Below are 72,089 nucleotides of genomic sequence, written 5' to 3' on the forward strand. Positions count from 1 at the left end.
GATATGATATCTTGACGAACAACGTCTTTAACACATTCATTTGCACTTAATTAAAAAACATTAATTTAGCAAGGATAAAGTGAGTGAGTTTAGATATGCCGCTTTTAGCAACATTCCAGCAATATCAAGGCGGAGGACACCAGAAATCGGCTTCACACATTGCAACCATGTTGGGAATCGAACCAAGGTATTCTGTGTGACGATCAAACGCTTTAACCACTGGGCTACCCACCGCTCCAATAGGGATAAAGACAAGCAGGTAAATTGTAAACTTTTGCTTTGCATCACTGATTCTATTTTTCAGGCAGATCACTGTCCCACAAGACCACAAGTAACATGTTTTTACGAAAGATACAGAGCAGTCTACAACGTCTTAAAAGTATCAGACCAGTTGTAACTGCCAGAAGAAACAACACACAAAGGAAAGGCTACGTACCCTATGGTCAAACAGGGTGTGGAAATTATGGGTTAACGTTCAGCCCTCAGACAGTCCAGTTAATGAACCCGGTGAAGGACAAGCTACTGAAACTGGTGCCAGGGATTCCCTTCAACGAGCATGTGTTCAACATCGGTGACTACGGCACAGGAGATGGAGCAACTTCAATGACGTTCCTGAAGGAGTTGTTGGATATTCTGAAGGAACGCCATGGTTCTGAACGGCAGTTCCAAGTTATCTACGAAGACCAGTCTTTAAACGACTTCAATTCTTTGTTCAGACGTCTTTCAGGGGTTATCCCTGATCCTCCACCTTACCTTTTGAACATGGACAATGTCTTCGCTTTTGCAACAGGTGTACACTTCTATAAACAGTGTGTACCGTCCGACTCAATGCATTACATCATGTGTATGATCGCTGCCCATTGGCTGTCCAAGACACCGGTCCTGTACAAGGAATCCCTGTGTATCTACCCTGACAGTTCTGCAGAAGAAAAGAAGGCCCTTCGTGATCAGAGTCTCTCAGACTGGGAGACGTTCTTGTTGATGAGAAGTAGAGAGCTAAAAAGAGGAGGAATACTGGCTGTCTCCCTCACCTGCGAATACGTTGATGAAACAATCGGTCGAATCTCGTTTACCTTGCAGAACCTTGTGTTTCTAATGACACACCTGTGGCGGGAATACAGAGATACGGGAAAGATTACTAACAAGGAATTCATCAACACCAATATAGCATACTGTCATTACAACATGGAGGATCTGAAGGCACCTTTTGAAAATAACACATCTGCAGTTTGGCAATCGGGTCTACGCCTTGTTTCATCTGACGTGGTCATCAACAACGACGTCTTCTACTCCGCCTGGAAGGAGAAGAAGGACCTGGAAGGTGTTGATGACAGAGATGGATTCGTCAGGGCGTATGTGGCCGCCCACAGGAACTGGAGCAACAGCATCTTCATGGACGGCCTCTCTGACGATCGCTCACGAGAGGACAAATTGAAAATTGTGGATGATTTCTATGTTGATATGCAGGAGCGAATTGCAAGTATGAATCCAGACGCCTTCAGAGATGACTTCTGTCTCAACTACCTCATCATTGTCAAGGAATAGGGTCCATGGCCTTGACTGCAGATGCATCTTCCTTCAACAACCCTTCATAATTGCAACTGTTAAAAACAAATAATTCCTCTGAAATTGAAAAGGAGGATCGGTTGGCAACAATGAACGATCAGACTGATGGTATAGCATAACACTGTATAGAAGATCGCGTATACCATGTGTAAACTTATCTCAGCTCTTTGTCTTTCAGTTTTAGAGAAGAGAGTTTCTCAAAGTTATTTCAATAGATGCCATACTGCCTTGTGCTCAGATTTAAGGGCACAACACGCGGACTGTTATCAGGGTATAACACGTGGACTGTATTGAGGGTATAACACATAGACTGTATTGTGGGTATAACATGTGGACTGTATTGTGTGTATAACACGTAGACTGTATTGTGGGTATAACACGTGGACTGTATTGTGGGCATAACATGTGGACTGTATTGTATGTATAACACGTAGACTGTATTGTGGGTATAACACGTGGACTGTATTGTGGGTATAACACGTGGACTGTATTGTGGGTATAACACGTGGACTGTATTGTGGGTATAACACGTGGACTGTATTGTGGGTATAACACGTAGACTGTATTCGGTATGACACGTGAACTGTATTGAGGATATAGCTCGTGGACTGTATTGTGGGTATAACATGTGGACTGTATTGTGTGTATAACACATAGACTGTATTTAGTATCACACCTGGAATGCATTAAAGGTTTAACAGTCTATGCTTTGTACTTTGTTTTCAATTTGGGCCTATTGTGGAAACCTGACTGTTTGATGCTTGGTAAATATTATCATCATTGATTTAATTGCTATAACCACACATTCCAGGTGAACAGTAGGCTTGGCATTAAATACATCTCTTACCAACACGTTGTGGTTGGTTGGTTGATTAACACTACACTCAGGCACATAGATATCCCATAACTGACCAGTTATTACAAATACAGGTCCACTAAAATCAGCGATCAATATTATCAATAACGATCACCCAAATCAATATACAGTCGAGCACTGTTGTCTCAATATTCATGGGACCAAGAAAAAATATCAAATTTATCCGAGGTTTGAGGCATCCGACCAGGGCATATCATCGCATATCACTATGAAAGAAAATAAAACAAAAAGTAGATTTTCATGTATTTATTTGCACATACATTTTTACTCGCAGGGATCGCAATCACACTGTCAGCTTTCTCTTTTTAGGTGTACCAACATCTGATCTAGCTATTCCCCCTAGTCGCTTTTTGCGGCGGTTAAAGGAATATGGGGATTTGTTTTACCTTTGACCCACCACAGTTAGGCAAGGAGTTGAATTATCTCCCTTTGTCGGGCACATACGCTCGTGACTCAGATCTTGGCCACTTGGCCCTGACGTCGAGTACTTAGTTTAGATGAGAAATCTACCTGTTCTCTGGACCATGAAACAGGTACATAGAAGAAAAAAAGATTCATGGGTGTTCGGGGTTTGTGACGTAAACCTCAAATTTCATGCATTCCGCGTTTAACTTTTGAAGGCTCGATGTTTAAAAGTACGCCTGAACTTCCAGGTTGACAAAAGAAGCAATTTGCTACGAGCCACTAGCGTACTTTTTTGACAGTTCCACCCCACCTACTCCAGTGACCTAGTATACTTATACAACCATGTATATAACAGTTCACGAAGGTATACGTCCATGCATTTCGTTTTGTATATAACAGTTCACGAAGGTATACGGCCACGCATTTCGTCTTTTGAACCCGGGGATATCACTTGGTAAGTTGTTTCATAGATATATCACTGACTTACCTATGGCAGATTCCACACTCTATATTGATGGTCATCGACAAATGCCATGTTTGAAGTTACACACTTGTGATATGTCTAGAACAATTGCACATACTTATATAAAAATGATTGTTGTAAAAGGAACAACATACAATATTGAGAGGAACCTGATATATCCAACAATGAATGTTGGTGTTATCATGAACGTAAATTATATATTTTCTGGTCTTTGAATGTCATTTAGAAGTGATACACATAAGGAAGAGAGCTTTATGGATGTCAACTTCTTTACTACTGTTCAGCACCTATTTACACTATTTAACTGTTAAGTGTTGGCTTCTATTCAGCGCTATTTAACTGTTAAGTGCTGGCTTCCATGTGTCCTTTGCCAGTTAACTGTTAAGTTCTGGCTTCCATTTGTCCTTTGCCAGTTAACTGTTAAGTGATGGCTTCCATTTGTCCTTTGCCAGTTAACTGTTAAGTGCTGGCTTCTATGTGTCCTTTGCCAGTTCTATGTGTCCTTTGCCAGTTAACTGTTAAGTGCTGGCTTCCATTTGTCTTTGCCAGTTAACTGTTAAGTGCTGGCTTCCATGTGTCCTTTGCCAGTTAACTGTTAAGTGCTGGCTTCCATTTGTTCTTTGCCAGTTAACTGTTGGTTCCATTGTTTTGCCCCCATCTTTGTTGTCTTATTACTTTTGTTGTTCTCACATGTACATATATATGCTTTCTGCCTCCTACCATTCATTCACCTGAAGGAGTGAGGATATACTCTGAAACGTGGTGCTACATAGTAAAGTAGTTGACATCCATAAAAAATATCTTCTTTACATATATTGTCTATTTGTTACCACAATGTCCTCCGTAAATAACTGAGGGACGCCGGGTTAGGAGTAATCGAGTGGTTAAAGCGTTACCTCGTCACGCCGATGATCGAGTTCGACTCCCCAAAACAAAGTGGGTATACAAAGCGTGAAGCTCACGTGTGTTGTGCTCGGCTGTGATTGTACTGGTATATTGCTAAAGCGGCTTACAACCATACCACTCACTTCATAAATCATAATATGTTCATTGTTTCATATATACTCTTCCAAAAAAGTTCGAGAACCTGAACTTTCAATTTCAGAAGTAATAAGAAGCATAAGCGCTAACAAACATTAACAAACATTTTCAAATCTTACGAACGCACCACCATTTCTCTTTATGATCTTTATCTCTAAACACAACGCATGGAATGCACTTGCATTATGCAGTAGTCCTATACACGTGCATGGTAGTCATTCGTGATCTTGACGGTTTTCAAGAAGGTCGATAAATCACGGTAGACCTTTAATTTTGACAATCATCTTGCATCACACAATAGTTAGTCTTTCTTTCCCGCCTTTTTTTCTGAACATAATAATCCTACACATGCAAATTTCACGTCGTACACCAATCATCTTTCAAGAGCGATTACTGTACAAACAACAATGGTCATAAGGACGTGCAAGTGGTGATACACTCTCAAACCATTCATTATCATATCAATATTGATTTACTCCGATATATCTCCCAATTTCTTCAATCGTATATCAAAGATAACGTTCCCCTACTTTTTTTAGAGTACATTTTGTGGTGACACTCATACGGTTTGTCTAGATATAACGAGTCATTTGTCAATGTGATTCAGTATATAGTTTGTGCCTGTATTCATTGTTAATATGGAAGAGGGCCACTCAAACATGTTTCAACTAAAGAATTTCAAATGCTAATATGGAAATTAATCTGATACAAAAACTTAACTACACCATCGTGCTTGTTGTAATATTATCACAACATCTTTGTTCAACATTAGAAGAATACCTGCGTATTAATAGCGCCTTTGGGTATCCGTACACAACAAAACCAGAACTTAGAAACTAGATGTTCCTGTCAATTGGCCACAATATGAGAAGAATAACAAAAAAGCAGAATGGAGAATTAATGACATTCACCATACATTATCACATCAATTCACACGCCTGACATCGGCACCGATCTCTCCAACAAAATACACAGGGGCGGTTACAGCTTTTTGTGAAGGGTGTGAGCGTGCGTGTGTGTATGTGCGCGCGCGCGTGTGTGTGCGTGTGTGTGTGCGGGGCGGGGCTCTTTTGAAAAAGGGGTTTGAGGGTGCACACTTCATTTTCACCCGTTTTCATTAGAGTTTTATTAGTCATTTAATAAACCCTCAGGACAAAAAAGGGGGGTGGGGGTGGGGGGCGATAATTACGCTGTTAAGTTATAAAAGTGTTGCATGTCACAAATATTTTCTCAGGTAATGAGAATCGATAGAGTCTTTCACGAGAATTTCACAGTGCACAGTTCGTCTCTCACAGATTGGCTTGAATTGTCACAGTGTCGGCGGGACGCAGGTTATGTTGACCTCAGTTCATCGCGTGTGTGGACATCCTGACGGTTTACCCGACTGGTCAGTCAAGGCGAGACCACACAGGTATTGCCTCTTCAGGGTCAGCACTGGTCCCGGACAGTCTTGAGATAAAGACCGCCACTTCTTCATCCCACCATACTGCATGTGTACTCTCAACATTCACCTTAAAAGCACAGCAACACTCAGACTTCCCATTCCACACTCAGCCAACCTTGCATCACCTTGCACGTCTTTCACTCATTCCTACACAATACAACCACCCAACCACGACATACAGTCCAACCACACGGTACCATAACACATACAGTCAAATCAAATTACTATCTTTACTATTACGACGTAATTCTGTCAAGATCACATAAAATTGCTTCGTATTTCTGTTGAGCCAGTAACTGTTGTATCCGAGCCATTGTCCCATTAAAGGGACACTGATCCAGAGCAAATTCCCCTGGACTGGTTGTTGCTTTAAAGTCTCTATTCTGAAAATTATACGAATTTGTTTCTCCTTAAATAATCATTACATTGGCAAAATTGCTTCATATGCCTGTTTAGCCAGTTGTATCTGGGCCATTGTCCCATTCATCTGGAGGGGCGGTGTGGTAGACTTGTGGTTCCATTCCCCACATGGGTACCAAACAGAAGTGTCTGTTTGATACTCAAACGTTTTATTTCCAGAGCACATGGCAACAGTGGGTTATGGATGCTGCCATCTTCCTTCAAAACCATGAACTTAAAATAAAAAATTAGGAATGGCAAGCGGAAAGGAATAACTAAAGCAGAACAAATTGACTATCCTTCATAACAGGTAATATGTGAAGAGCTGTGACATTGCTGGAATATGGACTGTTGGAAGAGGATTGTCTTTTTACTCTATTCAGCCACATTTCTGTTGGCTTGGATCTTCAAGGTGAGGTGAAATTGGGTTTAACATTGTGCTTGAGAATATTTCGCTCATATGACGACGTGCATGCGTGTGTATGTGTATGTGCGGCTGCTTGTACTAGCCCAGACTGAAGCTGGTTTTATAGTGCTAGCCCACTGAGATACCATGCCGCAGTGAAGCATGAATACCCCACTCAGACACATGATACTGACTCCGAACCGACCAGTCCTTGTTTTACCCATAAATGCCGAGCGTCAGACAGGGACCAACAAGTACCATATTTTAACGTCTTTTGGTATGACGCGGTCGGGGATCGAACCCGCGCCCTTCCGCTGTCTCTGGGCGGACGCTCTAACCACTACACCACGGAGGTGGTCGCTTGGATCTTCAAACCCCAGATTCCCCCAGACTATGGTCCTTGGTTTTACAACACCATACAACAGCTCACTAATTTCAAACTGAACAAACCACAACTTTACAATAATTTATTCACTCAAATATTTACAACTCATATGTACATAAATGTTCATATCCAAACAGCAGTCACACAAAGCTTATCTGCACTTGCATAAACATAACAAGGCTTATCTACATTTATATAAACACAACATAGATTACCTACTTGTATTACTTTTATTCTTCACACAAGATAGAATCACCCAGGTGCCCAATCAATGCATGATTTGTTCTTGTATAATATACTACTCAAATTGTGTTAAGGATTGGGCATTCTTTAACATCTTTTGAGGAGTATATATCTGCCATATTTCCCTTGTTCATGTAAAGGAGCTCAACAATTAGATGTTTAGAATACATGTATATGTTTAAGAATTGATGTAAAGATTTTAATATTTTTACTTAAACAATGCCATATATAGAAACAAAGTAACCTTAAATGGTCAAAATACGAAAATCAATGAAAACAGAATTTAATTCAAGTTTGATTAAACTGTGAAATAGTAATAGTAAAAACAAATATCAAAAGTTTCATTAAACAATGGAATGTCAACCATTCAGTCAATCAATGTGATTTCAAAAGTTCAGTTAAACATTGAGATATCAAATGTTGAAATTAACGTCATCAGCTTAAACAGTGGTACATGAACAAACAGTGGACGGAATGATGTGTTTTTGGAATGTGAAACATCAGACGTAAGATAAACGCTAAGATACTGATTGTCCCTAGATAATATTCTCCTCCTTAAAACCAATCGCATTGAACATTATCATCCCAAAATGACTTCCACAGGAGATATTGCCTGTGTGAGATCAAGCAATTTTCTCCAAAATGACACCGCTACAATGAAATTACATTCTAAGATGCCTAGCGGTTGGAACAATCGAAAAAACACAAAACATTATCAGGCAATAAAGGTATAGTTTTTTGATGACGTAACAATTGAATGACGTTATCCCGTCACTGCGCCATTCTAGTGTGCCCCCTCGTAATAGAACCATTTTTCATTATGTCACAATGTAAGCGACGTCACGATGCATGTCAGTTGTCATCACCTCGTACGGCCTCCTACAGTAAACTACTCCGTTGCATCATGTTTCTTGGTTTGCAGTTGCTTCACGCAGCTAACATCACTGGTGGAAACATTACGTTTATGTTTTACGACATCGTATGACATCACAATTAAATGACATCACACTCAAACGACATCACTAACGTCTATGCCTGTAACTGGTGAGCTGTGAAGTCAGAGGCAAACACTTTTAGGAACAGAAGCAGTTGGTCGAATGCATTGGATAATGAATAAGATCTTGCCTCATGTCTTCTGACATGAAGAATATAAACACTCATGCATGAAAGGCAAGAATTTATTGATGTCAACTTATTAATTTTGAGGAAAGACCTCATGCATGAAAGTTTTAACTGTAATGGTCTCATGTTGAAATATTCCATTTCAAAAGGTTTCTTTTTTGAGAGTCTGTTTTTCTCCATAAATTCTTGAGACAATCCCCAGTTGCAACAATATATATTCAAATAATACTGATCAGGTAGGTTTCTACCAATCCTCTTTCGTTACAGTACCAGTACTATTCACGGTCATAACAAACCAAAAACCTTGGTGCATGGACAACATCAAAGTTAACATCGATGGATATTGAGGTCGGTCATTTACATGTTAACAGAATGAGAGCAATGGTTTTAAATGAATATTTAACAACTCAGTGAAGAAAATCTGACATGAACTGTCCCAACATTGACAGTTTTGGTTATCAGAACAGAAATATCAAAAACAGTGTGTCCAAATATTATGACAAATTTTAAGTACATTTTTCACGTTTTTAAGTAGTCTAAGTCATTAGGACATTCATACTCATATGCCTCACATTGAACTCATAGGTGATAAGATTCATGTCTATTCTTGGGTGATATATACTACCCGTCAAACGTTCAGACTCACTTAAAACACTCACTATTTGTTCTGTATATATGTACATGGTTACATCGAAGATTGATTTCTCCACTAACTTTGGGCAACCAACTGCAAACCTTACGCAGATGAATTACACGAGGATCATGCATCAATTTGCTGAAAAACATGCGTAAATATCGTGCATGTGGACAGCTGTGTTGTGGTGTAAAGTCTTGTTAAGAATTTGCCAATTTTTACTGATTTTTATCATTTATTGAACTCAAGACAATCTTTTCAACGTAACAAATTTGTTTTACAATACATCAGTTCATGTGTAAACAGTACCTTTAAACAGTATGGAATATTTTGCCAAATTTAGTTTAGAACAGTTGCCTGAAGTAAGTGGCTATATTTACACTTATGAGTCTAAACGTTTGAGGGGAAGTATATTTATGTCTATTCTTAATCTACTGGTATATAGATAGACATTGGATGCAATGGTTTGTCCTGAAACTCTCCCGAAGTCCACCCCGGCCCCAACCCCTCATGGATTCCTGTCTTCAATGTAGTTCCTTTATGGCTGACCAATGGCTATTCAAAGTTTGCAAGAATATTGATTGATAGAAGAGTTAAGCTTCTGCTTTGACTAAAAATATTTTCTAATTACACCTATAACAAATACTGCAAACCATCCTTGGCCGATGGACAAAACCCAGCCCTCTCATGCTTTGTCATAAGACAAGTGTGGACAAATAATATGCTGGCTAGCTATTCTCGAAACGTTCATAGTCCTACGAACTTCTTAAACCCATTCTTAAGACATTGGCTACGATCAAAGTTATGAATTCTTAGGGCTACGAACGTTTCGAGAATAAGGGCCCTGTTCATTATTATTATTATATTGCACTTTCCTACAATTAAGAAGACCAAAATGATTGCTTTGCTAAAATGCATTCGCAAGGAGAACAGACTTCCAAAAACATATTTGGAACATGTCTGTTTTGTCCAGGGCCACATTCACAAAGCAACTGAAGCTCCACGACCAACTCATACACACAGAAACACATGGATTGTCATATGCACTACTCATTTGGTTTGGTTGTTGTTGAACGCCTCGCTCAGCAATATTCCAGCTATATGACAGCGGTCTGTAAATAATTAAGTCTGGACCAGACAATCTAGTGATCAACAGCATGAGCATCAATCTCTGCAGTTGAGATACGATGACATGTGTCAACCAAGTCAGCGAGCCTGACCACCAGATCCCGTCAGTTGCTTCTTATGACAAACATGGATTGCTGAAGATCAATTCTAACCCGGATCTTCAAGGCTCTGCCTACTCAGACATTTTTCCACAAATAAGTTTTGGGAGGTGGGTAGCCTGGAGGGTGAAGCATTTGCCCGTCATTCTGAAGAACTTGGTTTGATTCCCTATATGGGTAAAATGTTTGAAAACTGTTTGAATCGTAAAACCATCCTTACCCACTCACAAACAATGAGTCTCAGAACCATACAGGTCAAAGTTCCTCCTGATTTGAACTGTCAACAACATGGTCAAAACAAGCTAAACCAGTCCGGTTTAAGTAGTCATCACAATCTTCAATATACTCCCCATGTAAAATCTATAAAGAACCAAACATTTATAGCTCGTCCCTCCTTTGAACTGTTGACAACATGGTCGTAACCAGCTGAGCCAGCCCAGTAAAATAATCGTCTCCTTCTTCCTTCTCATCGAGAGCCAGAGCCTCATACTCGCTCTTCAGGGACTCCAGGCTGGTGACAGCAGAGGTGAAGGTCGGCCGACACTCGGACACAAGGGTGGTCATGGCGTTGAGCACCTTCTCCCTGGCATCATGGTCAGGGGCAGTCAGTAGTTGAGGTACCAGCTCACACCAGCCGCTCTCTCTCATGGAGGACTTGAGGTTGAATCTGAAAGGCGACAATAATCTATGTCAGGGAGTGGCCAGGAGTGAGTGAGTGAGTGAGTTTTAGTTTTACGCCGCACTCAGCAATATTCCAGCTATATGGCGCCGGTCTGTAAATAATCGAGTCTGGACGAGACAATCCAGTAATCAACAGCATGAGCATCGAGTGGCCAGGAAGTATTCAGGGCAGTTCACATCTGGATTGTTGCTGAATATAAATACACATCTTTTTCCATGACCTCCAAACATGTTCTAATGTATTATTAATTTAGTATGGCAGGAATAATACTGGGTGTGGAATTTGACAACAAATTCTCATTTTGGGGGGAAATTGTGTGCACATGACAACTGCTACCTGAGCAGGACATGCTGACCATCTTCGAGAACACCTGGTGTCATCACTGATTTTCAGCAATTCATTCACATATTTTTGATCACTAATGCCTAATATGTCCACAGGGATTTGTTTTGATAGATTATCAAGACTGATTATTCTCTGGCTTTGACCTCAGGCAAAGTCATGACTGTCCACACTTTTGAGCAAAAAAATCATTTAACCCAAAAATTTCAAGCAACTCCAGATCATTAATGTGTTTGCTGGTTTTACGCCACACTCAGCAGTGTTCCAGCTATACAAAGGCTGTTTGTAAATAATCGCGAGTCTGAACTGGACAATACATAGATTGATATCATGATATCAATACGGATATGACGACATGTATCAATAAAGTCACCACTTTCGGTAAGTATGGGTTGCTGAAGATTACGACGAGGATCTTTATGGGTCCCACCCCAGATCAAACGCCATGATGAGTATGTGCAGGATTACAGTATTTGCAGGCCTTCCCTAACCTGAAGTCCCTAACCTTCCCTGACAAAAAGCTGTTTCACCTGACCATATCAAAGGTGTAGATAACAGAAGCCTCATGAGTGAGTGAGTGAGTGAATTTGAGTGAGAAGTATGAATTTTATATGGTTTTACACCGCATTTAGCAATATCCCAAGATCTATGGTTCTGCACAAGAATTAGAGTTATCTGCCCTTGGGGTATGCACGAACATTCTATAGTCTGTTTGCAGTGAAAACGTACCGATGAATTTCACTTTAAACAAAAAGGTAAATCATATAAAATGAAATTAAGATTGCGAATCCTCAAAATTTTACCTTGCGAATTGAACATTTAAATCTCAGAATTTTATTCAACTTAGGATAAAAGTTGTTTAACAAATGATCATAGTTTCAAAATTGCTATGATTCAAAATTGCTAAAATTGCTATATGTTTGTATAACAAGGGGGTATGCACAGTAAATGAAACACCAACAAAAAGCAGGGCTGGTCTAAGTTAACGCTCCTCACATACCGAACGTGCATTTGTTTCACTGTTCCAACTACTGCGCTTAACCCCTCGTAATGAAAACCAATAATAGCAATTTGAAACTATGATCGTTTGTTAAACAACTTTTATCCTAAGTTGAATAAAATTCTGAGATTTAAATGTTCAATTGGCAAGGTAAAATTATGAGGATTCGCAATCTTAATTTCACTTTATTTGATTTACTTTTTGTTTAAAGTGAAATTCATTGGTATGTTTTCACTGCAAACAGTGTTTCATGAAGGTTATCAATGCTTCAAGTGAGTGAGTGAGTTAGGTTTTACACCGCTTTTAGCGATATCCCAGCAACATCACGGCGGGGGACACCAGAAATATGCTTCAAACATAGTACTCATGTGAGGACTCAAACCTGGACCTTCAACATGATGAGTGAACGCTTAAAACTTGTCTACCCCATCACCCGAGTGTATACTGTACTCCTAAAGATGTGATACTGAGAGGAACTCACTGTCTGTACTGCTTCAGTCTCTCCACATCAACACTGTTGTCCTCTTTTGTATGCTTCCTCACTCAATTCCTGAAATAAAACACAACATCGTTAATTCAGATCTATTTCTCCAATACCATAACCACTTCTGAAGATCCAGGGTAGAACTGTTCTTCAGCAACCCATGCTTGTTGTAAGAGGGGCTTGAGTGGTCCAGACTTGACCATTTACATATGTTGTCTGTATATAATCAAGTTTGGATAAGATAATCCAGTGATTAACAGCATGAGTATCAATCTAGACAATTGGAACATGTGAACAACGTCAGCAAGTCTGACCACAAGACAAGCATGTTTTGCAATTTTAACTCGAATCTTCACATGTTCATCATGTAAATATTGCACAGTAAAATCATACTCTCTGATAGGACCAATCCAAAATAAGAGGTGAGGTGAAATTGGGTTTAACATCGTGCTTGAGAATATTTCGCTTATATGACGATGTGCATGCGTGTGTATGTGTATGTGCGGCTGCTTGTACTAGCCCAGACTGAAGCTGGTTTTATAGTGCTAGCCCACTGAGATACCATGCCGCAGTGAAGCATGAATACCCCACTCAGACACATTATACTGACTCCGAGCCGACCAGTCCTTGTTGTACCCATTAATGCCGAGCGCCAGACAGGGACCAACAAGTAGCATATTTTAACGTCTTTTGGTATGATGCAGTCGGGGAATCCAAAATAAGAGGAGTCAGAACATGCAAGATATATCATGGCCATCTGTAAATTATCAAGTCTGTGACAGTATGACAACAGTATGTTGAAGAGCATAAGGGTTGGTTGGATGTTTTTCAACGCCATACTCAGCAATATTCAAGCTATATGGGGGCATGTAAATAAGTCTAGACCAGACAATCCAGTGATCCTATGCAATTGGGATACAATGATATGTGTCAACCAAGTCAGCAAGCCTGACCACCCGGTCCCGTCAGTTGCTTCTTATGACAAGCATGGGTTGCTGAAGACCAATTCTAACCCAATTCTTCATGGGTGCAGCATATGGGTGACAGCATCAGCAATGTCACTCAATGCTACTACCTTATTCACATTTGTCACCTCTTACTGCATGCACTGGGAATCTGTTCTGTTTTGGGATCACCATGAGATACAAGCATAGGGCACTTGGGTCCTATTCTGACTCAAATGTGAAAAAGGGAAAGACATGTGATGCTTTGGAAGTGAGTCCACTCAGAAATCTCACTGAGCAGAAGCATGAGGTACTGAGAACCTACTCTTACCAGCAATCCCCAAAGTGAGCGAACATAGGGAACTGGAGACCTATTCTCACCTTGACTCCCCACAAGGGATAAGCATGCATGCTGGGAATGTCATCTGCTATGACAAGAGGGGACAAATTAAGGGACAAATTAAGGGATGATTAGAGATATTGGGATAGGAGTGAGTGAGTGAGTTTAGTTTTACGCCACTTTTAGATACGAATGGAAATACCACAAGAGTTGACTGAATATAGAAAGGGCTTCTTACCTTTTTCTACCAGCAGGTCACTGAGAAATGTTAAAGCCTTTATCTGAAGCTTCTGAGCATCCATGCTGGAATCGTCAAAGAGTCTCTTTAGTGCAGCAAGTCCTCCAAGTTCCAGGAACTTCTTCTGGGCATATGGGAAGTGTCTGGCTAGGGATGACAACGCGAAAAGCGTCTTCTTCTGCAGTGTGGTTGATGACGTAGTGGACAACATCTTGATCAGTTGGTGCATTGCACCGTGCTCGATAGCAGATATTTGAACTTTGGGGTTACTGGGGAAAAATAATATTATCATAACAAGGTTTTGTAATACATCTGAATATGCACATAGTATTTTGTTTAGCTTCAGGTGTCGAGGAAGTGAGTTGTATTGAACAGTAGTTCAGTAATAACGTAGCTTAGTGATGCAGGTTATAGATGTTCAACATGTTGAACAACAGATCCTGACGCGTTAAGGTATGCAACTCTGCACAGATTGATGTGGCTTAGATGATTGGACCAGCCTGCCTGTTACTTCAAGAAACTGTTTATACCATTCAGATAAGTCCAGCTGTTTGCTGTTTTCTGCTGCACTCAGCATTATTCCCGCTATATGGCGGCAGTCTGTAAATAACTGAGTAGGGACCAGACAAACCAGTGATCAACAGCATAACTATCAATCTACGCAATTGGGATACAATGACTTGTGTCAACCAAATCAGCCCTGAGCACCTGATCCCATTGGTTGCCAAACATGGGTTCTGACCCTGATCTTCACGGAATGGGGAAACTGGACTCTTGTCACTTATCTTTAAAAGAAAACAACTGATAAGACAGGATGGCCTTGTGTTGACAGTTACCTCTGTAGTGCTGAGCCAAGCACAAGGGCTGCCTCTTCCTGTATCTTTGGACTGGTGTCGTTAAGACTTGCTACAAGCAGCGACATACCTCCCATGGAGCTGAACAACTGAGCGTTGTCAATCTGGGGAACAAACAATACATCGATCCTGAGGATGTGAGTGAAAGGCCACAGTCAGTAGGATTCACCAGGTACATGAATCTGTGAATACACAATGACATTTAGAAAGTTGTCAAATGGCATTGTGTATTCATAGCTTTCAGCTTTGGGAACCATGCTAAATTAAAGCTAATTTACATTTATGAGAGGGGTACACAAAGTCTGTGGTCTTGACTATCAGTTGTCCGACTTCCATTTTTGTGGAAGCCGCGGCGGCTGATCGGGTAAGGCGGGGCTGACTTTGTGTGCTGGCGATCAGGTGTCTGACTCTGTGGGTGTGTTTCAAATCCCAGAATACCTGCCCTTGATTTGCATTTGCAAACTTCCCTGGATTTAATCAATGTTCTCCTCACGTGATCCAATTTCATCCAAATAGTCAGTCAAATAGACCTATTATACTAACATTTGCCTTTTGAACTTGGGACATAATTTGCATGAGAACCAAACACTATTTCAGCTGTTTCAAGAGAAAAAGGTTATTAGTTGCAAACATTTATTACTTCAGCAAAATACTACTGAGGATGGGTAGGTTGCTGACAAACCCAGGATCATAGTCTGCAGATCATAACAGGGATCATGAGGAAATTGATCAAAGACATGCATATCAGAACTACACACTGAACATCATGTTCCGCAAATCAATCTTCAGCTCAAGCATGTAAAGACACTAGGGGTGGGTATTGCAGAGAATTTTCTGATGGGATATATTGCGATGCAAAAGCATGTATTGTGATGTGTATTGCAATATATTGCAAGATGATTTTATTAACAAAAAAACTACTTATAATTGAGTTAACGTTTGATTTATAAAGCAAAACCACAACAAAATCACTATGCTTGATTCACCTTAATAAAAACATTTTATGATGACAAAGTAAAAATGTAAATAATATTTGGCACAAATAAAACAAGGGAAAGAGCTTAACAATCCAGTTAAATGTAATTTTCACCACAATCATTCCCACCACCCTTACCACAATTTCCACAATCAAGATTACCGAGTGTTACGAAGTGTTCCGAATGCATGTCAAAATACCGGTTTTCGATCAGCGTATCGCAATACGTATCATTTCCATGTGTGAACCGGTAAATACCGGTAAACCGGTTATATTGCGCAGCCCTAAAAGACACTGTGTTGTATTTTACAGTATTAGTACTAAGTAAAAGCCCAACTGACAATTAAACCAAACTGTTGGCAATACGGTCTTACCTTATGAAGATGGTATTCAAGTTCTGTGAGGACATTGAGCTTGGCATCGGTATCGGGAACCGACCTTCTTGAAGCGTTCCAGCAGATCACTGATTATCTCACCGTCAGTCTTCATGGCGATATTCATCTCTTCAAAATCTTTCTTCAAATCATTGTATGACCTGAACTTCTTCTTAACCTCTGCTGCTGACTGAAAGTAAATTCAGCAATATTAAAGTATTGATGAGTGAAAGCACATGGGGGTCTGATTAATCAGGACAAGCAGTCACAAAGTAAGAGCAGCTCTTCATGGACTATTTGACTCGTGAGTGAGTGAGTTTTACCCGCTTTTAGCATTATAATGGCAGGGGGACACCAGAAATGGGCTCCAAACATTGTACCCATGTGTGGAATCGAAACTGGGTCTTTGGCGTGATGAGGGAATGCTTTAACCACAAGGCTACACGACCACCCCTGTGATCATATGGTTGAAAGGTAATTTTGTAGATTGTAATTAATACATGCAAATATAAGCATGCACAACAAAACAATTTCTTTAATGGAAAAAATGAAATATATAAATTGAAATTCTGTTTGTAAAACCTGCTTGTCAATTCCAATTGTACCCTAATGTTTGTGGAAGTAGAAACTGTTGTAAATATATTTGCATCAATTGTCAATAGCAGCAAATGAGTGCAATACTGGTAAAGAGATATCAAGAACTGTCATCGACTCATTGAAAAACTTGTCAACGACATTTCTAGAATGGTTATGTACAAGAATTAGAGTTATCTGCCCTTGGTTGACATGTGTTTTTTCCAAGAAGTTTCAGATGGGGACAGTTTCATTCGGCTGGCTGTAATTGTGTAACTGTGGCAGGAGAGGCATGACAGACCTTTCTCAACTTTGATCTACTTGCCAAGTGCATGAGGTTTCAAACCTTGTTGTAAACATCAAATTGCTTCCAGTAATCAGTGCTCAGGTTTACTGTAGAGTTCATATATTAGCACAAGTGTGATATTTATTTTAGCAGTACGCTTTGTGTAAGGAGGCATAAGAGTTATGCCCCTTGGGTCATTGAGCGATACATAAAGAACCAACCATGGTCCACGATACAATGTCTTTCATGGTTTATTGTCATGTGTGGCACTGCCCATCAGCTACTTTCATTTTCAAAAATGGATAGAGGCCTCTTTCAAGATATTCAACAGAGATTACATTCTTCATATTCGTGAGGACATAAACAGTTTGGGGCATATTACTTATGGCTGCTGTAGACTATGTGACCGACTGTTTTGCCTTGTATTGAGTGAGTGAGTTAAAATGTATGGTCACGTTGGCAATATTTCAGCCACATTGTGACTGGAACAACAGTATTCATTAAGAAGATATAAATCATAGTATATACAACCTGTCGTCAAAGGACACCAAAATAACCAGAGAATCACAGATATATCATTTAAAACGTTTTTGCCTTGAAGCTTGTAAACACAAAACTGTGCTTTTAAATAGAACTTATTAAATTATTCATTGATTAAACATGTGAGGGAGTGAAGTTTTACGCCACACTCAGTAATACTCCAGCTATGTGGCGGCGGTCTGTAAGTGTAAATTTCGAGTCTGGACCAGACAATCCAGTGATCAACAGCATGAACATCGATCTACGCAATTGGGATACGATGACATGTGTCAACCAAGTCAGCGAATCTGACCACCCGATCCCGTCAGTCACCTCTTACGACAAGCATGGGTTACTGAAGATCAATTCTAACCCGGAGATATAACATGTTTAGTCCTATAGAGAGTACCTTGGGATCCTGGCCACTGGTGTCTGTGTGAGACTTGAAGTCCTTCAGTGCCTTCTTCAACTCATCTCGGGAAAATGACTTCTTGTCAGTGTTGACCATGCCTGAATATATAAATACACATGACTGGATATATTACCAACCATTAGACCACTTCTACTGCTGTGAGAAAAACAGTATGTCATTTCGGACTGGATTTTTATATCTTTTCTTAAAGTATTTTTCAGAGAGAGTTGCTGTGCTGGAAGGTCTGAAAATCAAAAAGGATAGATAGGTACATTATGGCTCTAGGCTTCTCAGGCTCCTCATAGTGAAAGCCCTTCACTGCTCTTTCTATATTATAACTGCCACAAGTCATAGTTCACCCCTGCTATGCAGTGTACAACTATGATTCTATGAATGAAGTTGAACTGGCCATTTTAAGCAGGATTAAGACCATGGTGACTCACCATCATGTTGACCAACAACGGATGTCTGTATGTCCATGGTGACACTAAATACTATTGCCAGAACTGAATGAAGTTGAACTGGCCTTGTTTTTTTCTTTGTCAGTTTAAATTTCTCTTTCCTTCCACTATCTTGTAATATGTTTTAGTCATACGTCAACCATATACATCTCCTAATTCTCAAGGACATACAATTCACAACACTTGGGATTAGAGGTTGCAGCAGAGACCATATACGGTTGCAGTAATAATTCCTGGTGGTTAAAAAGGTGTTTCACTCTTGTTGACACCAAAGTGAAGGGAGACAATCTGACAACATAAGAGTTGCCTCCCTTTGCTCAACAATCCAACTGTAGAAAAGATACGAATTACAAAGATAGTAATTTCATAGCGATCAATGCTTGATCATCCTCGATAATCTCCAGGGTATACGTTACGATAAATCCACTTGTACATTAGATGCATCTATGGCCTCGCCCGATAATATTATTTCCTCTCTTTGCTGGCTCCTCATTCTCACAGTAGCCAATCAGCTAAGCCACCGTTACAACCGAGCTTGCCAGTGTCAACAAAGATAGTGGCCGCAGCCACAAAGATTTGTTCGCAGAGCGACTCAGATTTAGGGTGAAATCGTACAGACAAACTGACAGGTCTGAAACCTTAAAAAATATATGCAAGAACTCTTTCTACCTCTTTCAGAGTACCTCTGCAACAATTATGTTGCCAAGTTCAAGTTTAATCGGTTAGATAAAAGAAGCAGAAAGTGAGTTGTGATTGGTATGCTCAACTTCCTAGCGTAGACACCTGATTGGATAAAAAGCCAGCCAATGGAGGTAATAAAATCATGGGGCCGTAGATGCATCCAGGGTATAGTGGAGATTTTATCGTATACCCTGGAGATTATCGAGGATGGTATTGATAAGGTCCATATAAATGCTAAATCCCTCACCTTGATGAGATCCGGCTTGCCAGAACTTATTTCCACCTTCATCTTCATTGAGTTTGGCTTCTGTCACACCTTTTTCTAAGTTCATCCTCACATGCAGCCCTTTTGGTATGGCCTGGCCTGCAGGATGATGAAGAGAAAGTTATTCCACTTGGTACCATTGTATAGATACAATACATCCTTGTTTAACATACATTCTACAGTGTTTCACCATGGTTATCAATGCTTAGGACTTGATACCACTGTGACTGACTGACTGACTGAGTTTGGTTTGTTAAACAACACAGGCTGTTAAGAAATGGGGCTTGACACATTGTACCCATGTAGGGGATTGATCGAACCCGGCCTTCAAGCGGACTATAGATACAGCCAAATCCTTGTTTAACCACTACAGGGTTTCACCATGGTTATCAATGCTTAAGACTTGATACCAAGCTACAGTTCCACCATGGATACCCCAGACACAGTGTAATGACTCCCAAATGATTTGTCCTTTTTCTATCCTATTAATGCTGTGTGCCAAGCACACAAGTATCATCTCTTTAACGTCTTTGAGTATGACACGCCATGAGATCAAATACTCTTGCCACTAGCTCATTTAGGCCGTCTTTAACATTATGAACAAAAGTGATGGAACTGAGTGTAGTTAAATGCTACCTTTTTTGACTGTCTGCCATTCTCTAGTTGGATAGAAGACATCATACTCCTCTACTTTCTTGTTTCCCTCGTCCTCTCCATTCTCTTCTATGGATATTATTCCATCTGAAAACATGCTACAGCATTAACAACTTCCAATCTCACATCCATTAATCTAAATGGTAAGCAAAGCCCATACACTGACTGACTGAGTTTGGTTTTTACGCCGCTTTTAGCAATATTCCAGCAACATCATGGCGGGGGACACCAGAAATGGGCTTCACACATTTTGCCCATGTGGGGATTCGAACCCGGGTCTTCGGCGTGACGAGACAACGCTTTAACCATTAGGCTACCCCACCGCCCCAAAAGCCCATACAAAGTCCATCAATAGTCAAGCTGCTTTGATGTCACTGAATCTTGCAAGTCTTCAAAGGTAAATGTATGTTTATCAAGCTTTCAACCTGAAATATATAGACAAACATGTTGTAACAGCAACACATTATTTTGCTAAGTTAAAGAAGTGAGATCAGTATTTGAAATTGTCAAACATTCAGGTTTGTGTAACCATATAGCTGGAATATTGCTGAGTGCGGCGTAAAACCAAACTCACTCACTCACTCAGGTCTGTGTAAAAGGGTGTTATGAATTAAATATTGGAGGGTGTTATGAATTAAAACCAAACTCACCCACTCACTCAGGTTTGTGTAAAAGGGTGTTATGAATTAAATATTGTCATTTATTGTAATTTTGTCCTCAGCAAGATTATGGTCTAAGAAAGACTTAATAGCATGATTATATAACATCTGTTTGTTGTTTAACGCTGCACTCAGCAATATTCCAACTATATGACGGCGGTCTGAAAATGATCGAGTCTGGCCCAGACAATCCACTGATCAACAGCATTAGCGTCGATCTATGTAACTGGATGATTTTAAAAGGCTTCTCCACAATCAATTACAGAAACTTGCAGTCAGCCTAACTGATCAATCATTGACTATAATCACTGACAGAAGCAATAATACCATTGTCATCCTCATCTGTCTCAACTACTGTCAGTGCCCCCTCTCTGCCTGGGGGTGTCTCGCTGTGCACACACAGGCTGTAGAAGGCACATCCCAGGAACAGCATCAGCACCATCAGGTTGACCACCTTGATGCTCTGCAGCAACATCGGCATTGGAGAGGTTGTGTGGAGTAATATCACTTATGGGGTGAGACTGATGTTGCTGAAAAGACAAAACAAAATGATGGTTAATGACTCATGCTTTCTAGCACAAAAAATATGATGAAAAAATAAGTTGTAATCATGATAATTAGTTTTGTTTCCGTTCCCCCAACCCTAAACCTAACTGTAAACCTAACCCTAACTTAAATTTTTGACTTTTAGTCATTTTGTGAGTTCTCTAGTAGATCTAATTGTTGTGTTAAGTTTTGTTAATAATTTTAGTATATTTATAAATATTATTTGGGATGGGGGAACGGGAGGAACTCTTACCCGAAACAGAACTAGCATGTCAAGACAGCCCTAATCCGATAAACGACCATGTAAAAAGGTACTCACATCAAGAAGCCAATACAATGGCGAGGTAACGGTTGTTGTGTTTTAAACTCACACGCGTTGGAGCAATATTTGATATGTTCACAGAAAATCACTTTGCTCGAAAGAAGCGTCGTCTATAATGTATATATCACTGCATGTCCGGGTCAAAATAGTTTGTCTGTTACGTGGAGTTATTATATCTGGTTTTGTTATTGAACGTCAAGCGTTTGCATCAGCTTTTCCACGAGTTCGACTTGGCGGATCCACGTCTCGCCACGTCAGCCATTAATATTTTGGAAACATCGAAAACTGTTATCGCTTCTGAAAACGGATCACGAAACAGTTGTTGGCTACGACGATAATGTAACTTGTATGGTGCACATAATCATCTTAATCTACATTTAAACAAATATATTGTCATTTGCAGTAAATCGTAGGCATTTAAAGTGAGATTTCCGAACGAAGCAACATTTGGGATGCTCCATTTCGTTAAATATATGTTTAACGCCTTTTACATTTTCCCACCGTGAGCTATCTTTAGCAATGGGAAAGCACCAGATCTATTTTTAGAAACAACGCCCGTTCATGTTACTGTTGCATATGTTCGCTGGTCTCCCAAATATGTTTCTTATGGTATATATGCATTTGGCTGTCAACTGGACGTAAAGCATTACATTCAATCTACTTTAAATGTACCAGTTAATACACGCATTGATATTGTTCAATTCTAATACAACATGCCAGATTCATAATAAAATAGGACCATTTTTAGTAACTTTTCCCCCTGTGTATAATGGTTGTCTTCAGCAATTGTTCAATGACCTTTAGGGACAAAACTAAAATTGCATTTCTAAGTCACAATATATCGTGAAACGATGAACAGAAGGTCGTAGTATCCACTGCAGTGAATAAATATTTGAAGTTTTATATCGTTTTTTTTATTGCAAGTTTGTGTAATCCAGTATCTTATATTAGGCCATTTACATATTTTTGTTACTTTTCATTTCTTTCAGAAGAAGTAGGGGATATATCGACCTTCGATACGATTTCACAATCACAGTGTTAAACATACCGATCTTCGCGGGTTTTGGAACACATGCCGATGCATCGCTTCGGGCTTTCACCCCGACACAAGGCTGCTGCTATGAACAAGGGGGATAGTTGTATGAATAAACAACTTTATATTATAAGTGAGTAAGTGAGTTTAATTTTACGCCGCCTTTAGCAATATTCAAGCAATATCACGGCGGGGGACACTAGTAATGGGCTTCACACATTGTAGCCATGTGGAGACCCGGGAACCCGGGTCTTCAGCGTGACGAGCGAACGCTTTAACCACTAGGCTATCCCACTGCCTCTTTTATTGCAACATTGTAATAATGGTCCAAAACACAGCGGCTAGGATCATTACGAAAACCAGGAAGTATGAGCATATATCACCCATCCTTAGAGAACTTCACTGGCTGCCCATCAGAGCCAGAATACAGTTCAAGGTGCTCTGCATTACATACAGATGCCTCAACAACACCAGCCCTGACTACCTTAGTGACCTACTTACTCCATATGTACCAGCTCGACAACTTCGCTCCAGTGACCGCAACTCACTCACAGTTCCTTCCTACAGACTAAAATCCTGTGGTTACAGGACGTTCTCTCACATCGCCCCAGTGCTGTGGAATACTCTTCCATCTGACGTTAAACTTTGTCCCACGTTCGAGCTGTTCCAATCAAGACTCAAAAAACACCTGTTCTCTCAATGCATCTGACTTTCTACTTACCTTCCTATCAAATTCAAACCTCTACTCCAGACTCTTAACGTTATTTTGTAGCTCCTTGAGCAGGCTTTATGTCTGGATTGTTTATTATTACAAATTATTATTATTATTATTATTATTATAGAAGTTGTTCATCCATAGAACTATCCCCCATCTTCATTACACCAACTTCTTAATGCCACTCGGGGCGGGGGTAGCCTTATGGCCCGTCATGCCGAAGACCCAGGTTCGATTCTCCACATGGGTGCAATGTATGAAACCCATTTGTGGTGTCCCCCGTCGTGTTATTTCTGGAATATTGCTAAAAGCGGCGTAAAACTAAACTCACTCACTCAAAATTATACTCAAAGAAAGTATGTCGTGATATGACTGAAATGCTGTCCAAATCGGCGCTAAAGACATCTCACTCGCTGTTATCATTGGTTATACGGATGAGTCAAATAAACAGATGGGAATGGAAAATATTTTAAAAAATCAAACTTTGCATGCAAAACAATAAACGCAGCAGTCAGTGCTACCACAACCACTTCATGTCGGACTGAAATTATGGAAACTGGACTAACTGACTGACTGACTTTAGTTTTACGCCGCTTTTAGCAATATTCCAGCAACATCACGGCGGGGGACACCAGAAATGGGCTTCACACATTGTACCCATGTGGGGATTCGAACCCGGGTCTTCGGCGTGACGAGCCAACGCTTTAACCACTAGGCTACCCTACCGCCCCGAAACTGGACTAACAATCTGGAGCACCGCAGGGTCAGCAATTCAGTTTATATTTGATTGTCAAGATAATGCTATCATATATCCTGCATATCTTACCATGAATGTCGAATTCTGAATGGCTGAATCCTATTCTATATTTTTTACTGTTTACGTGTCAGGTATATTTTTGGTCCCGCCTCCAAACAGCGGATCGAGACATTGTATTTGCTACTTTCCAGCTCGATATAATTATGTGAGACTACATCTCCTGATATTTACATTTTCAGTATGAATTAGACCAGGGGAGATAACTCTGTTTTCTGTCGTCTGCTGTAAATGGCGCTGAGAAGAATAGTTTTCGCCAACACTATGTACATTTCACGAAATACATGGGGAGAAAGCAGCCAGACTGGTATTTTATAAACACCCTACAACAAACTGTGGACTTTACATGTAATGGTTTAGGTAACCGTGTGCAGGGATTGCATCTTTCAAGGATAACCATTTGTTTGGTTGGTGTTGTTTAACGCCAAACTCAGCAATATTCCATCTATATGGCGGCGGTCTGTCAGGCGCTTAAAAAGCCATTTTTATCGTGCAAGCCCGATAGGTTGCAAAGCTTTATATTTAGATAGTATTGAGGGCTTGCCCAACCTTTTTAGTCACAATCATGTGTACTGACTGACTGAGTTTAGTTTTACGCCGCTTTTAGCAATATTCCAGCTATATCACGGCGGGTGAAACCAGAAATGGGCTTAACACATTGTGCCCATGTGGGGAATCGAACCCGGGTCTTCGGCGTGACGAGCCAACGCTTTAACCACTAGGCTACCCCACCGCCCCTCACAATCATGTGTAAGCCCGGGCTGTTTTTAATAATGGTTGGCTACGCCCTGTCTGTAAATAATCATATTTTGATCAGACAATCCAGTGATTAACAACATGAACATCGATAGATAGCCATTGGGGCAAGTGGAAACACTTTTTAAACGACTGACACTTGCATGGTGTAAGCCACGATCATCCAAGGAAGAGATTTAAATCTAAATTTAAAAATGATAAACTAATTCCTGTGGAACAGTTATTATTTGAGATAACAGTCCCAGGGTACCAGTTATCTGGAGGTTTGAACATTCTATAACAACACCACAGACTTTCGCAGGAGGAGACCGGGGCATTGCTTAACAAGAAAACAATTTTCCCAACAAGCGTTTAATGTGTTCCTCTTGTTAGAATTGGTCTTCAGCTACCCATGCTTGTCGTAAAATGCGACTAACGGGATCGGGTGGTCAGGCTCGACGAATTTGTTTGACGAATGTCATCGAATCCTAATTCACAGGGTGGAAGCGCTGTCCACGCGAAATGTGGAGTGCCCCAAAAGCAACTCCATTTCCTCGCTGGACAGTGAAAGAAGAACACGTGGCGCAAGAGTAATGGTAAGTTTTCCCTCGCATTTGCATTATTTTGCATTATATCAGGTTTTGCCATTTGGCAGAAGGATTTAGAAAGTTACAGACCTTTCTGTAATTGCTTGACACCCTCTATATTTATTACAATTGCGCGTTAAGCGAGGGCACCCTCCTGAGTATCGAGACAAGATCGCGGAAAATGATCGTTTCAACACGAAATATGACATCCTCATCAGCAGACACACCTTTTTTGCTGTCAATTCTTAGATATTGTTATTTTAGGTCTTCATTCGCAGTTTAGGCTTTAATGCGTCAGTATTTTTTCAATTATCGTTGAAAAATCAATCTGTACATTTTATATGGAGTTGTTCACGTTTAGCAAACAAACTGTCCATTGTGTTGTAATTTTACTGTCCAGGAGTTGACAGTTTCTAGTTTTAACCGTCAGGTCATCAAACGTTATTCTAGAGATATTTGTTGTGAAGAAGAATGTTTGTTACTGCCTACCTGGCGTATTTATTACGATTTTTTATCTCCAAGTACGATTGTACACCCTCATTGCAGTTTGTACCCTGACTGGGATTTATTGGATGCAAACCTATAAAAACACATATTTATTTGTTTAAAGAAAACATGCATTCGTTTCACTTCAGCTTTACTTGCCAGCGTAAACACGACATCAAAACGAAACTAAACAAGAGTGATCTCCCTTTCAAGTCACTTTCGCGCGTACAACCGAAAGTTAATTTATTCAAAATCGTGACCGTAATGTATGTTTATTGGATGATAGATATAGATCAAGTACTTCGGTAGATGCCGTGAAAATACAAAGTAATCTGATTAGCATATATTCCCGGTCCCTATCGACGGGTTCCCGCGTATTTGCCCGGTTTCTACCCATCTTATCCGATTGCTTCCCAACCAGTGGCATCATGGCGGAGCGTTCATCGGGCTCATATGGGCCATAGGATTCAAACATTTTACAAAATCATGTACGATCAGAAGTGTATTAACAAATATACAAATATACATCTACCCCAGGAATAACCAAGACCAGGTTATTCCAAAGTATGTACATTGTTCATACTACCATTCAGATATTAGTATTGCACATTCGGGTAAAGCACATCACTAAGCATCTGAAAACCAAGGGACATCTAACCAATGTTGAATGTGCGAAATCAAATACAATAATGACTTCCTTTGTTCCCACCGGTGGCACCAACATCGATATGGACAAGTCAAAGACGGTTGTAAAAAAAATAAAGCAGAAATCCAAATGACACAATTTAATGTGAAAATGAACTTGCCGATTTTATCTGCAGACCTCCTTACGAAGACAGTCAAAACTGTGTTGAAGTTGATTGATAAATACCATTCTGGTATTCAGGAATGTGTCAAATTTTCTTTCTTATAAAATAAAATTGTACACTTTTGACACAAATTTTGATTTCACAACAGTCTCGTTTCCTGGTGACTGGGGCCGTCCTATTGCGCACTCAGTACAATAACCAGTTCAGAATTTTAAGACCAACTCATTCAACTGGATATATAAATATTAATCAGTATTATTTGATACATCTAATCACTTGTATATTGGACACTACTCTCCTTCTAATCCGTACTCTGTCGTACAACGTGCTCTGACAAACGGAAATCGTGGAAATCTCAAAATGAGGCTCGGCCGCGAGAAAAGTTTGGCGGTCTTGTACGCACTTGATATTATATCAATCACATTGTATGGTACAAAAATACACTTGATAAGCGCAAAGAACACATAACAGGTGTAACCAGTGAACCAGATGAATTATGAAACATTTTTACGACCTCATCAAACAGGGGCAGTCTGTGACGTCTTAGCAGAGACCATATAATAATCTATTATATGGTACCTGGTCTTAGTTAACGTCATGCTGCCTGAACCTAGCCACAAAATATAGAAATACGATTTTATTAAAGTTTAGAATTAAAATTCATTTGTAAATACCAATGTCTTATGGAACAAGGAATTGGAATTTAGTGTAACCATAGTTGTCTGTAGTGTCTCTTTTCACTTTCACACGAGAAAATTCAGATCGGCTGAAAAATAGGTCATTGTCTGGTTCATGAGACTCATATGTTTCGGTTTGACCGCTGCCACATATGCAGCAAGTTCTACAAGTCTTCATTTGGCCTCAGACTGCATGTAAGGGGATCCATCACAACAACTACCGTTTCCATTGCCAAGTCTGTGGAAAAGGGTATCAACAACTGTGGGATTTCAACAGTTAATGCTCTAAAATCCATGCAACTATATGGACAGTTACTTCAACGTAAACATTCAAAGCAATGGACAGTTTCAAAACAACTCCATGTAAAATGTACAGTTTGATTTTTCGACGAAAACTGAAAAATTACCGATGCATTAAAGCCTAAACTGTGAATGAAGACCTAAAGTATCTATATCTAAGAACTGGCAGCAAAAATGGGTGTGTCTGCTGATGAGGATGTCATATTTCGTGTTGAAACGATCATTTTCTTTCGACACTCAGGAGGGTGTCCTCGCCTAAAGCGCATTTGCAATAAATATAGAGGGTGTCAAGCAATTACAGAAAGATCTCTAACTTTCTAGGTCCTTTTGCCAAATGGCAGAACCTGAAATACTTGCAAAATTATTCAAATGCGAGGGAAAACGTAACATTACTCTTGCGCCACGTGTTCTTCTTTCACTGTCCAGCGAGGAAATGGAGTTGCTTTTGGGGCAACTCCACTATTCGCGTGGACAGCGCTTCCACCCTGTGTAATTACGCAGATCGATGCTCATACTGGTGATCACTGGATTGTTTGATTCAGACTCGATTATAATATTTACTGACCGCCGCCATATAGCTGGAATATTTATGAGGGCTACTATAAACAACAGACACAAATAAACAAACACACAATTTTTTCCTCAAGTAACAATATGGAATATCATAATCTTTAATATACATTTCCCCCCTCAAAATTCACTGCTTTTCATTACTTGTGTAATCATCATAATTTATGCAGGCGTTGACTGTATTCGAGTCACGTGGACATTTCTCGTGGAGTTCGTGCGCGATTCTCGTGAAACGTTCTTTTTACCCGCAACAAGATTGCGCTTGGTCGGTCACCTGTTGCACGCCAGTAGACATGGAAAGGGACGCAAAGGAATATTTCTGGGGTGAGATAGTTTTGTTTAAGGCATACAATGTGATACATTACCTCAGGAGTTCAAAACTGTTTCCAACTGAACTTTCTAAACGATCTCTGCTGGGTGGTATAACTGTGCGTGTGAGTGGCATGTGAAATGCCCTGTTCCAATACCCAGTGGCCCAAATTAAACATGTCGGACGAGTTAAAATGGTCGTTTGGAGAGTTTTAAAATGACTAAAAGGTCTGCCATATGTATTAATTACTTGTTTCATATTCATGAAATAAAAACTGGACACGTGCTATTTGGGATTGTTGATGAATTAACTTCTACACACTACAATCTTAAAAACGAATATTGTAAACAAAGCACTATTTGTCATTCATTTTTTAAAAGATTTCTGAAAAGTTATAATACGTTTTGTGACACATAATACACAAAACTGTCGTTCCCCGATCCCAAATAATATTTATAAATATACTAAAATTATTAACAAAACTTAACACAACAATTACTAGAGAACTCACAAAATGACTAAAAGTCCAAAGTTTATGTTAGGGTTAGGGTTAGGGTTAGGGTTAAGGTTAAGGTTGGGGAACGGAAGGAAATCCAACTCAAGCTTGACCAAAGCCTGAACACATTTCTTTCAGAAACACGTTTTGCAGATTATAACTGGATAATGAATTACTTTAAATTCTGTCTTGATTTTGGTTCCCACTTTTCACTTTCAACCATCTGCAAGCAAGAACCAAAAATACACGTACCACATACAATCATCATACTTTGTTCTGACAAGTCATCCGTTTATCCGGTCATCCCTGTTAGAAATCTTCCCCATCAGCCCATGCCCCCGTTATGTGTGATTCTTGGAGGTCCGGGTGAGAATTGGTCTTCAGCAACCTATGCTTGTACAAAGCAGCAGTAGGGTTGGCTGGACTTTGTTGACCCACTATTGTATCCCAATTGAGCAGATCGATGTTTATCCTGTTGATCACTGGGTTGTCTGGTCCACTCTCGATTATTTACAGACCGCCGCCATATAGCTGGAATATAGCTGAGTTCGGCGTTAAACAGACGTAACGGAAAGAGTGGTCAGAGTCGCTCACATTGCTAATGCATGTCTTAGATCGATAATCATGATGTCCAGACTCGATTATTTATAGACCGCCGTCACACAGCTGAAATATTAATCTATAAATGGGTGGGTTTGATTCAAGTTGCCTTTAGAGACAGGTTGTGAACTGTATTGAGAAGACTCCCAAACATGTTTTTCTCTCAACTTCAAATGGTGGTTACCATCAAATATTCCAGCAGTATGACAACGGTCAGTGAATAATCGAGTCTGGACCAGACAATCTAATGATTGCCATTTTGGGTATTGGTCTGTTAAGACACGATGACAGGCATCAACCAAGTTACCGAGCCAGACTACCTAATCCTTATGTATTGTCTTTACGGGGATACAGCCTAAACCTAACGCTAAATGAAAATTAATCAATTAAATTGTTGTCTTGTGATTATTTGGGATGAACTGTTCTCACAGAAAATTTGCCAGCTGACAAAGGTTGCCAGCTGACAAAGGAGTCCCCCTGCCAAACATGGTCCTTTCAGGAGGAGGAGGAAGACTCGGACTACCTCGTCCACACCCTCTTCCTCAGAAATGTCAGTAATTTTTCCTTATCCTGACTCATGATCTTTCGCTTATCTCCTATGCGAATGTCAGTATTTTATTGCATTTAGTTTACTCGTTACTGCTGTACTATATGTACATATCTGTCAGGCAGTGGGTTAGGCCAGTAGTTAAAGCGTTGTCACACCCAAACCCGGGTTCGATGGGTAAAATGTGTGAACCCTATTTCTTGTGTCTCCCGCCGTGGTATTGCAATGATTATTGCTGAAAACGGCGTTAGAAGGTACTGTCAAATGTGATATTTGAGATTAAGATTTATTCCTATTATGGAGTCGCGTGTTTCAGTCTGTCCTGGGAGCGGAGGCGGTGAAAGGAGAACTGAACATTGTACAGGTGGAGACGAAGAGTTTTGAAGATAAAGACATCAAACAACCACTGTTCTCGTTACGGAATGGAGGACAGGAAACGGTAAGTTTCCTTCAAAATGAAGGCCTCAAAACATTTTTGTAAGGTTGTAGCTAGTCCTGCTTGACTGACTTAAAAATGACACTTTTGATAACGGGTAAACGTCATGTGCTCAGTCGTTTAAAAGCGCCATCATTGAATTCATTCCTGAGGCGGCCATAAACAAAAGACAAAAATGTATTCAACACGCATTCACAAAACGTAGAGATTTTAGGGCCGCTTTCGTTAACTTAAAGGCCGAAAACCTGCCGCCCCATTGTGGAATCCTGGCTTGAATTATTATATGCCCAAACAATATTGGATAGAATTAATAACGGATTGACTCCGTTGGGCAGGCTCGGTGGTTCATGACGTGTCTTTGTGCACTGACATCGTGGATTGTCGTACACTACATCAGTCACTGGATTATCTGGTCAAGACTATATAGTACTATGTATCTGGAATATTGCTCAGTGTAGCTTTAATAACAGCTTTTACCCACCACTGAATGCATCAAAATGTGTTCATATCATGATTCCATGTTATGTAGACGGCTGTAGATGTATGAATAGTTGGTCTATCAACAAAATCAGAACTGTCAAACGTATAATTAGAGTAGTCCCCCTTTGACCATACAGCGTCCTTTTTCACTTGCCGATTTGAACTTTTATCGTTCGCTTGTAAATACGTTTCGGCGCAGATGTTATTACTTCTGTCAAAGCATTTATTCTAAAAAAAAATTCAAATCGGTGTAGTTGATTACAAAGCCGAACAACCCCACCCCACAAAACAACCGAAACTCACATTACATAATTTGTAGTTGTTTAAAATGTTATGGATATTTTTCAGTTAACGATGGACCTGAGTTTTGCCGGCGCCTGTAGCACAACGTTCCGGCTGGTTGAAGGATCAGGGCCGGTACACATAGGTGGACAACATCTAGTGGGTATGTCGACATACCGAGAGTTGTGATGTCATACCGATAATTGGGTTAGCTGATATGTCAGATACGATAGTTGGTATGTCACGATGCGATAGTTGGTATGTTATGATGCGATAGTTGGTATGTTATGATGCGATAGTTGGTATGTTATGATGCCGATAATGGGGATAGTTGGTATGTCACGATACGATAGTTGGTATGTCACGATGCGATAGTTGGTATGTTATGATACCGATAATGGGGATAGTTGGTATGTCACATCGACTCCGATAGTGGGCATATCAGTGCCATGTTTTGCCACCATTTCAATAGTATTTAATGATACCAATAGATCGTATGTGGATATTTCGATACCTAATATTACTGGACGCGATACTGGGTATGTCACGGTAGTTTGCATAGGATGATAGCACCTATTTCAGGGGTGAAAATAACCCATTGCCCGACGTCCGAGTCCAGTGCTATTTTCTGTCGGGCAAGCAAATTTGTATATCACGCTGTACCCGTGTCCAGTTGACTTTCCAATGTTAATAATGTTGTTTATTTAAAACATTAACAAGAAAACGGCCGGTATAGTGAAAAAATGATCAGGGCAAGTGATTTTACATGTTCCACTGTACCGGAGTACACTAGCAATTTTAAAGTTATTTCCACCCCTGTTATTTGAAAGTACAGATTGAGGGCGTCTCTGCATCGTGTTATGCACGTCAGGATAGTAGTCAGTAACCTTAGTGGACATACCAGGATGCAAACTGAAGACGAAAACACGTCTTTAGCAAATCATGTGTGATGCAACATTAAGCCACCTGTTTAACATGTGCCCGTCTCCTGTAATCCTGTTCCAGAGTTTCCCCCCGAACACAACATGAGTCAAGACGAGTCCGAGTTCTTTACCGAGGACGACATCGAACACGAGGAAGATGATGACGAAGATGAAGAGGAAGAATCGCCCAAGGGGAAGAAGTCCCAGAAGAGGAAGGCCAGCTCACAGACAACGGCAAAGACGAAGGTTGGTTCATGTCATTTGCTGGACCATGAATGTTCAGGGATTTAACCACGTCTTATTAGCGACCACCAGCGTTCCACAAAACTGTTGTGGCCCTCATGTGATCGTAGTGTCCCTACTTAACTCAAGGGCGGTGGGGTAGCCTAGTGGTTAAAGCGTTCGCTCGTCACACCGAAGGTCCGGGTTCGATTCTCCACATGGGTTCAATCTGTGAAGCCCATTTCTGGTGTCCCCCGGCTTGTTATTGCTCGAATATTACTAAAAGCGGAGTAAAACTAAACTCACTCACTCACTTAAACTTAAACTTGCGTTCCATATGGCATAATGAACGTTTTCTGAACGGGCCTGATCTTATTAATATAAGGGGCGGTGGGGTAGCCTTGTGGTTAAAGCGTTCGCTCGTCACGCCCAACACCTGGTTTCGATTCTCCATATGTGTACAATGTTCCCCGCCGTGAGATTGCTAGAATATTGCTAAAAGCGGTGTAAAACTACTCACTCCAGTGCCAGTCAACTAACACGTGAGAAATCAACGCAAAATCTCCCACCCCGTGTTTTAACCCCTTTGATGCTGTATATTAATTGTTTGCAGAAAGGAAAGATGGAAGTGAGTGCTGAGGACGAAGACGACGATGACGATGTAAGTTTAGTGTGTGTCGTTGCAGTGTGTGTGTTCTCAGGAAAATAACCGTGAAGATCCAGGTTAGAATTGATCTTCATCAACCCATGCTTGTCGTAAAATGCGACTAACGGGATCGGATGGTCATATAGCTGGAATATTGCCGAGTGCGGCGTAAAACTGAACTCATTCACTCACTCTCAGGAAAATATAGAAGTTTGTTTAATCAACACATACTGACAGTCAGGCAGGTTTCACTGAAGTCATTTTCTTGCTGCCTTGAATTTTATGATGTAGGTAAACTGTCCTATAAAGTATCCTGAAGAAAGACACGATGTCTCAATTTCACACATGCAATTGATTACGTCTAGAACTTGAAATAGGCACCACGCAATGCGGCAATAGTAGTTCTTTAAACATACTCAACAATAAATCTACAATAAAAATGGTAGGGCAATTTTCTTCTGGGACCATGTATAACCTGAAAATTAGACACATTGTCAGACACGTGATTTAGATTCTTGCCTCACCTGTTTGGAAAGTCAGTGTTTCAATATTTTACTTATGCCTACATAACCAAACACTAGTGTTATTGCTGCCCCACACATTCCCACCGAACCAACTTTTACCCTTAGACCAATTGGCAGGCTATTTTCATATCACTCGCGCTGGTAGAATTTTTGTGGGGGATGTATCGGTATCTGGGGTAAGTTAACAGGTGCTTCAAATAACGGGAAACTCGTTGATTGGGACAGTATTACGAGGTTCGACTTTGTTTCCCTTGATGACCTAGGCGTTAAGGAAACATGATGAACTACAGGATATGGCTGTGCTGACTGTTCATGCTGTCAGCCATTGGTTCTTCTGGTTTATTTTCAATTTACAGAACTTGTAATGATGCTGATTGTTTTGACTTAACTTCGGACAACAGGAAGCACCTAACAAAATTTTCCCTCTATGCGCTAATAAAGGAAGAATATTGATACCCCAGGCCCCCAAAAGGATGGCAACTCTGGGACTGGTAGTACATGGTAAAGCATTGGAGATTATCTTGGGGCATTCTGGACTGGTGCCCAGTATCCTGAACAGACTATCAGGTGGCGACATTGTCATCCGGGGGCGGTGGGGTAGCATAGTGGTTAAAGCGGTCGCTCATCACGCCACACCGAAGGCCCGGTTCGGTTCCCCACATGGGTACATTGTGTAAATAAAGCCTTTATCGGTGCTCTTGCTTTCAGTCACCGGTTTGTCTGGTCAGATCATTTACGTGCCTTAGCAATGTTGCCCAATGCAGGGTTAAACAGAAACACTCCTTTCTCCAACTGTTCTGTTTCCAGTTGCATAGTTATTTATAGTTAAAAACTGGGAAATAATTTTAAAGGGGAATCCCCAGCTGCGTCATACTGAAAGACGTTAACAGATAATTTTTGTTACCATGCCTTGTACTTGCCATGAAAGGAACAGAACAAGGACTGGTTCGCTGTCACCAAACTGAGTGGGGTATTCATGTTAAACTGCGATTGTCTTGATGGGCAATCACTATGAAACATTAGTCCCGATTATAAGAAGCTGCCACACACAAGTACACGTTGGTATGTAAGTACAATAATCTTGTACGCCACGTTAAACTCGATCTCACCCGATCTCACCCAACCGTCTGCTTTTGTCAGCACTGTTAAATTTTTCTGTGTTTTTAAGTAGACATGCTAATCTTGCACGACACATACTTAATAGACCCAGAATACCTCGGCTCATTTTGTTAAGTCACGATTAAGATTGTTACTTATGGTCATCAGTGAAATGAAACACTTTTAATTAGTCAATTTGAGAAATTGCTACTAGCATCAAGCAGATCATGTTGCCGAACTGTTGCCTGTCGAGCGAGGACGCCCGCAGCATGGAGGAATGTCCTTGGTGGCGGGGGCAGTGTATAAAACAGACGCTTGAGATGAAACAAGATTTATGTGAGGCTTTGATTTCACTACTTTACTTCAACATACTGTGTTAGTACTACATTTTCTGAATTTTTGGATCAGATTCAAGTGCTATCATTTGGACAAAATTTCAATCAAGTGAAACCCCAATCCTTATGTTGTCACCTTGGGTTATTTCTCGTGTTTATCAGCAGACGGGCTAGGGGAACAGGGTAGGTTGAGATTACAGGTGGAAATATGGCCCGAAAAGCCGATTAGCCCCGGAACAGATGTTGATAGATTAACTCTGTGGCTGCTGGCGGCGATGTAATGCGACCTGAGAGTCGCAAGCTGCTGATACACTAGTGCGGCTTAATTCCCTTCTCACTCACTTCACTCAGGCCATGTTTTTTTAAAAGGGTTTATATTTTTAAGGAGTAAATATGTTTAGACGTCTTATAGACCGTGTTTGTTTAACACAGCGCTAAATGACTGCGATCTGTAAATAATCGAGTCTGGACCAGACAATCCATTAATTGGCTTGATTGATAATCAAATGGGATGTCGCCTTGAAGGCTTCTACTACATGTTCAGAAAAAAACTACATGTTCACTACAGAAAAATAATACAGCTAGTTCAATCTCCGAAAGTATTGGGGCGGTGAGTTAGCCTAGTGGTTAAAGGGTTCGCTCATCACGCCGAAGACCCGGGTTCGATTCTCCACATGGGTACAATTTAGGAAGCCCATTTCTGGTGTCTCACTCTTCACGCCAAGTGATTCAGGTTTTGAAATCAAAGCAATCATTGGATTGTCTGGCCCGGAATTTGATAATATACACAAATACGTCATACAGCTTGAATATTGCTCAGTAGGACGTCAAGGAAGAAACCCCAAATGTTTTATCACACCAATTGTGTTATGGTCCATTAATAAATCGGTTCTTTCGAAGTAAATTTGACGAAAGGCTCTTGGCAAAATGGGTTCCCTTTAATGCAGTTTGTAGTCAATATTAAAGTAACACCTGGCCTTTGGTGAAGTTTGTATGCCCTTCTACTCAAGGGTTTGGCTACACACGTGACCGTTTCAAGGTCATGACTCACCAGACTCAGTTGGTCTTACCGTTGCTATTAACACGTGAATTTGTTTTAGCGTGAACATCCATGATCTCGGAGAGACTTCATATGCATCGCGCACGGTCTGGTTTAACGAGGCCGGTTGGGTAGCCTAATGGCCTGGGTTCGATTCCCCACATGGGTACAATGTGTGAAGCCAATTTCTAGTGTCCCCCCGCCGTGATGTTGATGGAATATTGTTGAAAGCGGTGTAAAACGACACTCACTGCTTGTTGAACTCCGCACTCGGCAAGATTCCAACTATGACGGCCGTCTTTAAATAATCGAGGCTTGACCAGACGATCCAGTGGTTCTCACCACGTACATGGATCAATGCAATTTGGACACCAGGTAAGCGAGCCTGGCCTCCAGATCCCGTAGTCGCCTCTTACAACGGGTAGCATCGTGCACGATTTCCGTAACATTTACCCACGTAGATTCTGGAGAGTTTACGTCCTCACCAAAGGGGCTTACATAGTAAGATTGCTTTGTGTGGTACCCCAATTGTGTTTACCTGTGCTCATGACACTAACAACCGGAGATGACTCACTTCTGTACAGTCGGTGTCCACGCTGGGCATCCGGTTCTTCAGTAACCCATGCTTGTAATAAAAGGCGACTAGCGGAATCAGATAGTCAGGCTTGCTGACTTGGTTGATGGATGTCACCGTGTCCCGATGTCTTAGATCGATGCTGATGACGTCGATCACTGGATTGTCTGGTCCAGATTAGATTATTTACTGAATGACGCATAGTGTGAATATTACTGAAAGCGGGGCAAAACACAAGTAAGCGTGAGGTAACTTTCAGTTACTGTCTACACGAATAGGACGCATGGATTTCATTTCCTTATTCAGTATGATCAAGGAATCTATGAAATTGCTTTCACAAGTGACTTAAACAGATTCTTGTTTACGTTCGTGGACTTGAATATTTTAAAATGAATACCCTAATCAAGTTTTCATAGCCATTTCGAGATAGTCAATATAATTTACCAGCAGGTAGCAGCAGATGGGTGGCACAGAAAAGGAATATTCTTAGCAAAGGTTGAGTGGTATATGACAAGTACGTCCGACACCGTGTTGCTAAAGTTGTACAATGAGGCCTTGAACTGATCTATTGGAAGTGATTAGAATCGAGACAAAGCGGTAGACAAACTCATAACTCCTACTCTTCTGTGATGTCGGATCCTAAGTCTTCAAAGGTAGACTGTTTTGTAAATAGGGATTATGGGGCTTGTTGACGGAACATTCCCTATCACTGTAAGGCCCCAGATCTTTGACACATTGGAAGGCGATTTAACCAATCTTGACACCATCTTGCTCACATGTGACAGCATTAGTGTGTTCACACCTGTGTCGGTTTGCCTGTGCCAGACAAGTTCGCGCTATTGACGTAGCCTCTTTCAGCATGGTTCAAGGCCTTTAACTTTGAGTGGCTTTGACCTTCTGAGGAAAGTAGGTTTGTTTGGGTGACCTCACCCCAGTGTCAGTTTTCTGTGTGACCAAAATTCTTGTCACTTCTGATATACTAATCAAAAGATGTCAAGGAACATCCTGTCTATTTTCCTTTAGAATTTATCTGTCGTGATGTGACAAATTAGTCACATGAAAGAATTGGCTGATCCATATAGGTGGTATACAAGAGCCTTATTTGTTTATTGACATTGTTTGGATTGTTTAAGCAAATCAGACGGTGTTGACGCTACGATGTCGAGCTGGAGATTCGATTTGTAGTCCTTTCTAATTTTCTTGGAAACCGCTCTGGAAACATGTCATTTTGTTTGTATCGTTCGTTAAGTGTATGTATCGTTAAGGTGTCTGTATCGTTAAGTGTCTGTATCGTTGAGTGTCTGTATCGTTAAGGTGTATGTATCGTTAAGTGTCTGTATCGTTAAGTGTCTGTATCGTTAAGTGTTTGTATCGTTAAGTGTCTGTATCGTTAAGTGTCTGTATCGTTAAGGTGTATGTATCGTTAAGTGTTTGTATCGTTAAGTGTCTGTATCGTTAAGTGTCTGTATCGTTAAGGTGTATGTATCGTTTAGTGTCTGTTAAGTGTCTGTAACGTTAAGTGTCTGTATCGTTAAGGTGTATGTATCGTTAAGTGTATGTATCGTTAAGTGTATGTATCGTTAAGTGTCTGTATCGTTAAGTGTCTGTATCGTTAAGGTGTATGTATCGTTGAGTGTTTGTATCGTTAAGTGTCTGTATCGTTAAGTGTCTGTATCGTTAAGTGTTTGTATCGTTAAGTGTATGTATCGTTAAGGTGTATGTATCGTTTAGTGTCTGTATCGTTAAGTGTCTGTATCGTTAAGTGTCTGTATCGTTAAGTGTTTGTATCGTTAAGTGTATGTATCATAATCATCCGATACTGTTTTCCGTGAAATTAAATAATTTATTTACAGTTATAAACATGAATGGGTGGCGGGGGTTAATGGTGAATTTATGTTAGTCTTTCGATCATTCATACTCATCATAATTCCCAGCAATGAGTGAGTGAGTTTAGTTTTACGCCGCACTCAGCAATATTCCAGCTATATGGAGGCGGTCTGTAAATAATCGAATCTGGACCAGACAGTCCAGTGATCAACAGCATGAGCATCGATCTGCGCAATTGGGAACCGATGACATGTGTCAACCAAGTCAGCGAGCCTGACCACCCGATCCCGTTAGTCGCCTTTTATGACAAGAATGGGTTGCTGAAGACCTATTCTACCCCGGATCTTCATGGGTCTCCCAGCAATGACGTCACTGTAGTAGTATATGCGGTGGGGTAGCCTAGTGGTTAAAGCGCTCGCGAAGACCCTGTTTGGTTGGATTCCCCACATGGGTACAATGTGTAAAGCCCATTTCTGGTGCCCCCCGCCGTGATATTGCTATAATATTGCTGAAAGCAGACCCTAGCTAAATTCACTCACTCATAACTATTGCAATACGTACGGTGGTCTTCTACTTATTTTGAGTAGAATACATCCATCACCTGTAAGGCCTGACTAAACCTGGTATCGCGTGGTTACTCTGTATAACTAGATAATAGTCCAGATGATCCCTCGCTGGTAATATAAGCAGTATAACCTACTAAGCACTGGCTATAATAGACAGACTACTGCTACCCAACGTAAGAACTTTGATGAAGGGCCATATTGAATTCTCCCGCTTTCTTCTACAGTGTTCAAGTACAGTTAGCGTTAGGGTCACTCAGTCCGAATGGTTCCAGGTGGTCATCTAAACCAATTACTGTCCCCTCTAAGTCCAATTGGCAACTCGACCCCAGTAAGTTGAGCTCAGGGGTCTTGTCTACAGTGTAACCCTCCTGGGCCCCATTTCACAAAGCTCTCGTAGACCTAAGATCTCGTAACCTTTCTCGTAGCATTCAAACTCCCTATGTTACAGTATAGGAGGTACGAATGCTGCGAGAAAAGTTACGAGATCTTAGGTCTACGAGAGCTTTGTGAAACGGGGCCCTGGACATCACACTAGATCACAAGCCCGCCATGACGGGGCAGATTGCTTCGATTGTTCGTTGACATGTTCATCATGTGGATTTATGACCAAGGGTTCGCAATAATATACTTTTCAGCCTCTGATAATCATATATTTTCCTATTTAAATGTATACTTGACATTATTAAAATCACGTTTTATGTGTTAAAGGTGTATTATTACGATATGGTAATCTAGCGGTCAAAGTGTTTGCTTCCTCCGATTTCCACGGTTTGATCCCTAGTTTAGGTAGGGTATGAATCCCATCCTTAGTTTAGCGTTGACTGGCGTGTCACCTATTCATATCGACATTTTGACATGTAAACCAGCATTGAGAATCCGGGACAGGAAAGTCCCCTATTTTGATGAAAACACATTCACGAATAAAGGATGGGCACAATTTATCTCAACTTAGGTAACCTTCTCCCAAAATATATACATCACGACTGTCGTATAATATCCATAGTCGCAGAGGCAGCAGGAACCATTATACTTTATCTAAATATGGACAGTGCAACCCAATAGGGGCTGAGGTCCTATTAATGCCGACTGAAAATTGTTTGGTCAAAATGCTATCTGGATTTGAATTCATACAATCACATACACAGGGGTTCCGGGAAGAATAGTGTGCCGACCTGTACTGTTATTAACTCGTATGCAAACTCTCACCTGGTCTCTTTAAACAAAGACATCACTGCGATATTAGGCATAGTTTGCTTCGTTCAGTCGGGGGGCGGCGGGGTAGCATAGTGGTTAAAGCGTTGGCTCGTCACGCCGAAGGCCCGGGTTCGATTCCCCACATGGGTACAATGTGTGGAGCCCATTTCTGGTGTCCCCCGCCGTGATATTGCTGGAATATTGCTAAAAGCGGCGTTAAACCATACTCACTCACTCGTTCAGTCGGATGTGACAGCTATTTAATGAAGCACATGTTGTGTGGATGAGTACATGTTTGTGGTCTTGCAGGAGGACGAAGAAGACATGGGACGACGATGACGACGACGATGATGAGGAAGACGAAGATGAGGAAGAGGAAACACCGGAGAAAACGTAATGTTTTGTGTTTTTCTGTATATTGTAAGCTTTCAATGGAACTGACGGTTTAGCCATACTGGTAAAGCGATTCTTGCAAGTGATGATTGGACAGGGATGTCTTTTAGCCCTGTAATTTACTGTGCAGAGTTCATCAATTGCATGCCAGAAAGGTTCTGCTACAAGGTTCTATGCTGACACTGTACCTGTTCTCGAGTGATTCAGGAAAGTTGGTAAACTTCTGAAAGGTGCATCCTCCAAGGAATACCAGGTTTTATACCAAGCCAACTCATTGCACATGTATACAGAGGGGGAAGCTTCCATTGCTCCAGCTATCGACCACTGTTTTTATGGTCCAGTGCACATATGATATCATTCATTCTGACTTGGCCTGTATTGCACTTTATCTTTGAACATAATCGACATTGTATGTCGGGCCCGGTGCTAGCGTCCCAGTGCACGTTGTAGTTAGATTGAGACGAGTTTTCATGGTGCAAATATGGGAAGCCAATCGTTGTAAATATTTATGTTCGTATCCCTCTCTTTATACTTGTCTTGGTGACAAATGGTGATGTGAGACTTTACTTTGTTTGCAGAAAGAAGAAAGGCAAAAAGGTGAGTCTTTTCTGGTTCAGAGTTGACATTGATTGAACCAACTGGGATCATGGTGCTTGTTGGACTCCTCACTCTTTTATCCGTGGTCATGTTGTGGCCAGGGCGGTTGGGTAGCCTAATGGTGGTTAAAGCGTAGCCTAATGGTGGTTAAAGCGTAGCCTAATGGTGGTTAAAGCGTAGCCTAATGGTGGTTAAAGCGTAGCCTAATGGTTAAAGCGTAGCCTAATGGTGGTTAAAGCGTAGCCTAATGGTTAAAGCGTTCCCTCGTCTCGCTGAAGACGATTCCTCACATGGTTACAATGTGTGAAGGTCATTTTTGATGTCCCTCGCCTTAATATTGCTAAAAGCGGCATAAAAACCATGCTCACTCATTTTGGGCCTAAGGGGATGATACGTCATCCTACCCAGATTGCTCAAGGGAATAAAACAAGGACTTCAGGTTCAAGTCGACAAGTGGTGATGGTGGGTTATACATGTTAAAGTTCCGAATGGTGACACAGCACTAAACTGGACAAGTGCACGCACATACAAAGACAGACGTACAGGATGCATGACACGAACACAGGTACATTTTTACACATAAAATCACCTTTGCACGTTACATATGTGCAATCATCTCAAACGCGACGTCAACTCCATTTCACTTGACCTATCGAAATGTAATTACCCTACCTGCAGATGGAAAGGATTTTAATCTCGCCATAAAAAAAATCTTGAATTGAGGATTAAGTGAATGAACTTTGATTTTGTATATATCCGTGTCATGTTTTCTCAGCCGTCATGGGAGGGGCCGATAGTGAGACAGGTGTGGGTCAATGCCCCCTCCCCCCGCATCAGCCCACCCATCATACCTCATCCATCATACCCCATCCATCATACCCTGCCTAACGCTGGTGTTGTCGGAGTTGTTAGCGCTCATTCTCCTGTCTGTGATACTCAATACTGATTTGCACAACCTGCCCCACTATTCTCTTTGGTGGTGTTGATATGAAGGATAATATGTAATTGTTGGAAGATGGGGAATTAATGGGAATAAGAGGGGAAGCACGTGCCACAGAGACAGTTGGTGCATTAATCGGATAAGCGGTATCGTCAGGGCAGACAACAGGGCATTGTTAGCCGTTATACACCCGCCATTTGACAACGGCAGTGTAGTATAAAATATTACTTATCTATGAAGCTTGGCGTGGCGAACAACGGGGCGCAACGTGTTCTGGTAGCTAAAAAATAGTCCCACTTTCATCCATCTGCTCGCATCTTGCTTTCTAACAATTATTTTGACGTGGCCTGAGGGATGATTTATTTCGTTATAATTACATTAAAATCAGTTATTCCGCTGAACTGGCGGTTAGTGTGCCCGTACCAAAGGTAATGGCGGCCGTTGCCTCTTCCAGCGCTTGTGACACGCAACCGTACAACGACGTATTGATCAAAACAGACAACCGTATGATCGTGTTTTTGCCGGTATTTAGTTCATAGAATATGATTAATAGAATCGTTTTGAGTCATACGCTCCAGAGGTATATTTGAAAAGTAACAGGCGACACAGTTGTACATGGTCCCAACTAGCATATCTGTATCTGTTTCTCTGACAAAAGTTAAGTTCTTGGAATATTTCTCCAGCTCAATGACATGGCGTTGATGTCACATTATTGCACTATGGGCTGAAAGCCGTATGACTGACTTTTATGGTAGGTCATGTTCGCATTTTTTGAGAATGTTTATCAATTGAATGGTAATACCTTCCATTGGTGCCTATTTGTGAATATAATTGATCACTTCATAGAGGGTTCCAATGGGATTCCTCCGGGGCCACCTGTGAACTCCACCCCAAGTCACGGCGGGTTAGAGACATATAAAACTACCGATCATTGAAGCCAAAACGGCCATTTGAATAGGATTGTACCCGCATAATAAAATCAAACCTCCGCGAACCCTTCTCAATAGGAAGACACCTGGTCGGGTAGAGGGGTGAACTCGTGGTGTAGGTTTTGGGAGGTTTACTAACACGAGAACGCTGGCAGGGAACAATAGTCACAACTCGCAGACAGGGTGAAGCCGTACTAAACTATGAGATAATCCCTATCAACATTTCAACTGGTGTTTGCCATGTTGGAATCTGTCCTTTGATCATCGGCAATTGTCCGTCTCGTTTGACCAGCGTCTTGCCTCTTTGAGACCGAGTCTGCGTGGCTTGGGCCTGCCTCTGCATATCATTTCAGGATTATAACATGCATTCCTATGCTGTCTGAGGCCCTGTCCAATCGCTGCTAATCTGCTTCCATTGTCCAATGACGAGCGACAGTACTCCAGCCACCCGCGCCTTACAAGGGCATTGTGAGCCCTAAGTCTGTCACAACACAGTTAATTGGTAGCTGTCGCGCTTCGCTACTTCATTTATTTTTTCAATGGGCTATCTGGTTTTGTGTGCTGTGGTAAGTTTCGTCAAGTTCATTACCACCCCTACTTAACCCCCTCCCTGCGTGTCTGACGTGGGACGTGCGGATAGATATGTAGTAGGGATCAGGAACCGCGACCCCTGGGACTCAATCCGCTCCTGACATGTCACTGATTGCGATCCTCAGGCATGTATTGATGTTCCAACAGGTTAACGTACATATTGCAATAATTTAAGCACCCTGAAATAGATGTCCACACTGTGAATGTCTTCATAGAATAAATGGTGGGCGGTGGGTAGCTAAGTGGTTTAAGCGTTCGCTCGTCACTCAGATGACTGTTCGATTCCCGACGTTCGGGTACAATGCGTGAAGCCCATTTCTTGTCTCCCGCCGTGATTTGGATGAATATTGCTTTAAAATGGCGTAAATCTGAACTCATTCACTCGTAGAATATAGGTTGGCGACTTTGGGTAGCCTTATTGTTAAAGGGGCGGTGGGGTAGCCTAGTGTTTAAAGCGTTCACTCGTCACGCCGAAGACCCGGGTTCGATTCCCCACATGGGTACAGTGTATGAAGCCCGTTTCTGGTGTCCCCTCCGTGATATTGCTTGAATATTGCTAAAAGCAGCGTAAAACTAAACTCACTCGCCTTATTGTTAAAGCGTTGGTTCGTCACTCTGAAGACCCTGGTTCGATTCCCCACATGGGTACAATGTGTGAAGCCCATTTCTTGTACACGGGCGTGATCTTGCTGGAATACTACTAAAAGCGGCGTAAAACTAATCTCACTCACACTCTATAAAAGTCAACGTCATAATGTCTCCTATCCAACGAGGGGCGGTGGGGTAGCCTAATGGTTAAAGCGTTAGCTCGTCACGCCGAAGACCCGTGTTCGAATCCCCACATGGGCACAATGTGTGAAGCCCATTTCTGGTGTCCCCCACCGTGATGTTGCTGGAATATTGCTAAAAGCGGCGTAAAACCAAACTCAGTCAGTGAGTCAGTCCTATCCAACGAAAGAGTGAGAGTGGTTTTACGCCGATTTGAGCAATATTCCAGCAATATCATGGCTGGGGACACAAGAAATGGGCTTCACATATCCCAATGAAAGAGATACCACTGGGCATAAATTGCAGTGAAAGTTATGAATGGATCACTGAAATTCTGTGACACCTGATGTTCGCGAAAGTAAAGCGTCATTTACTTGATTCGTAAAAACCAAAGTATTTTATGCTGTATATTTATCGGAGACAAATAGACTGTCTGTTGTAGTCTGCAGTTATATTAAAAATATATTGTTATATTTTATATTAAAAATATAACTGAAAAAGACAAGGTTTACAGGGATCATGGACTCGATCAACGTCAGCTGTGACAAAAGACAAACAAAACCAGGGCCTTTTTAGCAAACGTGTCTTGCAGTCCACCGTTTCTAATGGATTTGAGGTGACATTTACAATACATCGTATGTCCCTAAAAAGCAACAATAGGACAAAAAGGCACAGTTGATAGATTCAGAAGCTGACTGTTATCTCATTTCTATTTTTTTCTGGCTTCCATTTAATTTTGATGAAACATTAGATGGGCCCGGGTTAATCGTTTTACAGAGTCAGGCTTGTCACACCTGTCACACTGAAGACCCTTGTCTGATTTCCCACACAGATAAGAGTGTCATGCTTATTCTTCGTGAGCAGTTTCAGGCTGGATGTTATTGGACCACTGTGGATAAAAACCTCACTCATGTTGATGCTTCCCCTCCTCCCGTTTGGTTAGGAGAGGTAGCCTAGTGATTAAAGCGTTCGCTCGTGACGCCAGAGACCCGGGTTCGATTCCCATGGGTACAATGTATACAGCCCAGCTGGTGCATCCCTTCCTGATATTGCTGGAATATTGCTAAATGCGGCGAAAGACTATACTTACCCTCCTCCAACCTGGTGAAACTTTAGTGCTGTACATCTTTTCACCCTGATTGTTTGTTGGCTTGTCAGCGCCACACCTGTTCTCATTGGTTTCACCAAAGTGGTAACGATTTGCATCTCATTTATGCTTGTGCTTTTCTACAAGTTAACAAGCAATGCTATGCAGACATGGGTTCAATTACTTTGAAATGTTATTAATTAAATTACAATTACTTTGATTTTCCTCAATTACAATTACACCTTAAATTAAAATGTACTTAATTAAATTACAATTACATTACCAATGTAATTAATTACATTACAAATTACTTTTTTTTAAAACAAGAACAAAACAGATGTATTTCTGTATTCATTTAATCAACAAGATATAGATGTTGGTACACACTGGTCACTAAATCCAGTTCACATTTTTGTCATCAAAAAGTGAAATGCAAAATTATATTAAATCTACAATGTACACTATTTGATCAGGTTTTTCTTTTGCATATTTCTTTGGGCTTATCAAATACTAGTACACACCTATCATCACTTGTTGCAAAAAGCACTTTGTCCACCACTGTTACATTAGGCATACTGTATCGTGGCTCATCATTACAGGCCTACATTACAATATAAAATCTGCCGGTCTCTCTATCTGACATAATCCACATTAACATACCAAAGGATTTGTCAACTTAGATTTATGGCTTATTACATTTCATGATTATAAAAATAGGACTACAGTTCAGTAAGATTTTGAATATCATATCCTATGAGAAATAAACTAAAGAGGCCATTTTGAAAGGAACTTGACTAATAGTAAAGTTAATCCCCCATATCCTCAAATACTAACCTACATTCAGTCATGCGTTACTGATTCCCTTTGTTTCACAAATGTTCAGATGGTGATAGTTGCAAAGGCTTAGACATTCAAATCTTTCAAAACTTAACACCTGCTAGAGTATATACAGACGGCAAGCATCTAATTGAAAATCACTACTTTGTCCTCATTATACAGGATATAATTGCATGGGTTGCCTGATGAAAATAAAAAAAAGATGTAATTATATGTAATTGAAAAAGTATTTGAAAAATTCAATTACATTGAGATATTAATAAGTCAAATAACAATTACAAATTACATCTTGAACATTCAATTACAAATTACATGCAATTACATAGATTTTTGTAATTAATTACATTGTTACAATTACAAATTACAATTACCCCATGTCTGATGCTACGACTGAAATACTATATAAAGTGACATAAAACACTTTGTAAATCCCGTCTCGGTATGGCCGAACCTTGCTTTACCTACATTTGTTGACTTAGCTGCCTGTTTGACCAATGTCTACAAGATATCGCGGCCGCTTCACCAGTGTCAAAATCTGTCTGTCTTGTGGAAAACGTAATTTTCCATTTTCCCACATGGGTCAATGTGTGAAGCCCATTTCAGGTGTTTCACGCCGTGATATTGTTGAAATATTGCTAAACGCGGCGTTTAACTAGACTCATCATTACCAATAGGGCTGTGCAATATTACTGGTAAACCGGTATATACTGGTACAATATCTCGCGATACGATTATCGCGATATGGTTCAGATTCTGCACTATATTGGGTCATCCAGAGTTAGCTCCATATGAATTATCTGCCCTTGATTTCCATAGCAAACAAATATGCTTTAAAAGTGCCAAATATATTTTTATTTCTGTTGGTTTTATGTAACATTTTACAAGTGGAAGTGTCATAAGTAGCTCCAAAATTGCCAAATAGTCTACCAAATACTTGACGTTTTGTGGGTTTGAATGGTTTAATTTGGAGGAATTAAGTGGCCTCAAATGGACCAATTTTTATTTGGACTTATTAGTAGAGCCTCTTGCTCTGAGTGAGCATTTCACAGTTCACAGTATTTTGTTATTTTTGTTTGTTTCATAATGGGGCAGATGATGTCAATTTATCCTACAGGCCTGAGTCTTAGAAAAAATGACATTCCAGTCATCTTAGCTATTGGAGATCACATGCGATTTAAATCCCAAGTAGTTCAACTAAATGTTGTTTTTGTTTCATTTGGCAATAGTTCATGTTAACACATTGAATCTGAATGAATCACATACAGTAACAATAAGTACATACTGCACTGAAGCACATTCTGTTTAAGCAAACAACACTGACAATGAAAATCATGTTATACTATTACCTTTATCATTATATTCGCAAAACGTTGGTGCAACATATTCCACATTAAGGCTCTATATTATTTTATTTATCTGTAAACGATTGGCATACAGCCATACACAATGGGTACGGGGAGCCTGAAAGTATGGTGTAACAGCAACGGAGAAGATGTCGCACGCAGAGAGCTATTATGAATTTATAATGTACGCACTTTGGCAGAAACCTTCAAGTCAATATATCACTCTATATATTGCAATATCTCTTAAATTATTGCAGTATATCACAATATGAAATTCAGGGCAATATCCAGCCCTAATTACCAACTTTTTTTCAATCTCTTTTAAATAGGGTAAAGACGATGCAAAATCTTCGAAAGCAACAAAGAAGGCGAAACCAGCTTCAAAGGTATTAAATATTTTCTTGGTTTAGCATCAATGAAGATCCTGGAAAAGATTGGTCTTTACATCCCATGCTTCTCGACCAGGCTTTGCTGATGCATGCCGTCGTATCACATTTGGGAGCGGTGGGGTAGCCTAGTGGTTAAGGCGTTGGCTCGCCATGCCGAAGACCTGGGTTCGAATCCCCACATGGGTACAATGTGTGAAGCCCATTTCTGGTGTCCCCCGCCGTGATGTTGCTGGAATATTGCATAAAGCGGCGTAAAACCAAACTCGGTCAGTCGTATCACATTTGCCCAGTTCGATGACCAAGATGTCGGACACTGAGACTTATTTACAGACCGTTGTAATGTTGACTGATGCTTTAAACGATTCAAGAATACGACACGAATGACAAACGCAGTTTATAGCGTTAGATCGCAATCCACAAGCAATGCCAGACAATAACATTCTTAGTAAAATACCGAAAACCCTATAATTTCTCAGCAGGAATCTGATTTAAATGTACTACTCAAACACATCAGAACACCCGACTTCCATATTAGTCCTATTAACTGGAACAAAAAAATCGGCTTTCCTATAATTTGAGTGGTACTTTTTAGAATGGCGCTTTTCATTAGGGTATATATCCACTTTGCCAAATGAAGCTCAACATCACAGATTAAGTATTTTGGCAACTATAAACTATCCGATTTTTCTGACAATTCCGACTGGATCAAAATGAAAAGACAGACCTCTTTACCATAACGCATATTTGAAATGGTCCCGTTAAATTTTATCATTCGATTACATATTTCACATCAAACAATACACTGTCAGTCCATTCTGAGTTATTTGTCAATTCTCTCACACAGAACGTCATGTTTCTACGGCGACGTGGTGATTCAGATCATGATGGAGATACGTATTTCTCAGTATACTCAGTCTGGTGGAATGTTTCCCTAACAAATGGCATGGTCTAAAAGTAGCCCGACACTTAAATACACCTCGGCCAAGCAGTTTTATTTTAGATTTTGTTTCTATGGTCACGTACGATGAATGTTGATGAGGAAACAGTGAAAGGTTGCCGAATGACTCCATCCCATGTCAGCACTGTTGACTTAAGCTCCCAACTTCTACTTTCAGGCCCCCGCGAAGAAGACGGTGAAAAAAGGCAAGAAATGAGAGCCTCTCCTCGTCTAACCCTGTATTAAAGTGCTGCTGTATTTATAGTAATCTGTGTACATTGGTGGGCGGAATAAATCTCCTGGAACGTGCAGGCGTTTCTTGACTAGTGTTATCGATTTGTCAGATATAGTTCTACGTTTAATACTGTACATGTTCTGGTCAAAGAAAGTTCAAGAACACCTGTTCTTACACTCGACTCGTTAATCTGTCGTGGTTGGGTATTGCCATATGGCCTTTCCAAAGGTCGCTGTTCTTTAACTTTATTTCAGGTATAAATTACCGAGCACATTTCATTTTACTGTTTACGTGTGTTTACGCTGTGATCTACTCAAGTGTTCGCTTGAGTACTTAATTATAACCTAAATTCCATTTGAAATTGACGACATAGCTGTGCATAGCTGTTAACGCTGTCCTGTCTGAAGATCCGGGTTAGAATTGGTCTTCAGCATCCCATGCTTGTAAGAGGCGACTGACAGGATCGGGTGGTAAGGCTCATTGACTTGGTTGACACATGTCATCGTATCTCAACTGCGTAGAACGATCCTCATGTTGATCACTGGATTGTCTGGTCCAGACTCGATTATTTACGACCATATAGCTGGAATATTGCTGAGGGCGACGTTAAACAAAAAACATAGTAGGGACTGAAGAATAAGAAATCGTGAAAGGAAGCCCCACGCAACCTTGCTGGTCTTACTATTGGGTATTCGAACTGGCTTGGGTGATGACGCTACTTGTGTGAACCATCCACAGATGCTACATCGTCGACTGCCGTCTCAGACAACCCATAAAGTATCGAATAATTGTCATCCTGAGAGGGTACGTAAGTCCCAAAGCTTTCAAAGTAAAATTTAATTTAATTTTTGTTATTTTAAATTTCGGTTAAATTTTCCTGCAATCGCCAGCGGCTGAAGAAGGATGGCGTAAACCCAACAGGGGTCCATGTAGGTAGCAAAAACACTAAGTCCTCATGGTCCCTAGTATGGTGATCTACCTTCAGTTGTTGGCGACCTACAGCCTGTTTTTATGTTGTATTTTCTCGTTAATGATGTAGTTTTAGACTTACATGCTTGTTTTTAACACCATTTGTGATACTCTAATAGTTATTTTACAGTCTTTCGATGACTGGTTATTTAACGCTTTATATTTATTGTCTATGCAAAACCTTTCTCGTCACTATATGGCTGAAATATTGCCGAGGTGACGTTAAATTTTAACTCGCTCCCTCTCTCTCTCACACACACACACTGACCCGTGAAGGTCCGGGTTGGAATGAACCTTCAGTAACCCATGCTTGTAAGCGGCGACTAACGGGATCGGGTGGTCAGGCTCGTTGGCTTGGTCGACACATGCCATCGGTTCCCAGTTACGCAGATCGATGCTCGTGCTGTTGATCACTGGATTGTCTGGTCCAGATTCCATTACTTACAGACCGTGGCCATATAGCTGGAATATTGCTGAGTGCGGAGTAAAACTAAACTCACTCACTCAAGCAATCCCAGTTGATTGTTCTAAAGCATGTTTTCTGGAGTGCTTATGAAAATAACTCCTTTCGATTGGTTTTGGATTTGGGTGGGGATGGCAGTAGTTGTACCTTGAAAACGACCGCTAATGTCCAGTCCAAAAGTGATCATGCTTTTGTCGGTATGTCATTGTGTGGGATTCAGCAATGCGTTAAACGTTTCGCACCTGCTTTCCGCCACATTTCGCTGATGTTACAGAAATATTGTGGTGAATGTGGGCGTAAAACGTCGTTAGCCCACTCATGGTTGATCTGGTAATTTAGGCTTTGAGCAGTCACTTCCAACCTCAACCCCTTCCGAAGTACCACAAGATCATCAGAGCCGTCCTGAATGCAATGGGTCGGACCCAAATTACCGAGTGTCATCCAGTCGACGGCGTGGTACGTTGCTCTTGCTTCCGGTTTTGTTTGGGTAGTTTACGCCGCATTCAGCAAAACTGCAGCTTTCCAGAGGCGATCTGAAAATGATCAAGGCTATACAAGACAATCCGGTGATCGACATAAGCATCCGCCTACCCCGCCAAATAATCGAACTTGATGTGATTGAGACACTAAAGTACTGTCGGAAATAGAAAAAAAACCTGTTTTTAGGCTGTTACTCTGTATCCTTAAAATTTACACAATTGCAAATAGCATATGTCGACATAACCCAAATCGGCCTAACTGGGCGTTCAGTGGGATGCGTAATAGAATATCCAGAAAAGCATGTTTACTCGTAAAATCGGGCAAAACTTAGAAGAAATACGAACAGCTGCTGAAAACAATAGATCAGACTATAGATGGTAATTAGGTCGCTCAGCCAGGTATGACGACGGACCGTCAACTCACTTGGCATGAAATGCACGTGATGCCCACAGACACAAGGGGTCATCTCAAATATCTTTTATGCTTTTTCATGTGTATTGCATATGTCTCTAAAGATTATCTAATCTTAGTTAATATCTCTATCCCCAAGCCCGACCCCAACTACCGTCAGCATCAGCCATCTTGGTTTTGCTTTTGAGACGACCCCTCCTACCTGTTTCTTTTAATAGTGATAGTGAGACTCAATGGTATCTACATCCTTAATAGTTTCAGTATTAAAGTTGTTATGTTTTACGTCTGCTATCGTTTATTATGAAGCTAAATCTAGTTTCAAAATGGACATTCAAAAAGGGTCGGTCGAACTTAGTTCAACAATGACACTTTCCATCCCTACTCGCTCAGTAAGAGTTAACGCTCACTCTTAAAGATTTGGTACCCGTGAAGATCCGGGTTAGAATTGATCTTCAGCAACCCATTCTTGTAAGAGACGGCTGATGGGATCGAGTGGTCAGGCTCGCTGACTTCGTTGACACGTCATCGTATGTCGTAGATCGATGCTCATGATGTGTTCACTGGATTGTCTGGCCCAGACTCGATTATTTACAGACAACCGTCATATAGCTGGAAAATTGCCGAGAGACGCATTAAAAACAAACAAAACAAAAGTTTAACTATGTTGGTAATTTGGAGACGTCCACAACTTAAAAACTTTCAAAATGCTTGATCCTCATATGCTGTATCGAGTATGAAATGATGCTGATATATATACATCTATTTAAAGAAAGGTAAATAGCCAAACACCGTTTTGTTGAAGTAGATGGGACCTCCGTAAATCCGAGATTATCCGAGATTCCACACAACCAGTGAAAAACAACTAAATAATAATACGCAAGGACAACCTTTTACTTCGAGGGGCGGTGGCTGAAGCGTCCGCTCGTCACGCTGAAGACCCGGGTTCGATTCCCCACATGGGTACAGTGTGTGAAGCCCATTTCTGGTGTCCCCAGCTGTGATATTGCTGGAATATTGCTAAAAGCGGCGTAAAACTAAACTCACTCACTCGCTTTTACTTTGGGACAACAGTAGGTTCGACAGAACTGTTTGACGTGTTCAACACCAATCCTGGGTACCGATCCACAAAGCGTTCGTAACGTTGCGACCTGTCGTAACTCAGACTTGTCGTAGAGCTACGAACGCTTTGAGGATCGGACCATGTCTCAGAATGTGTCTAGGTTGTCACATTAGAATGTCAAAGGTATTTATTGAATTTGGTATTTCTATTTTGATTGGTCACAACTGAGTAAGGGTGAATTCTGAAAGCGGAATTCCAGAAATGACCAGCGCTGACCAGGGAACTGAATCAAACCCAAGTTGGACAAGGGATCGCCACGTGAGTGTCGGCTCGCCACCAGATCCCGCTATTGTCACACGGAATCCCGTGAATGGAGCGCAGACCGCCAACATGGCAAAAGATTTGTAGCAGCTAAGCTGTACTAGCAATTTAGCGGTATTTGGTCAATGTTAATTAAACGTCCACAGGAAGCCGCGAGGTACGTCGAACGCTGATGTTTACCCTCGCTCCTAATCCCGAAGCCCAAGGTAAACTTCGTGTTGAGGAGTGGATTGATGGGGGTATCTCTGTTTGGTCACCCGCGTTGTCGGTTTCATCACTTTGTTACATACTGTGGCCCTGTGTTTGAAGAGAATGGCCGTCGCCATTCACCTCCTTACCTCGGCGTCTCATAGGCCCTCACCTTTAATAACATGTATTCCCCGCGTTGTTAACACCATAATGTACCACTCACCTTACAATGTGCAACGTAACATTTATTTTTCTTTCTTCGCGTACTTCGTGTGAGGACAACCGAACCCGTGATTAAAAGATCTAATTGGACTAAACCCTGTGACCCGATACGTCTTCAGCAGGAACAAACAGAAAATCTCTGACAATATTTTTTACAAATATTTAAACATTCGTCTGATATCTCGTTAGGCAATTCTACATGACCCACAGATCAACCGCCTTTTATATACATAAATCATTTCTGTGTATGAAATATGATTTTTATGCTTCGTTAGATTTCCTTGAAAAAATGTAGATATGATTTCATTTATCAAAGTTCTCGACAATATGATGTTTCTATTGATGGCAAGGCATCTGTAACAAGAAGTATCTTATCAGTGATCTTGTATAACGAGCGACTTTTGCTGGGATATCTGTCAGAGCCGTAACAGTGATTGTTGTTAACTATTTCAGTTACAGTGAACAAACCCACAAAACAAGGATGAGTGACGTGGAGTATTGATGGCATCTTGGCGGTTTCATTCATGACTTTGATGGTATCTCAGACTCTTTGCCTCTTTGTCCAGTATGTGTGGAATGTGTTCGTTCACCACACAGCATCCACTGAGGACGGCACCGTGGGAAATCTCGGGCAAGGTGCCTCCTGATTCTTTTACTTTGTTTATGAACTACGAACCAAATTTTTTTCCTGCAAAATTAAAACTATAAATATTTCCTTCTGCCTCCTCGAAAAATTTCCAAAATTTATTGACAACTGAACTGAAATGCTAAGTAAAGCGTTGATTTTTGAAAGACGACGGGCGTTGGATTGACCATTTAAAAAAAAAAGGATTAATGGTTTTGCTCGTTCTTTCAGAGAGAACTATTTCAGGCGAAGAAATAAATTCAGTACCTCCTCCCATTCCTCTCTCCTACTCTTCGGAGGAATGTATTTTATTCATGGGGATATTGATTGTTATTCTGTGACTATAAAACACAATATTCTGAGCAATAAGTTGAGACAGAAACCTCAAGCACCTGGTAACATGTTAGAGCCCCAACATGGACCAGATCATTACTGACTGACTGACTGAGTTTGGTTTTTACGCCGCTTTTAGCAATATTCCAGCAACATCACGGCGGGGGACACCAGAAATGGGCTTCACACATTGTGCCCATGTGGGTAATCGAACCCGGGTCTTCGGTGTGACGAGCCAACGCTTTAACCATTAGGCTACCCCACCGCCCCCAGATCATTATTGTGCTCACACAGAACCGTATGCCAGTCTTCGGCATGTTTCTTCGGACCCTTTGGTATGAATTATATAATTGGTTTTGTATCTAAACATTTCTTCAGTCATTGTTTCCTTGAGCTGATGGTTTCATTTTGTTACCTCCAGTAGTCTGAGGGACGGCTTGGAAGCTCAGTGGTTAACGCGCCACGCCAAAGATCCAGGTTCGATTCTCCACATGGTTTACTCCCATTAGTTAAACATCCCATTGAATAAGGTAGAGTCCCACTTTCTGTTGATGATAAAACTCAATTCATCTAAGTTATTGTCAATCTTTGATATATATTCTTTTATTGTATATACTCTTCATAATGAAGGTATTCACAGCTGTAGCTGGATTACTTTTAGTAACATTGGTTTAAGTTATGTATTGCCTTCACAGTCTCCGACCCGTGAAGATCCGGGGTAGAATAGGTCTTCAGCAACCCATGCTTGCCACAAAAGGCGACTATGCTTGTCGTAAAAGGCGACTAACGGGATCGGGTGGTCAGGCTCGCTGACTTGGTTGACACATGTCATCGGTTCCCAATTGTGCAGATCGATGCTCATGCTGTTGATCACTGGATTTTCTGGTCCAGACTCGATTATTTACAGACTGCCGCCATATAGCTGGAATATTGCTGAGTAAATCTAAACTCACTCACTCACAGTCTCCTATTTCATCTTCCTGGGTGAATATACAGCTCATTCAATTATAAATGCCAATGCTATTCAAATCTGGAGCTCAGAGGTGGAAAATTCCAAAAAGTCAAACATGATCTCTTTTGATTTTATAATCTGAATTTGAATTTTTTTTAACATCTCAACCCTTTAACAAAGTTATTACATTATGTTGTATGAATGATGCGGGTGATGAGTTTCAGTATATTTTTATATGCACAGATTTTAGAAAAGAAAGATCAATGTACATACCAGCTTCCTTTATAAAAAGACCAAATATACTCTCCCAAAAAGAAACGCATATAGGAATTTCAACTGTATTTTTATGTTTATTTTGGAAACATCTTGTAGGCTTTATGAGTCAATGAAATATAGCAAAATTGCACACTGGGAATGCAGACTTATCCGTCTTGGGCACCAACTCGAGGAAAGTCAGTTTGAGTGTCACATGGAGACGTGTGGTGGCGCTGAAGTCAATACCTCGATGTGACCACCGTGGGCATCAAGAACTGCACGGCATCGCCTCGGCATCGAACGAATAAGTCTCAGAATCTCGTGTTGCCCAATCGCAGCCCATTCTGCCTGTAGTGCCTGTGCGAGTTGCTGAAGTGTCTGTGGCTGAGGGTTACGGCGTGGCACCCGTCTGTCAGGGCATCCCACAGATGTTCGATCGGGTTTAAGTCCGTCGATCTTGAGGGCCAGGGGAGCACATTGATGTTGTGGTTCTGGAGGACGTCTCCAGTGTGACGTGCTGTGTGGGGCCTGGCATTGCCCTGTTGAAACAACTCCCTCTGGCGATCAATGATTGGAAGGAGCTGTGGGCGTAGGATTTCGTCACAGTACCGTTGAGCTGTCAGGTTGCCCTGGATCATCACCAAATCACTTCTCCTACGGCAGGTGATCGCTCCCCACATCATAACACTTCCCCGGCCGAATCTGTCCACCTGGGGAACGCAAGTGTCGGCGAAACGTTCACGTCGACGTCTGTACACCCGCATTCTTCCATCGCGTCGTTCCAATAGAAATCGTGATTCATCACTGAACCAGATTCTACGCCAATTCGGTAGGTTCCAGGCCTGAACGTTGGTGCATCATTGAACTCGATGTCGACGATGTTGTTGTCGAAGCACAGGGCCAAAATAAGGTCTTCTGGCACGTAAACCAGCCTCTCTCAACCTGTTCCTGACGGTCTGTGCAGAAAGCCTCCTCAATCCGGGTATTTGTCGAGCGGTACTGATCGCCGTAGCTGTTCGATGACGCAGGTGATATACCCGGATGTAGCGATCCTGCCCTGCAGTTGATTGCTCGAGGTCGCCCACTACGAGGGGCATCTGCTACCGCATTCTGCCGGCGATATCTCTACCAGAGCCGTGAAATGGTGCTTTGGTGAACATTCATGCGTCGGGCAACTGCACGTTGAGACTGGCCAGCTTCAAGCAAACCAATGGCGATATGACGGTTGGCTTCACTTAGACGTGGCATTTTGCGTTCGTCAACAATATTCCAAATACACTGAATAATCGACAGACAGCGATCAACCTTTTATACCCATCATTGAGACTATCTGATCCCCAACTTTCACGTGCATTCCATGTGAATTGTGTATTCTGTGACACTACACGCCGAAATTGAAAATCATGCTGTTAAATACGTGTATTTTACGGATGGTGCGTTTTGTTGAGATGTTTCAAAACATAAACACCATAGGACTCATAAACAGAGCGAAACCTTTTGTAAAAATGAATCCGTTTTAATTCATTGCTACACGAAATTGCTATTTTCATGATGCGTTTCTTTTTTGGGAGAGTATAATGTTAAACTTTAAATCACTCTTTACATGTAAAAGATATCTGTTATGAAAAATCTCAGTACGTTTTGTAAATATATCATGCAAATTTTAAAATCTTCCGGCTAACTACGATTCCGCCATAATATTATCAATTATTGTCATTTGTACCTCATGTGATATGAGTGAAATACAGTTCTGTTCTGGTCTTTATTCCATGGGTCATTCCTATTTCATTAAGAGGTAACAGGCAGGGGATGAGCTGTGCATTCAACCAGATGGTTTGCTGTTTTAACCTGTCTGACTATTGGGATGTCTGACAAATGGGAGGATACCATGCAGCCTATTTCTGCTGTCCCATTTTGTTATATCGCTGGAAAAGCTGAGTGAACAAGGACACCCTCACTTTATTAGCTGAGTTACGTCGGACCGCCTTCGTGGTTTAGTGGTTATAGCGTCCGCCCGGAGAGCGGAAGGTCGCGGGTTCAATCCCGGCCGCGTCATACCAAAAGACGTTAAAATATGGTACTTGTTGGTCCCTGCCTGGCGCTCGGCATTAATTGGTACAACAAGGACTGGTCGGCTCGGAGTCAGTATAATGTGTCTGCGTGGGGTATTCATGCTTCACTGCGGCATGGTATCTCAGTGGCCTAGCACTATAAAACCAGCTTCAGTCTGGGCTAGTACAAGCAGTCGCACATACACATACACACGCATGCACGTCATCATATGAGCGAATTATCTCAAGCACGACGTTAAACCCAATTCCACCTCACCTGAGTTACGTCATTTAGCTTCCAAATTTAATTGATGGTGAGTTCGAACCACCTACAATCATCCGTTTTCGGCCCTTGAACAATAATTTGAACCTTGTTTTTACCCCTTATGCCTTTCCCATCTTAAGATGAATTGACTGAAACCAAACCTGCTCATTGTCAATTCGCCATCACCAGCAGATTATATTGTACCACACATCGATACAACCTTGTTTTCCACGACCATTGTTTGCCACGAAAGGTGTATATGCCAACACAATGAGGAATATGAATGTGTCCACTCTATCGCGAGATCTTCCAATATCACAACCTGTCGAAAAAGAGGCAATAAATAGTTTGTAGCTGACAGAAGTAACACTTCCATGTAGGTCTATCATCTTTATTGTTATAATTATATATTAGAGTTATCCCCATTGCTGTAATTCCTGACTGACTTCGCAAACAACTGGCACATCTCCCAGAGAGATACGGACCTGTTGCAACAAGAAACCTAGGAGCTCTTACTTTACCTAGTAAACTAGTAAGATTATCACCGCATCCACTGAACAGCTGTGCCGGACATTTTACGTTAAAGTATACTGGGAAGTCAATCAAACTCCTTGAGTGACAGTTGGGCTAATTTGTTCGCGGAGCCCTGTAGACAATATGATCGGCCGGCCGCTTCGTATCAGGCGGTCCGCTATGCAAGGTTTGCTCTGTTTTCAACGTATGGGTAATTGAATTCCGCGCATTCCTGATCTGTCAAGCATGGCTGATTGTAAAGAGAAGATTATATATTTGTCAGTTTTCATATAAGCTTGGTAAATGACCTCTTGAGCTCCCAATATGCAGTCTGAACAGATATGTTGTTGTCTTCAGGTGTACCTAGCGGCGGGTAAACAACTGCCTTCATACTTATCATCATGATGGTACACTTTAATACGGAGTGGAATGGGGGTGATTAGTCCAACTAGGTATTAGCCGTAACACTTTAGTCTTCATATGTATCAGCTGGTACACGCTAGTCTTAATATGTATCAGCTGGTACACGCTAGTCTTCATATGTATCAGCTGGTACACGCTAGTCTTCATATGTATCAGCTGGCTAGTCTTCATATGTATCAGCTGGTACACGCTAGTCTTCATATGTATCAGCTGGTACACGCTAGTCTTCATATGTATCAGCTGGTACACGCTAGTCTTCATATGTATCAGCTGGTACACGCTAGTCTTCATATGTATCAGCTGGTACACGCTAGTCTTCATATGTATCAGCTGGTACACGCTAGTCTTCATATGTATCAGCTGGTACACGCTAGTCTTCATATGTATCAGCTGGTACACGCTAGTCTTCATATGTATCAGCTGGTACTCGCTAGTCTTCATATGTATCAGCTGGCACACGCTAGTCTTCATGTGTATCAGCTGGTACACACTAGTCTTCATATGTATCAGCTGGTACACGCTAGTCTTCATATGTATCAGCTGGCACACGCTAGTCTTCATGTGTATCAGCTGGTACGCTAGTCTTCATATGTATCAGCTGGTACACGCTAGTCTTCATATGTATCAGCTCACGCTGGTCTTCATATGTATCAGCTGGTACGCGCGCTAGTCTTCATATGTATCAGCTGGTACACGCTAAGATCTTCATATGTATCAGCTGGGCACGCTAGTCTTCATATGTATCAGCTGGTACACGCTAGTCTTCATATGTATCAGCTGGTACAGCTGGTACGCTCTTCATATGTATCAGCTGGCACACGCTAGTCTTCATGTATCAGCTGGTACACGCTAGTCTTCATATGTATCAGCTGGTACGCGCTCAATCTTCAGCTATGTATGTATCAGCTGGGTAGTCACATATGTATCAGTACATAGTCTTCATATGTATCAGCTGGTACACGCTAAGTCTTTCATATGTATCAGCTGGTACACGCTAGTCTTCATATGTATCAGCTGGTACACGCTGGTAGTCTTCATATGTATCAGCTGGGTACACGCGCTATCAGCTGGTACACGCTAATCCTCATATGTATCAGCTGATAATATACAGATTTAGATCAACTGGTATATGAACGTCGCCATATGTATCAAGTGAAACGGGTACGCTTCCACGTGCGAAGCATCCCAGCTGTACCTGTGATACAGGTGAGCCCCATGTCAATCAACACATCTTATGAAGCAGTTTGGCCTTCCGAGAATACCAAAACCCCCAGTCTTCTGTAATGTAATCTCTAACTATAAGAAGTGATCTTATAATATTATCAAAGGCAATTACTAATTGCTTTGAAGGTTTTATTGCCTTAATAGCCAATGGTGCGATTATGCAAATTCTATTAAGTCACACAGCATATGCTTGGGTCTAAAGCGTCTAACCACGTACTAAAATACCATTTAATTTGTAATCTAGGATATATAAAAACCACCCCACGTTGTTGGACAGCATACAATAATATTTATCCTACGCACAGACCATTTGTGGTCGTGTTAATAACTAGATACTTTGAAAAGATCAAATGGCATACGATGTTATCTCATAATCAGAACATGATACGGGGCTACAGCCTCGCTGCTTCTCGTCCTAGGGTTTTCAGACAAGCAGGTACGTTTTATTCACTTCAGTAAGTCTGGCGCTCTGTGTCGCGGTTTGCTTCGTTGGTTCGTACAGTCCACACTGAACAGACCGAACATCTTGTATATTCGCTGTTTTAAGTGCTTATGATGTAGGGATGGTGGACGGTGGTTAGTTGTTGTTTTTAAGCATTCACAATTCTTCGCTGGAGATACCCGTTGTTCTAAAAACGAAAACAAAATTGTCTGTCTCTCAACTTCCCATCCATATATTGAGTAGGCAAAAAGAAAGGTGCATAGTTCATTTTCACCCGTTTTCATGAGAGTTTCAGTGATCGTTTAGTAAACTTTCAGGACAAAAGTATCTGGATCCGCCTATGCCCACGTACCCTTGGGTATGAATAAGGCCCAAGTAAGTATGTGTCGATCGGATGGTCAAGCTTGGTATATCGTTCGAGTGGGTGCCATCGTGTCTGAACGCTGGATCGTTGCACACTATTTACAGTTAGCCGTCAGCTAGCTGGACTACTGTGCAGCGTTATCAAACAAACAAACAAACAGACAGACATGAGACATTGTTTGTATGATCCTGATTCGTATATAATCGATCAGACTCGAGCCACAATATAGCCTTTAATCACAGGGTTCAGAACAAATCCATATCAGCTTCATAATCCTCATAATCTGGCTAGTATTTATGGTACATAAATAGCACCCCTTCTTCTTCTCTGCAGGGTTCATGGACGGAGAGGACATAAGCATGCTACCCCCACGTGCCAAACTCCCCTTCCGTATCCCCGTCAGCTGGGCATGCTCTGTGGGTGAGGTAATCCCGAGTTGGGCTGTGTCAGAGGTCAGACGCAGGAGGTTCACCCAACCACTGCCCACGCATCATAGGTACATCCTACTTCGTGAACACTTCTGGGACGCTGGTGTCAAACACTCTATTAATACCCGATAACGAACCAGACCGGAGTTTATCATGTTATCTGCAAATATGAGCTGTTGAAGACCAGTGTGCATATTCGATCCTGGACCTCTATGTCTCAGAAACACACAAGCGTGATATCAGATTCATTTGTCGTATCAATCTAATTTTATAGCTTCAATGTATTTTAATTTCTCCCAATCAGTACCTAAACATTTACCCATGAAGATTCGGGTTAGAATCCGGGTTTCAGCAACCCATGCAAGGGGATTGGGTGGCCAGACTCGTTGAGAAATCAGACATCTTAATGTACATAGGCAGATCCAGAGGGGGAGGGGGGTGCAGGGGTGCGCCCCCCTCCCCTTGTCCTGACCCGTGAAAATGAAGTGTGCACCCACCCCACCCCATTTCTCACGAGTGTGCACCCCCTTTCTCAAAAAGTTGTTTACGCCCCTGATGTATCCCACTCGCGTGGATCGATGCTCATGATGTTGATCACTGGATTGTCTGGTCCAGACTCGATTATCTACATACCTCCGCTATATAGCTGGAATATTGCTGAGTGCGGCGTTAAACAACAACCAACCAACGTAAACATTGCCTTGGAATGTGCACTTGGGATTGGGTGGCCCAAGCATGCTAGTATTTATGGCCCAACATTGCCTTGGAATGTAAACATTGCCTTGGAATGTGCACTCTAACACGCTACGTCTCACTATCACTGATTAGTCAGAAGGACACTGGCAACAGTAAGCATAGTCCCAATTGAAACTTGCCTTTTTGACAATGGCGTCACACTTTTGCCTTCAGACCTTCCTTTAGCGGCAAGCTATCGGTCAGCCCGCTGGAGTAATTGCCCTTTGTCAAAGGGAAGCTACTCTAGTCACCAACTTACACATCCCACACAGCGATAGACTGAAAGAAGGGTAAGTTGCGGACATTTGTTTTATTTTGGTCAATCCAACTGTTTTTACATCGGGAACAGATCTTCGAAGTATTTGAGGTAGAGCTTTGCGACTGACATCCCGTCCGTCTTGGCTATTCAAATGTCTTAATTTGTACCTCCAACGTTGCGTGCACCTGTGAAGTGAAACGCCCTATTTACGCTCTTTTTAGACACCTATTTTAATATCACTGCTATTTTGATAATGATAACGATCAACCCAGGATGTGTCCAGGTCTCCTTCTCACCCATGAAGATCCGGGTTAGAATTGATCTTCAGTAACCCATGCTTGTCGTAAGAGGCGACTAACGGGATCGGGTGGTCAGGCTCGCTGACTTGGTTGACATGTCATCGTTAGTGTTGGGTATTGGTTGAAATCTCACAATTGATGATTGCTTCATTACCAACGATATGATATGGTAAGCGTCATTTTTCAGATTTTCCTATCCAGATTGTTATTGCAGATACGTATAACATGATGCAACTTGCTATTTTATAATGATGACTAATATGTCATGAACATAAACTTCCTGGAGTCTTCAAGAAATATTCAGTCATGACTTTTCTGTTAGTGAAATGAGTTTTCTAAGAATTAAACAAGTTTTCAGGCCCTGACAACTTCGAAGATATGTTCCATCGTTCCAAGTGTTTCAAAGACTAAAACAGCAGTTCCAAAATCGTTTGTGTTCGATTATGAGAAAATGTGATCGATTGCTTGGTCGTTTGGTCACATTGACCAATCTTGGATTTTCTCAATTAATCGGAACACCCCTAGTCATCGTATCTCAATTGCGTAGATCGATGCTCATGCTGTTGCTCACTGGATTGTCTAGTCCCTGCAGACCGCCGCCATATAGCTGGAATATTGAGTGCGGCGCTAAAGTAAACTCTCTCTCTCACACACACACTCACTCACTCACTCAAGCATTCCCAGTTGTTGATTGTTCTAAAGCATGTTTTCTGGAGTGCTTATAAAAATAACTCCTTTCGATTGGTTTTGGATTTGGGTGGGGATGGCAGTAGTTGTACCTTGAAAACGACCGCTAATGTCTAGTCCAAAAGTGATCATGCTTTTGCCAGCATGTCATTGTGTGGGATTCAGCAATGCGTTAAACGTTTCGCACCTGCTTTCCGCCACATTTCGCTGATGTTACAGAAATATTGTGGTGTATGTGATCTGGTAATTTAGGCTTTGAGCAGTCACTTCCAACCCCACCCCCTTCCGAAGTACCACAAGATCATCAGAGCCGTCCTGAATGCAATGGGTCGGACCCAAATTACCGAGTGTCATCCACTCGACGGCGTGGTACGTTGCTCTTGCTTCCGGTTACGGAAAGAAAATGGGCTTCACACATTGCACCCATGTGGGGAATCGAACCCGTGTCTTCGGCGTGACGAGCGAACGCTTCAACCATTCCAATCGTCGACCTATATTTGTTTGTAAACAGGAAGGTAGTTAGTTCGAAACCCTACCCGTACTTTGTATTTGTATGTTTATCAGTAAATGACCATACGCTGGAATATTGCTGAGTGCGGCGTAAAATTAAACTCACTCAATCACTCACCATGCTGAAAAAAGCCCATGTAGTAGTTGTAGTACCTCGTAGTACATTCCAGAAGTCTCAGTACAAGTCTAAATATAGCACACCACTGTCCCCTCCTGTCAACAGAAACAACGAAATACACTGTCGTAATACACTTGAAACATTGTTACACAATGAATAATCCTGCCTCATAACAGCAAGTCATTCTTGTTTGAAATAATGATAAATGGAAGTGGTTAAATTTATGTCAGGTGACTTAAATTGTAATAAAATGAATCTGTTATAAAATTTCTTTTGAATGCAGTTTTTCGACAGACTTAGATCAGTGAGGCGCCAATGAGTTGCATGTACGAAGTTGAACGTACATGTATCACATGTTATACGTCAATCTCACCATAACCACAGGGCAAACTGGGACAGCGTTCAGCTTGAATTTTCGTCTTTCCCCCCATTCAGCCGAATTCCCATGATTGAAGTCTGACAAGCAATCATTCCAGTCACAAGCTTTAAGTTGAATCAATCAACTACCATCACAATGAATCCTGAACATGACAATATCTTAATACCATATATAGTTGTGAGTGACAACGCCTCATTAGAGGACTCAATGAAAATACTCCTACAAATGCCTATCACAAGTCAAAATGGTTTAAGGCGTTTGTCGAGAAGAACACGAAGAGGGGTAACCGTGTTTGCTGTCAAATCGTGTGTTTTCAGATTCAACATCTTGTAAACTTTGCAAATATCCTTACATGATTTCTGTGATCTTATGTGTAAATTTCGTGACCCGTTGCTTGAATAGTGGAAGTTTCTTCATATTGTCAGTTTAACCTTTGTAACGCTGTGGGCAAGTATGGTCTTCGTCTTTTCACACTGGTCAATACCGGGCTCAAGAAAAATATGCACGTTAGCTAAATCTTTTCTTCCTCGTCGAGCCATCATCTCTGATCATGAATAGGTGTATAAACATGAGAACTAGCTGGCATTTCGATACTCTGAAAAACATACTTGAAACATCTTGTGAAAGACTTGTAATTAAGAACAAGTGTCCCCTCGACAGGAAAGCATTTTAGAAGTTACCTCCTCTGGTACTCAGTGTTCCGGCTCCGAGTCTGCCCTTCTCTTCCCCTTCAACATAGCTGAATTGCCAAACACTCTATATTGTCCCTCGGCTTTGCACAAGTGAGGGGTAGAGAGCAACAGCCCTGGTAAGTATCACTCGAAACACTGCAAAGCTTGCCCCTTCTTCTAGGGACACGGGAAAACAGTTTGTCATTGTGCCGCTCCTCTGTCGACCCTTATAAAACCATAGGTTTTCAAACAGCTTGCAAAATAGATGACAATCGGGCAAATCGCGGTAAATATTGTTGTCAGCTATACAAACTTGCTGCCTTGTGGGATGGGTAATGGAGTATGTCTTTATTAGAGTGTGGGTGATGGTGAGGGTGGTGATGGAGGACGACACATGGCTTGGGGCAGGGACTCGGGTACAGAGGCAGGGACTCGTCCTCATCAGCAATGCATGGTTGAATCCACCAATGGTGGATTGTGATGGGTGATTCCACCAATGGTTGGTGTTGGTGGGTGAGGCCCTCAGTGGTCGCTTGTGTTGGTTGATATGTGGGTAGGGGAAGGGCAACACTCTCCGAGACCCCCTTGTGGCATACACGGTAGACTGGGAGTACATCGCGACTTTTTGTGACAAGGGGGAAGGGGTACTGAGGGTTCATCCCTCTCTGATTACGATCATGTTATTTTGTAATCCAGGGATATAAGCATATGTTCTCAAAGGGTAACTAAACAAGCATATCTGATGTTACTGAAGAGTATCGTTTTTGATGAAACTGTCATAATCCTTTGAAACGCCTTCAATATTAATTTTGAAATATGTAATACAGGAAGTTGGCTTTAGATCTAGATATCATAATCATATTAGGGGAATTTTACACGTGTTTGGCACATGTGTAACCATATCTTGTCAGAAATGTGGGTCAAGAACATCAGTTCACCTAGACGAGTTACCGCACTTAGTTCTGTAGATGGAGCAGGCATATAGTGATGAATATACTGAAGGTATACTGATGGACATACTGAGGTAATACTGATGGACATACTGAGGCTATACTGATGGATATACTGATGGATATACTGAGGTTATACTGATGGACATACTGAGGTTATACTGATGGACATACTGAGGTTATACTGATGGACATACTGAGGTTATGCTATATACTGATGGATATACTGAGGTTATACTGATGGACATACTGAGGTTATACTGATGGATATACTGAGGTTATACTGATGGATATACTGATGGACATACTGAGGTTATACTGATGGACATACTGAGGTTATACTGATGGATATACTGAGGTTATACTGATGGACATACTGAGGTTATACTGATGGACATACTGAGGTTATACTGATGGACATACTGAGGTTATACTGATGGATATACTGAGGTTATACTGATGGATATACTGAGGCTATACTGATGGACATACTGAGGCTATACTGATGGATATACTGAGGCTATACTGATGGATATACTGAGGCTATACTGATGGATATACTGAGGTTATACTGATGGACATACTGAGGCTATACTGATGGATATACTGATGGATATACTGATGGATATATGGATATACTGAGGCTATACTGATGGATATACTGAGGTTATACTGATGGATATACTGAGGCTATACTGATGGATATACTGAGGCTATACTGATGGATATACTGAGGTTATACTGATGGACATACTGAGGCTATACTGATGGATATACTGAGGTTATACTGATGGATATACTGAGGTTATACTGATGGACATACTGAGGCTATACTGATGGACATACTGAGGTTATACTGATGGATATACTGAGGTTATACTGATGGATATTGACTATGAGGTTATACTGATGGACATACTGAGGCTATACTGATGGATATACTGAGGCTATACTGATGGATACATTGAGGTTATACTGATGGACATACTGAGGCTTATACTGATGGATATACTGAGGTTATACTGATGGATATACTGAGGTTATACTGATGGATATAGGATATACCTCGATGGATATACTGAGGTTATAACTGAGGATATACTGAGGTTATACTGATGGATATACTGAGGCTATAACTGATGGATATACTGAGGCTATACTGATGGATATACTGAGGCTATACTGATGGATATACTGAGGTTATACTGATGGATATACTGAGGCTATACTGATGGATGGATATACTGAGGTTATACTGATGGATATACTGAGGCTATACTGATGGATATACTGAGGTTATACTGATGGACATACTGAGGCTATACTGATGGATATACTGAGGTTATACTGATGGATACACTGAGGTTATATTGATGGATATACTGAGGCTATACTGATGGACATACTGAGGTTATACTGATGGATATACTGAGGCTATACTGATGGATACACTGAGGTTATACTGATGGATATACTGAGGCTATACTGATGGATATACTGAGGCTATACTGATGGATACTCGAGGCTATACTGATGGCTATACTGATGTTATACTGATGGACATACTGAGGTTATATTGATGGATATACTGAGGCTATACTGATGAAGATACTGAGGCTATACTGATGGATATACTGAGGCTATACTGATGGATATACTGAGGCTATACTGATGGATATACTGAGGTTATACTGATGGATATACTGAGGCTATACTGATGGATATACTGAGGTTATACTGATGGATATACTGAGGTTATACTGATGGATATACTGAGGTTATACTGATGGATATACTGAGGTTATACTGAGGTTATACTGATGGATATACTGAGGCTATACTGATGGACATACTGAGGCTACACTGATGGATATACTGAGGCTATACTGATGGATATACTGAGGCTATACTGATGGATACACTGAGGCTATACTGATGGATATACTGAGGTTATACTGATGGATATACTGAGGTTATACTGATGGATATACTGAGGCTATACTGATGGACATACTGAGGCTATACTGATGGATATACTGAGGTTATACTGATGGACATACTGAGGCTATACTGATGGATATACTGAGGTTATACTGATGGATATACTGAGGCTATACTGATGGATATACTGAGGTTATACTGATGGACTATACTGAGGTTATACTGATGGACATACTGAGGCTATACTGAGGGATATACTGATGGCTATACTGATGGTTATACTGAGGTTATACTGATGGACATACTGAGGTTATACTGATGGATATACTGAGGTTATACTGATGGATATACTGAGGCTATACTGATGGATATACTGAGGTTATACTGATGGATATACTGAGGCTATATTGATGGATATACTGAGGCTATACTGCTGGATATACTGAGGATATACTGAGGTTATACTGATGGATATACTGAGGCTATACTGATGGATATACTGAGGCTATACTGAGGTTATACTGATGGACATACTGAGGTTATACTGATGGATATACTGAGGTTATACTGATGGATATACTGAGGCTATACTGATGGATATACTGAGGCTATACTGATGGATATACTGAGGTTATACTGATGGATATACTGAGGCTATACTGATGGACATACTGAGGCTATACTGATGGATATACTGAGGTTATACTGATGGACATACTGAGGCTATACTGATGGATACACTGAGGCTATACTGATGGATATACTGAGGCTATACTGAGGTTATACTGATTGATATACTAAGGTTATACTGATGACATACTGACGTTATACTGATGGATATACTTAGGTTATACTGATGGATATTCTGAGGCTATACTGAGGTTATACTGATGGATATACTGAGGTTATACTGATGGACACAGTGAGGTTATACTGATGGATATACTGAAATTATACTGATGGATATACTGAGGCTATACTGATGGACATGCTGAGGTTATACTGATGGATATACTGAGGCTATACTGATGGATATGCTGAGGCTATACTGAGGTTATACTGATGGATATACTGAGGTTATACTGATGGATATACTGAGGCTATACTGATGGACATACTGAGGCTATACTGAGGTTATACTGATGGACATACTGACGTTATACTGATGGATATACTGAGGTTATACTGATGGATATACTGAGGCTATACTGATGGGGACATTATTCTGTAAGGGTTCTATTTTCTGGGTACCTTGGCGGAAAGTGCTTTCCTAAGGGGTTAAGTGGTGGAGAAACATTTAAAAGGGGCATTGATTGAGAATACATGTCTTGGGGTTCATTGATATAGTATTCATTCTTTATGAGTGTGGTAACAATGGTACAGGGTACATTCATGGGGGGTACACTGGTAGAGGGTACATTTCTGGAGGGTACACTGGTAGAGGCTACACTGGTATAGGGTACATTTCTGGAGGGTACACTGGTAAAGGGTACATTCCTAGTGATACAGTGGTATAGGGTACATTCCTAGTGATACAGTGGTATAGGGTACATTCCTAGTCCACAGTGGTATAGGATACATTTCTGGGGGGTAAACTGGTAGAGGTTACACTGGTATTGGGTACATTTCTGGAGGGTACACTGGTATAGGGTACATTCCTAGTGATAGAGTGGTATAGGGTACATTCCTAGTGATACAGTGGTATAGGGTATATTCCTGAAGGGTACACTGTAAGAGGGTACATTCCTGGAGGGTACACTGGTATAGGGTACATTCCTATGACAGTGGTATAGGATATATTCCTGAAGGGTACACTGCTAGAGGGTACATTCCTGGAGAGTACACTGGTATAGGGTACATTCCTGTGATACAGTGGTATAGGGTATATTCCTGGAGCGTACACTGGTAGAGGGTACATTCCTGGAAGGGACACTTGTATAGGGTACATTCCTGGAGGGTACACTGGTATAGGGTACATTCCTAGTGATACAGTGGTATAGGGTATATTCCTGAAGGGTACACTGCTAGAGGGTACATTCCTGGAGGGTACACTGGTATAGGGTACATTCTTGTGATACAGTGGTATAGGGTATATTCCTGGAGGGTACACTGGTAGAGGGTAGAATCACGGAGGGTACACTGGTATAGGATACATGTTTGGAGGGTACGCTGGTATAGAGTATTTCCTTGGGGGTACACTGGTAGAGGGTACAGTTCTGGAGGGTAGATTGGTAGAGGGTACATTTGTATAGGGTACATTCCTGGTGGATACACTACAGTCTGTTTGGGTCAAAATGATACCGATGAATTACATTCTAACACCAAGTCGGTTCATGTTCAAAACGTCATTTGAACGCAGAATGTAATGAAAACATCAGACCAACTCTGGAAAAAAAAGTTTCATATCGTTTGTCTCCAAAATACAAAAGTTACTGAACAAACTATCATCATTTTGTTTTGATTTTCCGTGTAAAGTTTTACGAGGGTAAAGTAAAAGTAGTACTGTTGCAGGAACAGCCTCAAGGGCGAGAAGCACGTGCAGCTAATAAGTATATCAAAACTTTTCCGGACTAGAATCTGAGGAAATTATACACTCAGATAATACACTTATGATGACTGGTTGAATAATGGCATAACCTAAACCACTTTTATCAAGTACTGATTCTCTATTAACACGTCACAATTTAATTCTGGACTCACAAAAGTCCAGAAACTCTCGGCACTGTGGGCACTTTCTGACAAGGGATTTGACCAAATTAAACATGCAGTTGTTATGAATATATGCCAAGGATGAAAAATTTTTAAATTTTTTCGAAAACTTTAAATTAAACTCGCTCGAACAGTGGCCCCCCAAAATAAAATTTCATTTTCGACATTCTGTACACAGTTTTGCCAGGTTGCTGGTGTTATTTTACTTATGGCTTTGTGTACTTCGTTTTGAACGTCCGAAAGTTTTCACGTGGTATTGTTGCGACTAACATCAGATTTTATGATACCCCAGATAAGTTCTATTGGATTGAGATCGCAATGGTAAGGCGGTAAACGTTTAGTTTCATGGCATTGAGCTTTGAAATATTGGTCTACTTTATAGATTGGTGTTGTTTAACTTCACCATTCATTTCAGTTCGGTAATCTCTCTTGTCTTTGGATTTCGCCTTGAACACGAGTGAACAATCAGGCAGAAACCCCACAGTTTTACAACCTGCGTGTAACACAGTGAGTCGCTCACCTAATGGCAGTTTCCTGTTACATGGTTCTATAGAGAAGCTATCTTCCCATTGTGTGCTTGCAGTGTGGCTGACGTTCACCCATGTTTCATCTCAGAGACTACATTGGTAGAGAACGATATATTTTAGGAGTATTTGTCCTAAGGTTTTCGCCTTTGACGGTAGATGGAAGGTTCGGTGAATTGGTATGGTCCTGTTGGATAGGCCCCCTGGTGTATTGACGAAGGGATATGTTTCTTACGGATCCAACTTCAGGAAACCGATCGTTTTATTTTTAAAAGGTTTTCTTCACCCAACCAATGAGTTAGTGAGAGACACGTCCATTTGTACAGGAAAAATAGACAAAACAGACGATGTTATGGTCCAATCAGGTACTCATACCTACCACCAGCAGATTCCACCAGGCAGTGGGGTAGCCTAGTGGTTAAAGTGTTCGGTAGTCACGCTGAAAACCCAGGCTTGATTCCCCACATGGGTACAATGTGTGAAGCCCATTTCTGGTGTTCCCCGCCGTGATATTGCTGGTATATTGCTAAAAAGCGGTGTTAAATCAAACTCACTCACTCACCCTTCCAGACAGAACAGGCAATTTTTTCAGATTACAATGT

General features: G+C 41.2%; 3 protein-coding genes across 3 annotated transcripts; 2 read left to right on the forward strand and 1 right to left on the reverse strand.

Annotated features, from left to right (window-relative positions):
* Window positions 1–336: 336 nt before the first annotated feature.
* Window positions 337–1,545, forward strand: LOC124275633 (farnesoic acid carboxyl-O-methyltransferase-like). Its single transcript, XM_046711241.1, has one exon. It carries the CDS (start codon window positions 337–339, stop codon window positions 1,543–1,545), a length of 1,209 nt encoding a protein of 402 aa, XP_046567197.1.
* Window positions 1,546–10,222: 8,677 nt separating this feature from the next.
* LOC124275624 (nucleotide exchange factor SIL1-like) lies at window positions 10,223–22,102 on the reverse strand. Its single transcript, XM_046711232.1, is given in 11 exon segments — window positions 10,223–10,899; window positions 12,800–12,806; window positions 14,263–14,531; window positions 15,099–15,220; window positions 16,467–16,520; window positions 16,522–16,656; window positions 18,254–18,354; window positions 19,646–19,762; window positions 20,300–20,404; window positions 21,304–21,506; window positions 21,842–22,102. Coding segments are annotated over 10 exon segments (1,353 nt in total). The 5' UTR covers window positions 21,458–21,506; window positions 21,842–22,102; the 3' UTR covers window positions 10,223–10,610.
* Window positions 22,103–28,750: 6,648 nt separating this feature from the next.
* LOC124275641 (nucleoplasmin-like protein ANO39) lies at window positions 28,751–49,789 on the forward strand. The gene is made up of 10 exons (XM_046711245.1): window positions 28,751–28,894; window positions 30,429–30,526; window positions 30,840–30,962; window positions 31,788–31,884; window positions 32,727–32,890; window positions 33,480–33,527; window positions 40,979–41,062; window positions 41,641–41,659; window positions 48,484–48,540; window positions 49,659–49,789. The coding sequence occupies exons 1-7, from the start codon at window positions 28,864–28,866 to the stop codon at window positions 41,006–41,008; spliced, it is 591 nt and encodes a 196-aa protein (XP_046567201.1). The 5' UTR covers window positions 28,751–28,863; the 3' UTR covers window positions 41,009–41,062; window positions 41,641–41,659; window positions 48,484–48,540; window positions 49,659–49,789.
* Window positions 49,790–72,089: the final 22,300 nt, after the last annotated feature.

This window comes from Haliotis rubra, unplaced genomic scaffold (assembly GCF_003918875.1).
Source record: "Haliotis rubra isolate DU_JTF1 unplaced genomic scaffold, ASM391887v1 Scf200, whole genome shotgun sequence".
Taxonomy (NCBI): Eukaryota; Metazoa; Mollusca; class Gastropoda; order Lepetellida; family Haliotidae; genus Haliotis; species Haliotis rubra.

Excerpts from the sequence above, each read along its gene's own strand:
- LOC124275633 (XM_046711241.1), top strand. The coding sequence starts at position 337 with ATGTTTTTACGAAAGATACAGAGCAGTCTACAACGTCTTAAAAGTATC.
- LOC124275641 (XM_046711245.1), top strand. The coding sequence starts at position 28,864 with ATGGAAAGGGACGCAAAGGAATATTTCTGGG. Across the intron at positions 30,963-31,787 it reads GGAATGGAGGACAGGAAACG|TTAACGATGGACCTGAGTTT; the intron begins GTAAGTTTCCTT and ends GATATTTTTCAG. Across the intron at positions 32,891-33,479 it reads AGACAACGGCAAAGACGAAG|AAAGGAAAGATGGAAGTGAG; the intron begins GTTGGTTCATGT and ends AATTGTTTGCAG.